General features: G+C 44.6%; 3 protein-coding genes across 3 annotated transcripts; 2 read left to right on the top strand and 1 right to left on the bottom strand.

The window, feature by feature from the left end:
- Nucleotides 1-12,630: 12,630 nt before the first annotated feature.
- s1pr1 (sphingosine-1-phosphate receptor 1) lies at nucleotides 12,631-18,550 on the top strand. Its single transcript, XM_034079882.2, has 3 exons — nucleotides 12,631-12,751; nucleotides 14,328-14,378; nucleotides 14,873-18,550. The coding sequence occupies exon 3, from the start codon at nucleotides 14,956-14,958 to the stop codon at nucleotides 16,069-16,071; it is 1,116 nt and encodes a 371-aa protein (XP_033935773.1). The 5' UTR covers nucleotides 12,631-12,751; nucleotides 14,328-14,378; nucleotides 14,873-14,955; the 3' UTR covers nucleotides 16,072-18,550.
- Nucleotides 18,551-25,610: 7,060 nt separating this feature from the next.
- On the top strand, nucleotides 25,611-37,800 carry zbtb37 (zinc finger and BTB domain containing 37). Its single transcript, XM_034079879.1, has 6 exons — nucleotides 25,611-25,926; nucleotides 26,654-27,166; nucleotides 28,556-28,942; nucleotides 29,051-29,144; nucleotides 30,664-30,960; nucleotides 31,972-37,800. The coding sequence occupies exons 2-6, from the start codon at nucleotides 26,655-26,657 to the stop codon at nucleotides 32,176-32,178; spliced, it is 1,497 nt and encodes a 498-aa protein (XP_033935770.1). The 5' UTR covers nucleotides 25,611-25,926; nucleotide 26,654; the 3' UTR covers nucleotides 32,179-37,800.
- A 6,278-nt stretch (nucleotides 37,801-44,078) lies between these two features.
- On the bottom strand, nucleotides 44,079-54,308 carry serpinc1 (serpin peptidase inhibitor, clade C (antithrombin), member 1). Its single transcript, XM_034079884.2, has 2 exons — nucleotides 54,226-54,308; nucleotides 44,079-45,111 (listed from the first exon to the last, which is right to left on the bottom strand). The coding sequence occupies exons 1-2, from the start codon at nucleotides 54,286-54,288 to the stop codon at nucleotides 44,935-44,937; spliced, it is 240 nt and encodes a 79-aa protein (XP_033935775.1). The 5' UTR covers nucleotides 54,289-54,308; the 3' UTR covers nucleotides 44,079-44,934.
- Between the last annotated feature and the right edge of the window lie 1,169 nt (nucleotides 54,309-55,477).

Below are 55,477 nucleotides of genomic sequence, written 5' to 3'. Positions count from 1 at the left end.
CTTTAAGGGAACATAACATCACTTTAAGGGAACATAACATTACTTTAATGGAACATAACATCACTTTAAGGGAACATAACATTACTTTATGGGAACATAACATTACTTTAAGGGAACATAACATTACTTTATGGGAACATAACATTACTTTAAGGGAACATAACATCACTTTAAGGGAACATAACATCACTTTATGGGAACATAACATCACTTTAAGGGAACATAACATTACTTTAAGGGAACATAACATCACTTTAAGGGAACATAACATTACTTTATGGGAACATAACATTACTTTATGGGAACATAACATCACTTTAAGGGAACATAACATTACTTTATGGGAACATAACATCACTTTATGGGAACATAACATCACTTTATGGGAACATAACATCACTTTATGGGAACATAACATTACTTTAAGGGAACATAACATTACTTTAAGGGAACATAACATTACTTTATGGGAACATAACATTACTTTAAGGGAACATAACATTACTTTAAGGGAACATAACATTACTTTATGGAACATAACATTACTTTAAGGGAACATAACATTACTTTAAGGGAACATAACATCACTTTAAGGGAACATAACATTACTTTAAGGGAACATAACATCACTTTATGGGAACATAACATTACTTTAAGGGAACATAACATTACTTTAAGGGAACATAACATTACTTTATGGGAACATAACATTACTTTAAGGGAACATAACATTACTTTAAGGGAACATAACATCACTTTAAGGGAACATAACATCACTTTAAGGGAGTATAACATCACTTTAAGGGAACATAACATTACTTTATGGGAACATAACATTACTTTAAGGGAACATAACATCACTTTAAGGGAACATAACATTACTTTAAGGGAACATAACATTACTTTATGGGAACATAACATTACTTTAAGGGAACATAACATCACTTTAAGGGAACATAACATCACTTTAAGGGAACATAACATTACTTTATGGGAACATAACATTACTTTAAGGGAACATAACATCACTTTAAGGGAACATAACATCACTTTAAGGGAACATAACATTACTTTAAGGGAACATAACATTACTTTAAGGGAACATAACATTACTTTATGGGAACATAACATCACTTTAAGGGAACATAACATCACTTTAAGGGAACATAACATTACTTTAAGGGAACATAACATTACTTTAAGGGAACATAACATCACTTTAAGGGAGTATAACATTATTTTAAGGGAACATAACATTACTTTAAGGGAACATAACATTACTTTAAGGGAACATAACATTACTTGAAGGGAACATAACATTATTTTAAGGGAACATAACATTACTTTAAGGGAACATATTACTTTAATGGAACATAACATTATTTTAAGGGAACATAACATTACTTTAAGGGAACATAACATTAATTTAAGGGATCATAACATTACTTTAAGGGAACATAACATTACTTTAAGGGAACATAACATCACTTTAAGGGAACATAACATTCCTTTAAGGGAACATAACATTACTTTAAGGGAACATATTACTTTAAGGGAACATAACATTACTTTAAGGGAACATAACATTATTTTAAGGGAACATAACATTACTTTAAGGGAACATAACATTATTTTAAGGGAACATAACATTACTTTAAGGGAACATATTACTTTAAGGGAACATAGGAACTCTGAACTTACAGAGAGGGAACCGAGAAGCATTGTAATAATTAGGTTCAAAAAGGTAAACAAAGATGGCGGATAGCTTCTTCCTGTCTTTGTTTCAGGAAAGCTGTAGAGTCTGTAGGACAGTACCACCATGATGATGATGATGATAATGATGATGATGATGATGATGATGATGATGATGATGATGATGATGATGATGATGATGATGATGAAAATGATGAAAATGATGAAGAAGAAGACCATGTTAAACAGGTGTTTATGGCTGCAGGTAAAAAGCAGGTTAATGAGACGTTTTGTTTCGTTTCTGGACGATTTCCTGGAAACTGAATCTTTATGCAACACGTTCGCTCACGAGGGTGAGGAGGGTGAGGAGGGTGAGGAGGCCCTGGTTTCTTTGTGGCTCCCACAGAAAACATCTCCAATTACAGGACAAAGCCGGCTCATTCAGGCCAGCAGCTCCAACTCTGCAGCTTTGCATGTCTAATGAGCGCGCCGCTGAATGCTAAGAGGCCTCGACACCCCCATCCTCCCCCTGTCTCCCCCATGTTCCCCTGTACCCCTCTACAGTGGGACATCCAGGCTGGGTCTTCTCTCAAACCTCCTTCTCTGCAGCAAAACTACCAACAACACACAGTCAGAGAGATCTGAGCCTGTTTTCACTTTGGTGATTCCATGCGTGAGAGATAATCGCTGAATCAGCTTCGAGGCCGCTCAGAAACGTGTTCTCCTTGGTCCATGCTAAATGCTTCACCAAATACTACACCAGTATTCCTGAAGATTGGACCAGAGGTTTTTCTGTAATCATGCAAACAAAGAAAACACAAAAAACCTGCTGAAAACTCTTTGACGAGTAAAATCTGATCCTCAAACTCTCAGAAATGTTCTCTTAACTTTGGTGCTAACATGTCAAATAATAACTTAACTGATAACTAATCCCTTCATGCCGACATCCCAACATCCCTTATCCCTCATCCATTACCCGGACATCCCTTATCCCTTCACCCCTCATCCCTACATCCCTTATCCCTTATCCCTCATCCATTACCCAGACATCCCTTATCCCTTATCCATTACCCGGACATCCCTTATCCCTTATCCCTCATCCATTACCCGGACATCCCTTATCCCTTCACCCCTCATCCCTACATCCCTTATCCCTCATCCCTTATCTCTCATCCATTACCCGGACATCCCTTATCCCTTCACCCCTCATCCCTACATCCCTTATCCCTTATCCCTTATCCCTACATCCCTTATCCCTTCACCCCTCATCCCTACATCCCTTATCCCTTATCCCTCATCCATTACCCGGACATCCCTTATCCCTTATCCCTCATCCATTACCCGGACATCCCTTATCCCTTCACCCCTCATCCCTACATCCCTTATCCCTTATCCCTCATCCATTACCCGGACATCCCTTATCCCTTATTCCTCATTCATTACCCGGACATCCCTTATCCCTTATCCCTCATCCATTACCCGGACATCCCTTATCCCTTCACCCCTTATCCCTTATCCCTCATCCATTACCCGGACATCCCTTATCCCTTCACCCCTCATCCCTACATCCCTTATCCCTTATCCCTTATCCCTTATCCCTACATCCCTTATCCCTTCACCCCTCATCCCTACATCCCTTATCCCTTATCCCTCATCCATTACCCGGACATCCCTTATCCCTTATCCCTCTCCATTACCCGGACATCCCTTATCCCTTCACCCCTCATCCCTACATCCCTTATCCCTCATCCATTACCCGGACATCCCTTATCCCTCATCCATTACCCGGACATCCCTTATCCCTCATCCATTACCCGGACATCCCTTATCCCTTCCCTCATCCCTTATCTCTTCATCCGCTCTACCTGTCTTCATTCACATTTAACTTGTACACATTTTAAATGTCTCATTCATTTTATAAATTCTTTTGAGGAAATAAAAATGACCTTGTAAATGTCAGAGTAAGTTGGTGTTGTCCATCTGTGCTAACAGGCTAACATACGTAGCATCAGCCTATTTGCCCCTATTATCTCAGACCGCAGTTTAAACTGTGTACTAAAAAAAGTATCTCATCAATCTTTCATTGAGATGGATAAAACTCTAAGTACTTCCCGCAGCAGCTAAGGACGTCCTTTACTTACATATTCTATTGATCTGAACTCCAGTGAACTTCCTGGTGAGTCAGTGGACGGTCACAGTTTACTGTTAATGCAGATGAACTCTGTGTTATTATCCAATGGAGTCTTTAAATAGAACAGAGATATAATATCAGGGTTCTGCCTACACCGGGGTCTACACCGGGGTCTACACCGGGGTCTACACCGGGGTCTACACCGTGGTCTACACCGGGGTCTACACCGGGGTCTACACCGGGTAGCAGGAGCGCCTTCTCACTCTCAGCGCGCACCCTCAAACTAAAATGCAGATTTTCCCCGTAAAATGTGACGATATTTATTTTCGTACAAAAACTGTATAATGACTCAGAGACGGCAGAGACAGCTTTGTTTTTATGTTGTTGTTCACGTCACGTTGTTGTTTACGTCATGGCCTTTATATATACAGTCTATGGTCATGACATCTTGTATACGGGCGTCATGTTCTCGAGAGAATTGATATAACTTATAAACAAGATATAAGATATATATTCCTAGAGAAAGCCCTGACTGGAAAACAATAAAACCAGAAAGACGTCCTTTCGAATGTGAAAGGTTTCTGCTTCTCAGTTCCGGCTCTGCTCGAGTTCAACAGCAAGCCGCAGAGTCTGAACATTTCCATTTGTGGTTGAGGAATTTACCAGAAATGATCAGAAGCTGAGTAATAATAAAACGGAGAGGGAACGTTTCACCGAACACAAAGACCAACTCGTACTTTCAGACCGGCTGCATTTCACTGATGAAACCTAACCGTGGAAACACGGGATAAGATCCAAGGAACAGCTGTGACGTCTTCTTCTGTGGTGTTTGTTGTGAACGCTGGAAGTCCAGACACACACAACACACAGCATAACTACACACTGGCACACACACACACACACACACACACACACAACACACAGCATAACTACACACTGGCACACACACACACACACACAGATACCCTCCCCTCTGAGGGAAACGATGGCGGGTCGCCACATTCCTTAGCGCTGGGGAAACAACGAATCACATCACAGGAAGTCAGAGAGGAAGAAGCTGGCTAATGTTTTCCTGTTAAACACACACACGCACGCACACACACACACACACACACACACACACACACACACACACACACACACACACACACACACACACACACACACACACACACACACACACACACTTTTACAGTCCAAACCATAATTACAGGCTGCAGATGTTCTGTAGTTTCACTGCAGAGAAAAGTTTGGGTCCAACATGAAGAAGAATAATAACGAGTCCTCGGGATCGTTAGTGATTACTTACAGAATTAATAAGGTTTTCTAATGTAGTATGAACCAGATGTAAACACATTTAGCTTTAATGTCAATAAACATATATTAAGGATGCAGGAATAACTCCATCAAGACGGCCATTTATAAGAAGTTCACGGTTTGTCTTTTTATTGCTTGTTTCCCGAATGGAGTTTGGACCAATGCTATGCTAACATTGTAGCTCATTTTAAAGAGTCCTCTCCTGCTGATGTTCAGGTGTATTCTTTCACACACAGTGACGTCACGAGCTACCCACAATGCAACGCGCGGCATATATATATATAAATACGCCATTTTCCTGGAGGTGCAAATATAAACAGCTAGCTAACGTAGCCAGGCAGCGCACTAGGTTTTTTTTCTGAATTAACGACCGAAGAAATCGCTGCATGTCTTCGGATTACATCTCTGGGCTTGAGGGGTGTGCTCGAGGTCGTTACCAGCGTGAACTAGAGCTGTGTGGGTTGTCTGATCGCCCGACTGCCTGCAGACGTATGGAAACACGACCCTCGAAAGTGGCCTTAGTCGATTTTGGCTGCATCTACGTCTAATTTCTGGAAACACCAGGTGAACAGCCCACTTGTCACCATAATATTATCATGCCATTGCATATATGTGGTATTTTAGAGTTGACTAGATATTAAGGCGATAGACTATGATATTCAGTACAGGAAGCTGAGCAACACCTAGACGGTGTACGGCTAAACCCTCGGCCTGCTTGCACCTCGCGTAAAATGACGGATACCGGAAGTACGTGTCGCGCTCGACCCAATACCCGTATGTGTGTGTGAAAGAATATCAGTATGAAGTGTCTCTACTTTAAAGAGTCCTCTCCTGCTGGTGTTCAGGTGTATATCAGTATGTAATGTCTCTACTTTAAAGAGTCCTCTCCTGCTGATGTTCAGGTGTATATCAGTATGTAGTGTCTCTACTTTAAAGAGTCCTCTCCTGCTGATGTTCAGGTGTATATCAGTATGTAGTGTCTCTACTTTAAAGAGTCCTCTCCTGCTGATGTTCAGGTGTATATCAGTGTGTAGTGTCTCTACTTTAAAGAGTCCTCTCCTGCTGATGTTCAGGTGTATATCAGTATGTAGTGTCTCTACTTTAAAGAGTCCTCTCCTGCTGATGTTCAGGTGTATATCAGTATGTAGTGTCTCTACTTTAAAGAGTCCTCTCCAGCTGATGTTCAGGTGTATATCAGTATGTAGTGTCTCTACTTTAAAGAGTCCTCTCCTGCTGATGTTCAGGTGTATATCAGTATGAAGTGTCTCTACTTTAAAGAGTCCTCTCCTGCTGATGTTCAGGTGTATATCAGTATGTAGTGTCTCTACTTTAAAGAGTCCTCTCCTGCTGATGTTCAGGTGTATATCAGTATGTAGTGTCTCTACTTTAAAGAGTCCTCTCCTGCTGATGTTCAGGTGTATATCTGTATGTAGTGTCTCTTCTTTAAAGAGTCCTCTCCTGCTGATGTTCAGGTGTATATCAGTATGTAGTGTCTCTACTTTAAAGAGTCCTCTCCTGCTGATGTTCAGGTGTATATCAGTATGTAGTGTCTCTACTTTAAAGAGTCCTCTCCTGCTGATGTTCAGGTGTATATCAGTGTGTAGTGTCTCTACTTTAAAGAGTCCTCTCCTGCTGATGTTCAGGTGTATATCAGTGTGTAGTGTCTCTCCTTTAAAGAGTCCTCTCCTGCTGATGTTCAGGTGTATATCAGTATGAAGTGTCTCTACTTTAAAGAGTCCTCTCCTGCTGATGTTCAGGTGTATATCAGTATGTAGTGTCTCTACTTTAAAGAGTCCTCTCCTGCTGATGTTCAGGTGTATATCAGTATGTAGTGTCTCTACTTTAAAGAGTCCTCTCCTGCTGATGTTCAGGTGTATATCAGTATGTAGTGTCTCTACTTTAAAGAGTCCTTTCCTGCTGATGTTCAGGTGTATATCAGTATGTAGTGTCTCTACTTTAAAGAGTCCTCTCCTGCTGATGTTCAGGTGTATATCAGTATGTAGTGTCTCTACTTTAAAGAGTCCTCTCTTGCTGATGTTCAGGTGTATATCAGTGTGTAGTGTCTCTACTTTAAAGAGTCCTCTCTTGCTGATGTTCAGGTGTATATCAGTGTGTAGTGTCTCTACTTTAAAGAGTCCTCTCCTGCTGATGTTCAGGTGTATATCAGTGTGTAGTGTCTCTACTTTAAAGAGTCCTCTCCTGCTGATGTTCAGGTGTATATCAGTATGTAGTGTCTCTACTTTAAAGAGTCCTCTCCTGCTGATGTTCAGGTGTATATCAGTGTGTAGTGTCTCTACTTTAAAGAGTCCTCTCCTGCTGATGTTCAGGTGTATATCAGTATGTAGTGTCTCTACTTTAAAGAGTCCTCTCCTGCTGATGTTCAGGTGTATATCAGTATGTAGTGTCTCTACTTTAAAGAGTCGTCTCTTGCTGATGTTCAGGTGTATATCAGTATGTAGTGTCTCTACTTTAAAGAGTCCTCTCCTGCTGATGTTCAGGTGTATATCAGTACGGAGTGTCTCTACTTTAAAGAGTCCTCTCTTGCTGATGTTCAGGTGTATATCAGTATGTAGTGTTTCTACTTTAAAGAGTCCTCTCCTGCTGATGTTCAGATGTATATCAGTGTGTAGTGTCTCTACTTTAAAGAGTCCTCTCTTGCTGATGTTCAGGTGTATATCAGTATGTAGTGTTTCTACTTTAAAGAGTCCTCTCCTGCTGATGTTCAGGTGTATATCAGTATGTAGTGTCTCTACTTTAAAGAGTCCTCTCCTGCTGAACCCACAAAAAAGCATAATAGGGCCTCTTTAATAAGGCATCTTCTGAGTTTGAGGGTCTATAGTGATTCTGGTCTTCAGTTTTTCGGAGTTTCCCCCTTTGGTTCCCTCGGTGGTCATGGTGACGCTCAGCTATGCAGAGTCTGAATACAGTCAGCGGAGGAAAGAGGCCTTTGTTACCCACAACCCCATTCACCTCCCCCCCTTCAGCGGCTCCTCATCTCAGCTCCACTTTCAGACTCTGGAAACCAACTGGACTGGTATAAAAAAGACTGTATTTCATTCCACAGTATCCACATATTATCACCAGTTAGAGTTCTAAAAACACGTTTATTCCCAGTATATCCAGTATATCCCATTATGTCAACACTATATCACCAGTTAGAGATCTACAAATCAGTGCAATCCAGTATATTCCTAATATTTCATTGTATTATTCTCATAATATTGTATATTTCTATCATATCCAGTGTATTTCCATTAAAACTCCAATATATTCCTCACAGTTCCAGTCAGTGGCGGATGAGTCACTAGCACCCCCCCGTTGACAATTTACTAGCGGTATTTGCTTGCTGTACCGACGTGGGCCGGCGGTACCGAAGTGGGCCGGTCGAGAGTCCCGGGCTGATTTTTAGTCCCAGGCCGCCCCTGGTTCCAGTATAATCCCATTAGTTCTATATATTCCAATGAATTATGTTTATTCCCATCATTATCTGTTGGTTCCCAATACATCCAACATATTCCCATAATGTCCAATATGTTTCCATTACAGTAAACCCTGTAGACTCACATTCAAATGACAAAAATGTCTATTATAATTCCAGTATATTTCCATTACATCCAATATATATCCAATATATATCCAATATATTCCCATAATATCGTGTATTTCCTATTATATTGAGTATATTCCCATTATAATTCCAATGTATTCATTTTACATGCAAAAATAAATATTCCCCTTATTTCCAAAATGATACGCTGCATTTTCTCATCGTAGTTCCAGTATATTTCCACTATATTCCCAGTGTATTTCCAGTGTTCCCAGTATTCTAGTTCCCAACAGTTAACCAGCTGCTCCAGTTTGACCAGCAGGCCTGAAACAATGGAGCCGCCTGGACAGGAAGTGAGGTCACAGTGCAGAGATCCCACAGAGGGGCTTCCCACAATGCACCTCTCTGAGCTCCTGTGTGGGTACAGATAAAAACATCATCAGTGCTCCGAGGTGTGATAAACACTTCCTGTCCTGAAGCGAAAACACGGTATTATTTTCTGGAAGTCAGAGCGGTTACAGGAATGACCGCTAATGACTCACAGCGTTAGCTCGTCATGCTACGTGCCCTCATCAACCTGTTGTGTAGCATGTTTCCTTCTCATCAAGGTGACACGATGACTGTCCTCCTATATAGTGCCCATGTTTACAAAGGCAACTATAATACAACGCTAACCACACCATACATAAACTAATCCCATTCCAAATGTAATGCCTACAATAGCTGTTGTTAGCACTGTTTGTTAGCAACATAATGTAAATATATCTCAATCTCAAGGCTTTATTGTCATTAGCACATTAGCTACAGGCTCCTCCAACAGAGCAACAGGAATATATAGGATAGTAAACAAATAAAACAGATAAAATAGTGCAAGAGAATGAAATATGCTACATTACCATCTTCATAGCATCCAACCTATGCTAAGCTATGCTAAGCTATGCTATGCTATGTCCACACAGATATTGTTCTTTACTTGATTGTTGAGGTTTTCGCTGGGTTGGTGCAACAATATTGAACACCTCATTATTCTGAAACACCAAGTCTGTCAAATGTCTTAATAATAATAATAATAATAATAATAATAATGCATTACATTTTTTATTAGAGCGCTTTTACAGGTGCTCAAAGCGCTTTACAAGTACACATTACACATATTAGACATGTAAGAGTCATTACTGCGGACTTTACCCACAGGAGCAAATCCGGGTAAAGTGTCTTGCCCAAGGTCACAACGGCCAGACGCAGTGGCGGCCGAGGCGGGATTCGAACTGGAGTTCACCAACGCCCCTTGATCTGATGACCAACGCTCTGCGCCAAAACCGCCCGTCTTCTAACAGAAGCTCAAGGCTACATTTTCTGCAAAATAACAGACATTAGTTTGGGTTGGCAACATTTAACGCTAGCTCGTGCCACATTAGCATACGGTATCTCAACAGTGCAGGGAAGATATCGTTCCTTATTTGGTTGTTGACGTCGTCGCCGTGTTGGTCCGACATTACAACCCAGTCTCACGGCATTTCGTGTTATAGTCACGAAATGAATCTATTGATTCGTTTTCACCAACACGATTTTTTTTTAGTGTCATAGAGAACGATTTTAAAAGCAATGTAAATGATGACAAATTAGAAGGAAAAACAGATTAAAAAAAATACAGATTTCAGTATTCTGACACAGACGATTTTAGAAGCAATGTATTTCTATTGGTAACTACAGTGTTTCCCACAGATCTGAAATATACTTGCCTGGGGGGGTGGTGGTAGCGGGGGGGGGTTCAGGTGACGTGCAACAACATTAACATTAACCTTTCTGTTGGTCTCTTGTTAGCAGACCCTTCACGCGATGGCAGAGCGAACAGGTTCAGGCAGGGCCCATAATGATAGCCCTATAGTTTAAATCTACTACCCACACATGAACACATAGAAATGGGTTACTATTTAAACAAATACATGTATTTATAAATGTATTTAGGAACCTATCCATGTGATTTTTAGTGGGGGTGCACCTCAAATCCTCTAGGGGGGTCCAGGGGCATGCCCCCCCGGTAAGATTTTATTTTTTGATGCATCAATCTGGTGCATTTGGAGGGGAAAATATAGAGACTAGATCTATGGAAACACCTATATTAAACAGAACTGTATACATTTCAATAATCATAAAATCATGGCCATAACCAATAACATACCATTTCAATATGAAAAAAACACTGAAACTTGTTTATTAATTTATTTTTGGTTCATTTATAGTTGAGTGTGAAAAACTAAATGGGTCGCGAAATATACTTGGGCGGCCGTTAATATACCTGGGCCCAAGTATAGTCTATGTGTGGGAAACCCTGAACTACATGTTTCGTGCCTGCACCAAATAATAAAAAATTGGAAGGAAAAACAGATTTAAAAAATACAGATTTCAGTATTTTGAGGCTTTGAGCCATTTCTTCTTGTCTTCCAAGACCCGAGCGGACAAAAAGACGTGGTGCAGCACGAAACTACCAATAGAAATACATCGCTTTTAAAATCGTTCTGTGTGACACGAAAAATCGTGTTGGTGAACACGAATCAATATAATAAATACATTTCGTGACTATAACACGAAATGCCGTACGTTAGCTCCTTGAGAAAACAGAAGCTCAAAGCTACACCGTCTGCAAAATATCAGATATGTGTTGACATTAGTTGGTAAATGGTAAATGGACTGTACTTATATAGCGCTTTATCCAGTCTTTACGACCCCTCAAAGCGCTTTACATACGACATGTCGTTCACCCATTCACACTGAGCAGTGTATATTACTCTAGGAACTAACACGCACACACATTCACACACCGTTGGCCATCGGGAGCAACTCAGGGTTAAATATCTTGCCCATCGACATGTTGACTGCATGGGCTGGGATCGAACCCACAACCTTCTGGTGGAAAGACGACCGCACTCCCTCGCAGCCACAGTCACAGTCGGTGAGCAACATCTAACGTTAGCTTGTGCCGCATTAGCATATGGATGGCATCTCAGCAGTGCAGGACAGATATGGTCCTCTGTTTGGTTGTTGTCACAGCTGTGTTTATTCGACATAATTGAAGTTGGAGAATCGTCCCAAAAACAAACTGAAAATACACAACGTCTCGGTAACAAACAGAAAAACAGGCTACATCTGAATCAATGAGGTATTTTTATGTCAAACCATTTTTTGAATTGATCAAATGAGGATAGACAAAAACAAATGCAGAAATTAACTTTTTCTACGTTGTGTATGTTGTTGTTGTTGTTGTTGTTGTTGTTGTTGTTGCTATGTTTACTTCTGAATGAGCTGAAATGACTCCATCAGAGTTAATGTTTAACCTCCAGCTCTTCTTCTGTTTGCACCCCCCCCCCGAAATAACCCCCTGCTGACCTCTCATAATGGGGTCAGAGGGTCAATATTAGGGGGTGGGGGGGGATCAGCTGGTCAGTTCCCATGGAAACAAAAGAAGTGATATTTGTATTATTAGCTATTATTATAGTAACTTTCCTGTCATTTACATTTAAATCAATAGAAATCTGATTTTCTTAAACAAAATGTACAAAATTACCTTTTTACCCTTTTTGATTTTGATGATTATAAAATATATATTTATTTGTTTTTTATTTGTTTTTATGAATTATTTTGCAATTCACTTTGTAATGTTGTGTTTTTATTTTGTGTATACAGTTTTTCTATTATTATTTCTTATGTTTTTTTAATTAAAATTAAAATGGAATGAATCTGTTCTGAGTGTGAATCTATTTATTCATCTATTTTCATTATACATATGTTCACTTTAATTTTTTAATTTTTTATTATTGTTATTTTTGACCTGCTTAGTTTCCACTGAGAATAAAAGGACCACAAATACAAAGGAGGAGCATCTTCATCCTCCTCAGAGAGAGAGAGAGAGAGTGTGTGTGTGTGTGTGTGTGTGTGTGTGTGTGTGTGTGTGTGTGTGTGTGTGTGTGTGTGTGTGTGTGTGTGTGTGTGCGCGCGTGTGTGTGTGTGTTCTCTCTCAGGCTGCTCTCTCTGTCGGACTCTTTTCCTCCGGACTCTCACTGAAGGTAAAAATCTCTCTTTCATTTAAATTAAAGTCACTTTTTATTTCCACTAAAGTTTACAAAGAGCTTCGATACAAACGTTCGTGTTGCTTTAAATGTTTAAATAAAGTTTATCTAGAGTTGTTTTATCCCGCTGAGACTCGAGAAGCCGTTTCTTTGATTTGATGAAAGAAATCCGGGTTTAACGGAAAATAAATAAATAACACGTTAACGGATTTAAACACGAGTTAAAGTAGTGATACTATGAACTGATCCAGGGACGGCTTGTATTCATGTATGCCGTAACAAACATTATTGAACAATGTGACCGTTCATTAGAACCAATCAATGATCGATGCATTCATACGGACTATAGAATAACCTTTAAACAACCATGTTGGGAGGAGACGTATGCGCTCGAGGTCGTTAATATTATTTTATCCATGTATTATATTTCCCTTAAGGGACCTTAAGGAAAGACACTATAAAGTAACATGTTTAAATGTTTTTAAGAATGTTTGTTTGTTAATTAAAGAGCTTATTATTGATCCGAAAGCTTTAAAGGTTTTTAACATAAATATAGACGTTTCATTATTAACCCTTAATGTGGCTTTAAGGGAAGTTGTGGCGAGATTTAAGGGACATTTACTTGGCTAAAAACTCGTGTGAGAATCATGAATGGAGGTTTTATTACCTGTCATTTCAGCACTTTGCTTCCTGACTGAAATGTACGTAAAAGTGTACGATCTCCATTTAAGGGACGATTTGTGGATTAAAAAACGCGATGTTAAGTTGTTTTTAATGAGCCTCGTGCAAAGACTCAGTCATTGGAATATAATTGATGAACTCCTTATTGACTCCAAGTTGTATGTCTTCAATCTGTAGCCTTCTCTCTCTCTCTCTCTCTCTCTCTCTCTCTCTCTCTCTCTCTCTCCTCTCTCCCTCTCTCTCTCTCTCTCTCTCTCTCTCTCTCTCTCTCTCCCTCTCTCTCTCTCTCTCTCTCTCTCTCTCTCTCTCTCTCTCTCTATATATAAAACAAAGCTAAAAGTATAACATCTGCATATTTAATTTGAGGGACATTTTTCGTGATAAAAACAGTTTTTTGAGGTTTAACTCTGTGTGAAACATGTCATCAGTCTGTCCGCGAGGTGACTCCAAGCTGTTCGGCTTCACAGACAGATGTACCCTCCGGTTGAACAACGACAGCTCTGAAAGTTGCATTTAACGAGCTGATATAGGCACTTTATGGACTGTTTTATTAACTCTTAAGTGACTCAAAGGGATATTTAAAGTACATTCAAGGAAGTCAAAGTACATCCTGGTTAAGGGACTCTGAGGGTGTGTAAGAAGTTGCTCCTAAAGATGTTTCCTCCACTCAGCTTATGATACAGTTGATTGGAGCTCAGGTCAGAAGAATTTCATCGCAATTTCTGCACCGCAGCTTTAAGACGGAAAGACCTTTGAGTCTTGAATCTCTAACTGACTTGAGATGCAAGTCAAACCTGGAGGAAGTGCTGACTGAGGGCAAAGGTCTTTTTGTCACCTTGTTTGTTCAATAACTTGTATTCAAATGTTCCTGTGGTGCCCCCCCCCCCTGCAGGACGATGCCCCCCCCAGCCCCCGGACTCTTCTTCAAGGTTCAAGGTTCAAGGTTAGTTTATGTGTATATATGCAAAGTTTGTTCCAGGCTTGTGGTTCAATAAAAGCTCAAAGCTGCCTCAGCAGATGTGGTTCTGACTCCGGAGACAACGAGTAGACCTCCTGATGATAGAGACGTCTGGCTCTAACAGTGAAGTGAAGTCAACTTTATTGTCAGTCTTTCAGGTTGTGTGTACGACAGAGAGATCGAAATACCGTTTCCCACAATCCAGAACACAAATGAGAGAATATGTAATCAGACACATTTATACATTAAGACATTAAGACATAGATAAAAGCACAATAATCAATATGTACAAAATAACAGACTAACCCGTCACTTCAATATCTTTGGGGAATGTACATTAGTGCCAGACTGCCGTAGCCTCTCTGACATGTATTCCCAATCCATGAAGCGCTTTGTACTTGAAAGTAGCATTTTGAAGTGTGTCCCAGGAAGCCAGCGCAGATTGTTGAGACCTGAGTTGATGTGGTCAATTCTCCTAGTTTTCAGGATGCCCTGCTGACATGAAGGCTGAAGCGTGAGGACTCGGCGCCCCCTGGTGGACCCCCCGCTGCTCTGCAGGGCCATGGCTGAGGAAAGCTACTCCGACCTGATCGCCAAACACTACAACTTCACCGGGAAGTACCGCAAGCCTCAGCAGGACTCGGGCCTGAAGGCGGACTCCGTGGTCTTCATCATCGTGTGCTGCTTCATCATCCTGGAGAACATCCTGGTGCTCACCACCATCTGGAGGACCAAGAAGTTCCACAAGCCCATGTACTACTTCATCGGGAACCTGGCGTTATCTGACCTGCTTGCTGGCGTCGTTTACACCGCCAACATCTTGCTTTCCGGCGCCAACACTTACAAGTTGACGCCAACGCAGTGGTTTTGCCGGGAGGGAAGCATGTTCGTGGCGTTGGCAGCGTCTGTCTTCAGCCTTCTGGCCATCGCCATCGAACGCCACCTCACCATGCTGAAGATGAAGCTGCACAACAACGGGAACACGTGCCGCGTCTTCCTGCTGATCAGCACGGTGTGGATGATCGCGGCGGTTCTTGGCGGTCTTCCTCTGATGGGCTGGAACTGCATCCAAAGTATGACTCGATGCTCCACCGTTCTGCCGCTTTACCACAAGACCTACATCCTGTTCTGCACCACCGTCTTCAGCATCCTCCTCCTCGCCATCGTGGTTCTGTACGCCCGAATCTACGCTTTGGTGCGAACGCGTAGTCGCAAACTCGTCTTCCGCAAGGCGTCCAACGGCCGCGGGAACTCTGGCACCAACATCAAAAGCTCAGAGAAGTCGATGGCTTTGTTGAAGACCGTCATCATCGTGTTGAGTTGCTTCATCGCCTGCTGGGCTCCGCTCTTCATCCTGCTGCTTCTCGACGCCGCCTGCGAGACGCTCAGCTGCCCGATCCTCTACAAAGCCGAGTGGTTTCTGGCTCTCGCCGTCCTGAACTCCGCCATGAACCCCCTCATCTACACGCTCACCAGCAACGAGATGCGCCGCGCCTTCCTCAAGACGCTGCTCTGCTGCACCGCATGCCTTCGCCCCAAGTCCAAGTTCACGGGGCCGGTCATGGGGGTGGAGTTCAGCCGCAGCAAGTCGGATAACTCCTCCCACCCGAACAAAGACGAGGCTGAGTATTCGCCGAGGGGCACGACGACCTCTGGGAACGTCACCTCGTCATCTTAAACCGGGTTGTAGAGTTTGTGTTTCTGCAGAAAGACACGGCGTGGAAAGCGCTCGCCACAGACCTGGAACTCCAGCACTTAGAGAGACTGGTGAACCGGCGAGACTCAGCGAGAGGCCGTCGCACTTTTTACGAAGCTCACGCGGGAAATATCAACAAGTCCTCGACGACCAGCTCCATGTGGATCCTGAAGTTAAAGCACGATGAAGGTGTATAGTCCAGTGCCAGCATGTGCACCTGGAGATGTTGAGACACTGAAGTTCGATGTTAGAAATGTACAGTAGGGTCCACAGAACGTAGGAACTGCCGGATGCTAACCTGCATATGTTGAGCAATTTAACGATTAGCACAAGTTAACTAACCCTAACGGCGTCATAGCCTATGTCAGGGCTGTCAAACTCAATTTCATCGCGGGCCACATCAGCATTATGGTTGCACTCAAAGGGCCGGTTGTAACTATATAATAAATACATATATATAAATATATAATATATATAAAATAATGTGTTATATTACATTATTGCCTCTGAATTGGATTATTATCGGATATGATAATGACTTAGTAATTATCTACGTCTGAAAGCAAATAATTGCAAGTCTCTTCAGTGCGCACGTCACAAAACGAGATGCATTGTGGGACATGTAGTTTATGGGCAACCTGCTTCTGTAAAGCGGCATTTAATCGTATAATAAACGTATTACATTCTTTGCAAGCTCTTGCGGGGCCACATGAAATGAAGTCGCGGGCCGGATGTGGCCCCCGGGCCTTGAGTTTGACCCCCCTGGCCTATGTGGACAATAGTGAAAATATAGCTTGCAATTTGGACCCTTTTCGAGAGGTTTTGGATGTTATTGAGGATGTTGTATCCATTTCTGACATGTTCAGGATAACAAGTGGCAGTTAAACCAGAAAGTAGTGTTGCAGCCATTGGAGATACTGCAGAGCACAAGACGAACATCACTACCTCGACTGTTGACAGCTTTTCTTCATATAGATAAGCAATCTGTCCGATCCAGACGATCCGGAGTCTCCTCAAACCTCCAAGTCAACCCACAATTCATCCAAACCAGCCCACAGATACACATACTTTCACTTTCTGGTTAAAACTGACATTTAAGATCCTAAAAATGTCCGAGATGGATTCCAGATCCTCAATAACCTCCAAATCAGCCGAACGGTAATTAATGCTACTTGAGCACCAACGTCTGCAGGTTGTCATCCGGAAGGTTCTGTGTCCATCCTAACACTTTGGGTTCACTACGATCTGCAACTAGACTAATACAAGGGGTGAAGGTGAACAACAGGTGTGAGCTTCATATAAAGTGCTCGTGTTCCTCGTAGTAGAAGAAGAAGAAGGAGAAGAAGAAGAAGAAGAAGGAGAAGAAGAAGAAGAAGGAGAACCAGACTTTGTACCGACCCTCTGAGAACAACTAGAACCCGTAGCGCTTAAACTCACAGCTGTCAAATATTTAAGAATTCAAATTAATTCATGGGGATGTTCTTTGCTTTGCTCCCTTAAGACGTACGCACTCGTGAATCCAGAGTTCAGGCACTGCTTCAGAGCCGAGCTTTAGGTCAGCGTCTTTCTGGAAGCAGGAGTAAATCGTCTGGATTCACGTAGAAACACCCGAGCTGGGAATTCTTGAGGTCATGTGACATTTTTTTTGTATAAAGTTAACTGTGTAGAAACTGTTGGTCAGAATGTATTTTCTACTTCCTGTCTGTGTTGTTGTCATTGTTACGTCGGTGTAGTGGAAATAATTTATATTTGAAAGAAAGAAACACATAAAAGAGAGGAGGGAACGTCTTGTTTTGTACAGTTTCAGAAATATGGAAGCTCATCCCTGCCCAGACCCTCAAAGGTCTTTACGAGTCACGCACACGCACACACACACACACACACACACACACACACACACACACACACACACACACACACACACACACACACACACACACACACACACTCTCTCACACACACACACACACACACACACACTCACACTCACACACACACACACACACACACACACACACACACACACACACACACACACACACACACACACACACACTCTCTCTCTCACACACACACACACACACTCACTCATCATCTCAAGAGCAGTTTTAATTGGATAGCTGAAGTCGAGTCTGGTCATTTTGGGTAATTAATTATAATCATATATTTTGGTATTCCTCTGTTCTGAGTCTCGCTACAGGGTCCGGCTTTTTATTTCACGTTTTAAGAATCTAAATAATTTACGTGTCATATTTGACTTCCTTTTTTGGCAGATATGGGCTTCCGTACTCTTCCGTACTCTTCCGTACTCTTCCGTACTCTTCCGGCTCGACCCGAGTGATTAACCCATTAATGATGTTGTGTTTGTTGACGTCCACCTGAACTCTGTCTGCACTGTTTAACCCCTGAGTGTTTGTTGTTGTTTGTTTGTTAGCTCTTAATAAAGACAGAAATAGAAACACACGATGCACGAAACGCTGATTTTAACATCAACACTTACGAGGGAAATAATAACGCGTTTTCTAAAAGTATCCGAGCATCAAGTTGAGGAAACGGGTTTTATGTTGGAGCACCGAAATAAATTGAAGGGCTTTTGAAACAGATTTAAGATAAGATAAGAATAAGATAAGAATAAGATAAGATAAGAATAAGATAAGAATAAGATAAGATAAGAATAAGATAAGATAAGATAAGAATAAGATAAGAATAAGATAAGATAAGAATAAGATAAGATAAGAATAAGATAAGAATAAGATAAGATAAGAATAAGATAAGATAAGATAAGATAAGATAAGAATAAGATAAGATAAGAATAAGATAAGAATAAGATAAGAATAAGATAAGATAAGAATAAGATAAGAATAAGATAAGATAAGAATAAGATAAGATAAGAATAAGATAAGAATAAGATAAGATAAGAATAAGATAAGAATAAGATAAGGTAAGAATAAGATAAGAATAAGATAAGATAAGAATAAGATAAGAATAAGATAAGATAAGATAAGATAAGAATAAGAATAAGATAAGATAAGAATAAGATAAGAATAAGATAAGATAAGAATAAGATAAGATAAGAATAAGATAAGATAAGATAAGAATAAGATAAGATAAGAATAAGATAAGATAAGATAAGAATAAAATAAGATAAGAATAAGATAAGAATAAGATAAGATAAGAATAAGATAAGATAAGATAAGAATAAGATAAGAATAAGATAAGATAAGATAAGATAAGAATAAGATAAGATAAGAATAAGATAAGAATAAGATAAGATAAGATAAGATAAGAATAAGATAAGATAAGAATAAGATAAGAATAAAATAAGATAAGAATAAGATAAGATAAGAATAAGATAAGAATAAGATAAGATAAGAATAAGATAAGATAAGAATAAAATAAGATAAGAATAAGATAAGATAAGAATAAGATAAGATAAGAATAAGATAAGATAAGATAAGAATAAGATAAGAATAAGAATAAAATAAGATAAGAATAAAATAAGATAAGAATAAGATAAGATAAGAATAAGATAAGATAAGATAAGAATAAGATAAGAATAAGAATAAAATAAGATAAGAATAAGATAAGATAAGAATAAAATAAGATAAGAATAAGATAAGATAAGAATAAGATAAGATAAGAATAAGATAAGATAAGAATAAGATAAGATAAGAATAAGATAAGAATAAGATAAGATAAGAATAAGATAAGATAAGAATAAGATAAGATCTACTTTATTGATCCTAATTCGGGGAATGTTTGCGTGGCAGCATAAAAAGACAAGGCCTCGAACATTAGAGAAATTAAAAGAGTAGAAATAAACAATGTAAACAACTCGAATAGAAATAAAATAGTATTAAAAAAGCAGAATATACCTGTGGAAACACAGATGTACAGTGACGACATGAAGCAGGATATTATTCAGCGTGAAAGGAATGGAACATTACACTGAATATAAATGTGGTTTTAAGCTTTGAATACGATGGAAGCTTCAACAGGTTTCTGAGGGAAGTAACGGTCAAATACAATTATATTTAGCTGATACTTTTATCCAAAGCGACGTACAATAAGTGCAATGAACCATAACGATTCAAAACTGAGGACAACAACAACAACAACAACAACAACAACAACAACAACAACAACAGTGCTGACATGTTTACTACAAACAAGCTAGACCATAATAAGAGCTGCAGCATCAGGTAAAGTCTATAAGAGAAACAGGTGGGTCTTCAGTCTGCATCTGGAGAGCTGGGGTGGAAGCTGGGGTGGAAGCTGGGGTGGAAGCTGGGGTGGAAGCTGGGGTGGAAGCTGAGGTGGAAGCAGGGGTGGAAGCTGGGGTGGAAGCAGGGGTGGAAGCTGGGGTGGAAGCTGGGGTGGAAGCTGGGGTGGAAGCTGGGGTGGAAGCTGAGGTGGAGCTGGGGTGGAAGCTGGGGTGGAAGCTGGGGTGGAAGCTGAGGTGGAAGCAGGGGTGGAAGCTGGGGTGGAAGCTGGGGTGGAAGCTGGGGTGAAAGCTGGGGTGGAAGCTGGGGTGGAAGCTGGGGTGGAAGCTGGGGTGGAAGCTGGGGTGGAAGCTGGGGTGAAAGCTGGGGTGGAAGCTGGGGTGGAAGCTGGGGTGGAAGCTGGGTTGGAGCTGGGGTGGAAGCTGGGATGGAAGCTGGGGTGGAGCTGGGGTGGAAGCTGGGGTGGAAGCTGGGGTGGAAGCTGGGGTGGAAGCTGAGGTGGAAGCAGGGGTGGAAGCTGGGGTGGAAGCAGGGGTGGAAGCTGGGGTGGAAGCTGGGGTGGAAGCTGGGCTGGAGCTGGGGTGGAAGCTGGGGTGGAAGCTGGGGTGGAAGCTGGGGTGGAAGCTGGGGTGGAAGCTGGGGTGGAAGCTGGGGTGGAAGCTGGGGTGAAAGCTGGGGTGGAAGCTGGGGTGGAAGCTGGGGTGGAAGCTGGGGTGAAAGCTGGGGTGGAAGCTGGGGTGGAAGCTGGGGTGGAAGCTGGGGTGGAAGCTGGGGTGGAAGCAGGGGTGGAAGCTGGGGTGGAAGCTGGGGTGGAAGCTGGGGTGAAAGCTGGGGTGGAAGCTGGGGTGGAAGCAGGGGTGGAAGCAGGGGTGGAAGCTGGGGTGGAAGCTGGGGTGGAAGCTGGGGTGGAAGCTGGGGTGGAAGCAGGGGTGGAAGCAGGGGTGGAAGCTGGGGTGGAAGCTGGGGTGGAAGTTGGGGTGGAAGCTGGGGGGAAGCTGAGGTGGAAGCTGGGGTGGAAGCTGGGGTGGAAGCTGGGGTGGAAGCTGGGGTGGAAGCTGGGGTGGAAGCAGGGGTGGAAGCTGGGGTGGAAGCTGGGGTGGAAGCTGGGGTGGAAGCAGGGGTGGAAGCTGGGGTGGAAGCAGGGGTGGAAGCTGGGGTGGAAGCTGGGGTGGAAGCTGGGCTGGAGCTGGGGTGGAAGCTGGGGTGGAAGCTGGGGTGGAAGCTGGGGTGAAAGCTGGGGTGGAAGCTGGGGTGGAAGCTGGGGTGGAAGCTGGGGTGGAAGCTGGGGTGGAAGCTGGGGTGGAAGCTGGGGTGAAAGCTGGGGTGGAAGCTGGGGTGGAAGCTGGGGTGGAAGCTGGGGTGGAAGCTGGGGTGGAAGCTGGGCTGGAGCTGGGGTGGAAGCTGGGGTGGAAGCTGGGGTGGAAGCTGGGGTGGAAGCTGGGGTGGAAGCTGGGGTGGAAGCTGGGGTGGAAGCTGGGGTGGAATCTGAGGTGGAAGCTGGGGTGGAAGCTGGGGTGGAAGCTGGGGTGGAAGCTGGGATGGAAGCTGGGGTGGAGCTGGGGTGGAAGCTGGGGTGGAAGCTGGGGTGGAAGCTGGGGTGGAAGCTGGGATGGAAGCTGGGGTGGAGCTGGGGTGGAAGCTGGGGTGGAAGCTGGGGTGGAGCTGGGGTGGAAGCTGGGGTGGAAGCTGGGGTGGAAGCTGAGGTGGAGCTGGGGTGGAAGCTGGGTGGAGCTGGGGTGGAGCTGGGGGTGGAAGCTGGGGTGGAAGCTGGGGTGGAAGCAGGGGTGGAAGCTGGGGTGGAAGCAGGGGTGGAAGCTGGGGTGGAAGCTGGGGTGGAAGCTGGGGTGGAAGCTGGGCTGGAGCTGGGGTGGAAGCTGGGGTGGAAGCTGGGGTGGAAGCTGGGGTGGAAGCTGGGGTGAAAGCTGGGGTGGAAGCTGGGGTGGAAGCTGGGGTGGAAGCTGGGGTGGAAGCTGGGGTGGAAGCTGGGGTGGAAGCTGGGGTGGAAGCTGGGGTGGAAGCTGGGGTGGAAGCAGGGGTGGAAGCAGGGGTGGAAGCTGGGGGTGGAAGCTGGGGTGGAAGCTGGGGTGGAAGCTGGCGTGGAAGCTGGGATGGAAGCTGGGGTGGAAGCTGGGGTGGAGCTGGGGTGGAAGCTGGGGTGGAAGCTGGGGTGGAAGCTGGGATGGAAGCTGGGGTGGAGCTGGGGTGGAAGCTGGGGTGGAGCTGGGGTGGAAGCTGGGGTGGAAGCTGGGGTGGAAGCTGAGGTGGAAGCAGGGGTGGAAGCTGGGGTGGAAGCAGGGGTGGAAGCAGGGGTGGAAGCTGGGGTGGAAGCTGGGGTGGAAGCTGGGGTGGAAGCTGGCGTGGAAGCTGGGATGGAAGCTGGGGTGGAAGCTGGGGTGGAGCTGGGGTGGAAGCTGGGGTGGAAGCTGGGGTGGAAGCTGGGATGGAAGCTGGGGTGGAGCTGGGGTGGAAGCTGGGGTGGAGCTGGGGGTGGAAGCTGGGGTGGAAGCTGGGGTGGAAGCTGAGGTGGAGCTGGGGTGGAAGCTGGGGTGGAGCTGGGGTGGAGCTGGGGTGGAAGCTGGGGTGGAAGCTGGGGTGGAAGCAGGGGTGGAAGCTGGGGTGGAAGCTGGGGTGGAAGCTGGGGTGGAAGCTGGGGTGGAAGCTGGGGTGGAAGCTGGGGTGGAAGCTGGGGTGGAAGCTGGGCTGGAGCTGGGGTGGAAGCTGGGGTGGAAGCTGGGGTGGAAGCTGGGGTGGAAGCTGGGGTGGAAGCTGGGGTGGAAGCTGGGGTGGAAGCTGGGGTGGAAGCTGGGGTGGAAGCTGGGATGGAAGCTGGGGTGGAAGCTGGCGTGGAAGCTGGGTTGGAAGTTGGGGTGGAAGCTGGCGTGGAAGCTGGGGTGGAAGCTGGGGTGGAGCTGGGGTGGAAGCTGGGGTGGAAGCTGGGGTGGAAGCTGGGGTGGAAGCTGGGGTGGAAGCTGGGGTGGAGCTGGGGTGGAAGCTGGGGTAGAAGCTGGGGTGGAAGCTGGGGTGGAAGCTGGGGTGGAAGCTGGGTTGGAAGCTGGGATGGAAGCTGGGGTGGAAGCTGGGGTGGAAGCTGGGTTGGAAGCTGGGGTGGAAGCTGGGGTGGAAGCTGGGTTGGAGCTGGGGTGGAAGCTGGGTGGAAGCTGGGGTGGAGCTGGGGTGGAAGCTGGGGTGGAAGCTGGGGTGGAAGCTGGGTGGAAGCTGGGATGGAAGCTGGGGTGGAAGCTGGGGTGGAAGCTGAGGTGGAAGCTGAGTGGAAGCTGGGGTGGAAGCTGGGGTGGAAGCTGAGGTGGAAGCTGGGTGGAAGCTGGGATGGAAGCTGGGGTGGAAGCTGGGGTGGAAGCTGGGTTGGAAGCTGGGGTGGAAGCTGGGGGTGGAAGCTGGGTTGGAGCTGGGGTGGAAGCTGGGATGGAAGCTGGGGTGGAAGCTGGGGTGGAAGCTGGGTTGGAAGCTGGGGTGGAAGCTGGGGTGGAAGCTGGGTTGGAGCTGGGGTGGAAGCTGGGGTGGAAGCTGGGGTGGAGCTGGGATGGAAGCTGGGGTGGAAGCTGGGATGGAAGCTGGGGTGGAAGCTGAGGTGGAAGCTGGGTTGGAAGCTGGGATGGAAGCTGAGGTGGAAGCTGGGTGGAAGCTGGGGTGGAAGCTGGGGTGGAAGCAGGGTGGAAGCTGGGGTGGAAGCTGGGGTGGAAGCTGGGGTGGAGCTGGGGTGGAACAAAATCCTTTCATAACTCTGAAGTGTAGAAAGTAAAAAAACACACAGAGGAAAAACAGCAGCATCCATTACCCTTAGAAATAAATATATTAAAGTTTAAATATCAGGTAAATATATATTTTTTATTGTTATTAAAGGAAGAGGAGGAGAGGGCCTCTGCTGCCACCCTGAGGCCACATCTAGACATTACAATAACAACTTTGTTTAAAATATATAACGTAGAAAAAAACATATAAATCATCAGTTAAATACCTTAAAAATGCTATAAGAATATACATCGAGAACCTACAAATAAACTACACCATGAAAAATAATATAACATAGAAACAAATCATTGAATAAATAGTATAACAAGAAGATAAAGAATACAAACATTACATTAATACTGAAGACATACTATATGGCCCTTTCTCATTTCTCTAACCGCCTGCTGCTTCCCCTCCTCTCTCCTCGGTTCCCCTCCTCGACTCCTCTTTCCTCGGTTCCCCTCCTCCCCATAATGAAAAAGGAAGATAAGATATACTTTATTGATCGTTACAGCAGCGTGGGAAAACAAAGGCTAAAAGAGTGAATATATAATTCTGACAAATAAATCACGGTTTAAAGGTGGGGTAGGTAAGTTTGAGAAATCTGGTAGTGTACCACGGCTTCCACAGATGACGTTTTTTGTCAAAGCACTTCAGATATTCATTGCTATCGGGACGTTAAGAGCATTCCATGGAATATATAACGACAAGTGTATCTCGAGCCGGTGTTCCGGTTTAACTGGTTCCCCGATCAACTGGTTGACAGATGTGGAGGCGTGGCCTTCGACTGAAATACACATTTCGATCGCTTCTTCTGTCGTTTACATACATCTGTTGGTATATTTGGCTGGATAGGAACACTTTGATGCACATTCAGTACCAGTGTGTGAGGTTGTGGTTACGATGGCGATATCCGGACGCGAACAGCGAGGACTACAAAAAGAAAAACGACCTCACACACTGGTACTGAATGTGCATCAAAGTGTTCCTATCCAGCCAAATATACCAACAGATTTATGTAAACGACAGAAGAAGCGATCGAAATGTGTATTTCAGTCGAAGGCCACGCCTCCACATCTGTCAACCAGTTGATCGGGGAACCAGTTAAACCGGAACACCGGTTTCTCAAACTTACCTACCCCACCTTTATTTTTATGTTTTTATTTCTAAGTATGTAAAATACTCGTTTTACATGCTGCTGCAAAGAAATACATTCACACTTCTGGATTACCAAAGTATATCTTATCTTATGTTCATTAAAAGTAGCCACAAATAAAGCTGTGTTTTTGTATTTATTCTCGGTGTAAATGTAAAATGATCTAAACAGGCTCTGACTTGGACGTGTGTGCGTGTGCGCGTGCTTGTGTGAACTCCACTTTTCTGCCAAACTCCAAGAGCCGTGATGACCCCTCTCATCACAGGTGGCTCCTGGGAAATGGAGTCTTTCACTCAGCCGTTGAGCCAGCGCCCCTAACGGTCGGGGACTACATCTCCCATCATGCCCCGCGCGTCTTCTTCCCTCCTTCCTTCCTTCCTGCAGCCTCGGCCCTTCTGCCGTAAAAAGAAAAAAGAAAAAAGAAGGAAGGAAGATGAGAAGCAGCCGCGCGCCGACACCAAGGAGCCGAACCGGAACCGAGTCCAGAACTGCAGAATGAGTCCAGAGGAACCATGGCAGAGGCGTGGCTGCTGACGGACCGGAGATCAGGTGCTGTTCCGCGGCCCTGAAGAGACCCGGAGCCGCTGGAGAGACCCGGAGCCTGGAGGATCTGCAGGGCCGAACCGAGCCGAGCCGTACTGATGCTCAGCGGCTGTCTGCAGGGCTGAAGACCGCACCGTCCCTGAAACCAGAGCAGACCACCCACAGGTGAGAGAGACACACCTGGAGACATACCTGAGACCCGCAGCTGGGCCTGGTCTGGACCGCACGAGAGTTCTGATCCGGACCTCACGAGAGTTCTGATCCGGACCTCACGAGAGTTCTGATCCCACGAGAGCTGCAATAAATCCAGTAATCTGAACACATTTTAAGAACTAAAATATAGTTGAAGTATTCAGATCTTGTACTCAGTAAAAGTAGAAGTACTCAGATCTGGTACTTGAGTAAAAGTAGAAGTACTCAGTAAAAGTAGAAGTACTCAGATCTTGTACTCGACTAAAAGTAGAAGTACTCAGATCTTGTATTTGAGTAAAAGTGGAAGTACTCAGATCTTGTACTCAGTAAAAGTAGAAGTACTCAGATCTGGTACTTGAGTAAAAGTAGAAGTACTCAGTAAAAGTAGAAGTACTCAGATCTTGTACTTGACTAAAAGTAGAAGTACTCAGATCTTGTATTTAGTAAAAGAAGAAGTACTCCGATCTTGTATTTAGTAAAAGTAGAAGTACTCCGATATTATACTTAGTAGAAGTACTCAGATAAAAAAATTCAAATAAAATGACTATAAAATAAGAAATGAATTAAAATGAACATATATACATATTAGATATATTTATATATTCCTGTGTATGTTTGTATGTATATTATAGTTGTTTACATATTTCCTGTGTATTTCCTGTGTATTTGAGATGTATTTGTATCCGTTGTGCCCCTGCAGCATGGAGCGCTCCGGCAGCGTCCAGCTGGACATCCCAGACTTCAGTAACTCGGTGCTGTCTCACCTGAACCAGCTGCGCGTTCAGGGCCGTCTCTGCGACATCGTGGTCAACGTGCAGGGCCAGAGCTTCCGGGCGCACAAAGTCGTCCTCGCCGCCAGCTCGCCGTACTTCCGCGACCACATGTCTCTGGGCCAGATGAGCACCGTGTCGCTGACGGTCATCAGGAACCCCTCTGTGTTCGAGCAGCTGCTGAGCTTCTGCTACACCGGGCGCCTCTGCCTGCAGCTGGCCGACATCATCAGCTACCTGACGGCCGCCAGCTTCCTGCAGATGCAACACATCATCGATCGCTGCACGCAGATCCTGGAGGGCATCCATCTGAAGATCAGCCTGGGGGAGGAGGGGGAGGAGGGGGAGAGTCGAGGGGGGAGAACGCTGGAGGCCGCGGTGCGAAGTGGAGCGAATCACTCCGGGTTGAGACTGATCAGCACCAGAGGGCAGAGATGGCAGAAGTACACACATCCTTTACTCAAGTAGAAGTACACACATCCTTTACTCAAGTAGAAGTACACACATCCTTTACTCAAGCAGAAGTACACACATCCTTTACTCAAGTAGAAGTACACGCATCCTTTACTCAAGTAGAAGTACACACATCCTTTACTCAAGTAGAAGTACACACATCCTTTACTCAAGTAGAAGTACACGCATCCTTTACTCAAGTAGAAGTACACACATCCTTTACTCAAGTAGAAGTACACACATCCTTTACTCAAGTAGAAGTACACGCATCCTTTACTCAAGTAGAAGTACACGCATCCTTTACTCAAGTAGAAGTACACACATCCTTTACTCAAGTAGAAGTACACACATCCTTTACTCAAGTAGAAGTACACACGTCCTTTACTCAAGTAGAAGTACACACATCCTTTACTCAAGTAGAAGTACACACATCCTTTACTCAAGCAGAAGTACACACATCCTTTACTCAAGTAGAAGTACACACATCCTGTACTCAAGTAGAAGTACTGACTAAACTTCTTTACTCAAGTAGAAGTACACACATCCTTTACTCAAGTAGAAGTACACACGTCCTTTACTCAAGTAGAAGTACACACATCCTTTACTCAAGTAGAAGTACACACATCCTTTACTCAAGCAGAAGTACACACATCCTTTACTCAAGTAGAAGTACACACATCCTGTACTCAAGTAGAAGTACTGACTAAACTTCTTTACTCAAGTAGAAGTACACACATCCTTTACTCAAGTAGAAGTACACACGTCCTTTACTCAAGCAGAAGTACACACGTCCTTTACTCAAGCAGAAGTACACACATCCTTTACTCAAGTAGAAGTACACACACCCTTTACTCAAGTAGAAGTACACACATCCTTTCCTCAAGTAGAAGTACTGACTAAACTTCTTTACTCAAGTAGAAGTACACACATCCTTTACTCAAGTAGAAGTACACACGTCCTTTACTCAAGCAGAAGTACACACGTCCTTTACTCAAGCAGAAGTACACACATCCTTTACTCAAGTAGAAGTACACACACCCTTTACTCAAGTAGAAGTACACACACCCTTTACTCAAGTAGAAGTACTGACTAAACGTCTTTACTCAAAGTAGAAGTACAGACATCCTTTACTCAAGTAGAAGTACAGATACTCGTGTTTAAAAATACTCTGGTGAAAGTAGAAGTACTGACTAAACTTCTTTCCTCAAGTCAAAGTAAAGAGGCTTTGAAGTGTCCTTCAGCAGAAAGTCCCCATAGCTAGCAGCTGCTTTAAAGAGTACCTGACCTCCCTTTATATTAATAAATGAAGAAGTGGACTTTGCGTAACAGCTGACCTGTAAGTAACGAAGTATTTGTACTCCACTCCCTCCCACCTGCAGGGGGGCGGCAGAATGCGAGGCCGTCAGCCCGGCAGACGATCCCCTCAGCCCCCCGCCCCCCGTGGAGAACAGCGGGATGGAGGGCGGCTCGTCCATCACCACCATTAAGGCAGGTCGCAAAGAACCGATCCTCCGCATCAACCGGGCCGGGCAGTGGTTCGTGGAGACCAGCAGCGAGCCGGAGAGGACCGGCAGCTCGGAGGAGGGCGGCGGCACCGAGAGGGTCCGGATCAAGACGGAGAGGATGGAGGAGTGGGGGACTCAGGAGGAAGAGGAAGGAGAGCCAATAGGAGAGGAGACCACCGTGATGATCGACACCTCGGGGAGAAGCACGCTGGCGACCGGGCCCAACGCGCAGCCGTCATCCAGCTTCAGCGAGGCGGACAGGTGAGGTTCTGCTGTCCTCGTTATCACAATGTTTGTGTGGGCGGGGCTTAGCGGAGAGACGAACAGCAGGTTTGAGATGTTTGTGAAACGACCGTTTGTGTGTTTCAGGTTCAGTCCCACGGGCAGCGTCGTCGTCCTCGCCGAGCGTCAGAGAGCGAAGAGCGAGTCTCCGAGCCGAGCGGACGACCTGCGACCGCCTCAGGTACAGAACCAGAACCAATGAGCTCATTAGAGCTGTCGAGTAAATATCGCCTCGGTAGGAGAGTGTTAGAAACTCTCCCTGGTCCCGGCTTGAGCTCCTTCTCAGGACCCATGCATCTGGGGTCCTCTCCAGAAGGGAAGGAGTCATCACATACAGAGACTAGTTCCTGAGCAGTGTCCTTCACATGCTACTACTACTACTACTACTACTACTACTACTACTACTACTACTACTACTACTACTACTACTACTACTACTACTTACACAACTACTACTACTACTACTACTTACACAACTACTACTACTACTACTACTTACACAACTACTACTACTACTACTACTACTACTACTACTACTACTACTACTACTACTACTACTACTACTACTACTACTACTTACACAACTACTACTACTACTACTACTACTACTACTACTACTACTACTACTACTATTACTACAGCAACCTCAGGATCCATGTATCTGGGATCCTCTCCAGAGGGAAGGAGTCATCACATACAGAGACTAGAAGGAGTCATCACATACAGAGACTAGTTACTACTACTTACACAACTACTACTACTACTACTACTACTACTACTACTACTTACACAACTACTACAACTACTACTACTACTACTTACACAACTACTACTACTACTACTACTACTTACACAACTACTACTACTACTTACACAACTACTACTACTTACACACCTACTACTACTACTACTACTACTTACACAACTACTACTACTACTACTACTACTTACACAACTACTACTACTACTACTACTACTACTACTACTACTACTACTACTTACACAACTACTACTACTACTTACACAACTACTACTTACACAACTACTACTACTACTACTACTTACACAACTACTACTACTACTACTACTACTTACACAACTACTACTACTACTACTACTACTACTACTACTACTACTACTACTACTACTTACACAACTACTACTACTACTTACACAACTACTACTTACACAACTACTACTACTACTACTACTTACACAACTACTACTACTACTACTACTACTACTACTACTACTACAGCAACCTCAGGATCCATGTATCTGGGATCCTCTCCAGAGGGAAGCAGTCATCACATACAGAGACTAGTTCCTGAGCAGTGTCCTTCACATGCTGATATCAAGAGAGGGAGTCACACAGTCACAAGATGGAGGAACAGAAAGCAGTCTTCAATGTTTACTTCAGATCAGCTCCACGTCAGAAATGAGCATGCTTGATGTCTCTCTCCATAGAGGCTGAGTCATCATGTTCATCACACAGCTATCATCTGCCTCAAGCAGTCCTGATGCTCTTCAGGGTCCTCTCACATCCTGTCATGTTCACAGCTGCAGTTGATACCTTGTTAGCATGCTGCTCTCATGTTGGAAGAGGACACTCAGTGTTCTCCCAACAGAAATGTCGCTTGGATTTCAGATCCAGTGACGGACGTCCTGGTTCAGTACTAACGTGTTTCTCTCTGCACCAGGGCGAGGAGAACGCCTCCTTCGATATGGGCGGCTACGAGGACTACCTGAGGGAGCAGGTGGGCGACCGCTGGTTCCGCTACAACCCGCGCCTCACCTGCATCTACTGCTGCAAGTCCTTCAACCAGAAGGGCAGCCTGGACCGCCACATGCGGCTCCACATGGGCATCACGCCCTTCGCGTGTCGCATCTGCGGGAAGAAGTACACACGCAAGGACCAGCTGGAGTATCACATCCGCAAGCACACGGGCAACAAGCCCTTCCACTGCCACGTCTGCGGCAAGAGCTTCCCCTTCCAGGTAGGAAGGGAACGATTCTTTCCTAGTTCCTTAGAGTCCAAGGGGATGTGTCCAAAAGTCCACATATATACAGAGGTATAACGTAACTAAGTACTTTTACTCAAGTACTAATAATAATAATAACTGATATTTCTATAGCGCCTTTCAAGGGACCCAAGGTCGCTTTACAGGAATAGGGCAAGCACAAACAAAACAAAGGTCAGACAGACGAAACAACAGATCGATTAGGGGCCGAAAGCCTTGATGAACAGATGGGACTTGAGGGTCCTTTGAAGGCGTCCAGTGTGGGGATGTTGCGAATCTCCGCAGGGAGAGCGTTCCAGAGGGCGGGGGCTGCCACGCTGAAGGCTCTGTCCCCGAAGGTTCTCAGTTTGGTGCGGATTACATATGAAATAGGTTAATTACATTTATAAAACGGACAAGTCAAATCAAGCAATCTGATTGGTTCTTAGCCGTGATATACTGAGCGTATACCGCGGGTAGAATTGTAAGTTACTTTTTGCTTCGCGTCGGGCCACACCACGCCCCTTAGCTGTGATATAATGAGCATATACCACGGCCTGTCGTGAGCTATTGCTTAAGTATACGACAGTGCCATTTTAAATATCTTTTTTTGATAGGATATGTAAGATAGATGAGCTGAGCTGAGATGAGATGAGATGAGATGAGATGAGATGAGATGAGATGGACCTTTATTAACCCCGTGGGGAAACTCAGTAGTGTAACGGCAACAGATTGAAGAAGAGGACAGCACAGATTCACACAGACGAATACAACTAAGGATAAAATCAAAGATCAAAATAAATAACTCTAAAATATTAAATGAATTAAAATGAACATATATTGGGTCATGTGTACATACTATTCGCATGTGTGTGTGAACACAGTGAATACAGTGTGTATTTTATGTCCAGTAATTGTAAAAAATGTTTAAAAAATTCGGTTAACCGTTTTTGTGGGGGTTGAATATTGGAATATAAACATGCTTTCAAATTCCCATCCCACGTCCAGGCCATCCTCAACCAGCACTTCCGTAAGAACCACCCGGGCTGCGCTGCCCAGGAGGCCCAGAGTGCGTCGCCAGAGACCACCACCACCTCCGTGACCTCCAGAGGGGGGCCCAGCGACGAGGCCTCGCCCAGCCAGGAGGAGGGAGAGGGCGGGGGGGCGTACGGCGAGGGACGCCAGGCCTCCGTCTCCACCACGGGGCCCGACTAACCCCCTGAACTGTCTCCGCTTTAAACCGCATCTACCTTCACCAAGCTACCCAACAGAGGAAGCTCAATGAAGAAGCGCCACACACTCCAACAGCCTCAGTCGCCACGCCACGTGGGTCTTTACGTTACAGATTTCTACTTTTATATTTACAGTTACAGGTTCAACAGACACACGGCTCCGTGCCAGAGCAACACTAAAACCTTCATATCTGCCTCGAGACAATCCAGAGCGGCGCGGTTAATATTCATATTTATAAAAGTAATCCTGCGCGCTCGCTAAAGTGCCACAGCGGCGATAACACATTTAGATGCACAAAAAGTCGGACTGTTAAAGTTCCCGTGTGATCAGAGTTCTTTTCTCGTGAAGCTTAGTGGGAAACATTTCACTCTCTGCGCTAACCATTAGTTTAATTTGCATTATAAATACAGTGGCCATTTGCTCCTTAAATGATAGATCGAGGAGAGTTTCTCCACAGAGTCCAAATATATGTTTGTGTCTGATCGAAGAGTGTAACTTTATTGTTAGAAGATAAAGAAAAACATGAACTGACCAGTTAACACAAGTTATACATGTTTCACGTCTGCACCTCCCTAAGACTCTTCAAGATGGGGCCAGACAAACATAACCCTTAGAATTGGTGTTACTAATCTCATCTAAAAATAATCTCGATGTAATATTCTAAAACCATGGTCCACTAACTTTCCTATTCCCAGAGCTTTCCACTGGTTCCCTCGGTCTTCTTTAGAGAACCCGACCTGCTCAGCTGGCATCAGGTAATCTAGGTAAAGGACTTTAACCCTCAGTCCAACGTTCCCTCTGAGCCTGGTTAGCGCTGAGAGGGAAGAAGGCCACGGGAGGAAAGCTCCAGGGATTTAGTTTCAATCATCAGGTAAAGAACTCTGATCACATGGGAATACCTAATTTGGCTGTAAAATAAACAATTCAGATTTATTGATTGATAGTTAGGGCTGTACCGAACACAACACAACTAATAATATTATTATTGCAATTCAATTTCAGAGGTAGCTGCGTACAAATGTTTCAATATTTTCCAATAAATCCAGAGCGTTGGAAAGACCAAAGTCAAAAACATTGTTAAAACTATTCACGACATGTTTTTATCCAACCAAAATAGAGTATATACTTTAGGAATTATTGATTTTGTTATCAGAACCAGGAGTAATTACATATTGTGTTCCTCAGGGATCCATATTCGGACCCCTAAGTCTTTATCCAAAATATGTAAATTATATATTTAAAATCTGCAGGTGATTGTGAGCTCCTTCTGAATGCTGACAATTCAGTTTGCATTTATGTTAAAAAGTTTGATTTTCACAACATTTCACAAAGTTTTTAAAAAATAATAGACTAGTATATATTGAAGATATTAATGGCATCACATTGGATCCAGGAGAAATCACATCTGGTGTTCCTCAGGGATCAACCTTAGGACCACTGCTGATAATCTGATATACGTAAATTATAGTTAACCTGGAGTTGATTGGGAGCTCTTTGTGTATGCTGACGATTCAGCTTTTAAAATTAAAACTGTCTTTGGTTTGGATTTATTCAAAAAGTTAGATGCAATCATTTCCCAAATTCACAAAATATTTGATCCAACCAAATATTATGGATCAAAAGCATATCTTTAACTGTTCATCTTTTTCCCCTTGCTGTTAAGATAAGATAACATGGACCTTTATTTACCCTGTGGGGAAATTCAGTAGTTTAACAGCAACAGGGTGAGAATGAAAAACAGGACAGCACAGATGCAGACAAGATTAAATACAATTAAAGATTACTATTATATACAGGTAAGTAACTTTTACAATACGAATTAAATGAACATATAGACATATTTGAGTCATATATACATATTAAATATATTTACTTGTATGTAATCTAACAGCACCATAAGTACATTTATACGACCACAATAATCAAACACTGAACACTAACGCTCGGTACAGCCCTGCAGAAACCTTGTGAGGTTCTGGTGCACCTGGCAGCCTGTTGACGAAGATAAGCTACACCGCTCAGTTACCTCTCATCACGACGCAATACAGCTGCTGCCCCGCACAGCACCACCGGGGGGCGCTCTCACCACAGGGCCCCCAGAGACTTCTCAGATATTTTTCTAAAAAAGCATGACTTCTTCTTCTTTTTTTGTTCTTTTTTCTTGGACACTTTTTTTGCTCTGACAATGTGTGTAACGAACGAGGAGGCCGAGTCACGACCCGACCGGGAACTTATTGTTTGGGACGCATTAAATCTGCTGCATGTCTGCGAGGGAAACGGGGTTTAGCTAGGGGGGGTTAGAAAGATCGATATATCTTATAATATCGTTTACATTCAAAGACTCCTCTCAGACGTCGGCTTATATTTGAGTTAAAACACGTTAGATATCTGTCCTGTAATCTGTCTTTTACGATTTGATGTACATCGTAACGACAAGGAGTCGCGTAAGGGAAGACAAGTAAACATTAAAACTAAGATGCTTTTGGCGATGTATTCTTTATACGCAGATAGTTAGACGTAGAATTAGTTGAAGATCTCAATATACTTTACTTTCCCGAGCTGCTATTAACTATTATTTTCCTCAGCTCTGTTCAGTAATTCTGGTTTATTGGAATATTTTTGCTGAAAAAAAATTGTCGCACGATATAATATAACCACGAAAACATATTAACATTAGCTAACGTAGCTTTTGTCCGTTAATGCTTGATTTTCGATCGTGACGATTGTCCGTTCATATCCAAGTTTGGAAAAAGCTTAGGATTACAACTTTACATTTCCAGACAGAGAAGCTTGCAATTCACATCGTCAACATCATCAGGAAATCGCTTCTAGCATTTTTTTTTTACATTACACAAATGGCAAATGTATCGTACAAATGCGATAATTATCCTACATCCGATAGCTCTGTTTCTTATCTTCCCAGCGTCCTCATTGTTATGGGCTATAGTCGCAGTTTAAAATGCTAAAGAACGAAGGCAGATGGACGTCTCAAATACAGTTTGAAAACATGTAAAAAAGAGTATGACATGAGGGTTTACACAAATAACCGGATTTTAACATTGTTAAAACTATTCACTCCATGTTTTTATCCAACCAAAATAGAGTACATAAGGTAGGAATTATACCTTTTTAATCAGAACTGTGAGTAATTACATGTGGTGTTCCACAGGGATCCATCTTGGGACCCCTAACTCTTTATCTAAAATATGTAAATTACATATCTTCGAATTTTCCGAACGTATAACGAGCGTACGGTCCCGTGCAGCAGAGGTAATGCGTCCCGGTTTCGGGTCAGTGATCGGCGGGGCGGGGGTTTTCCCGTCAGACAGGATGGATGTATTCTCCGGACCATTGAGCCGGACTTAAACCCTCAACAGGTCTCAGATCAGCGACCGGAGGGCGGCGGGTCCAGACACCAAAGGAAAGAGGACGAGGAACTTCAGCACTTATCAGAGAGAGAGGATCAAAAAACTTTTTATAAGAACAATATAAATCACATATTATCAGACTTATTTAAACTACTATGATGTTTTTTTTGTTTTTGCATAATGTAAGTCAGCTGGTAGCACGTGGAGCGGCGGTTTTGGGTTTTTCTACAGCGCCGCCGTGAGTCTGACGTTTTTATGCAAGAAGCCAGCGGCTGTGACTGTTCAGGCGAACACAGGAACCTTCAGGTATTCAGACTCTCTTTCCGTTAGCCCACGTAGCAGAGCGCTAACGGCTAAACCTCAGAAACCTGTCAATAAACTTAGACTGCAGCCGCAGGAGAGAGGGGGGGGGAATCCTGCGAGTCAAAACCCAGGGCTGGGCAACAAAGAACAACTCCAATGCACCAACTACACAACCTCTCTCCAATGCACCATGGCAACAGAAAATACTGCTCTCCGATTGGCTGACAGGTATTCGTTAAACTCCTGTTAGCTTACTGATTTCTTTATTCTGAATAATGTCATGAATCTGATACGGGTCATGTAAACAGCATATTCTTTGTTCTGTTCTGAATGCAGTATTGCCAGATGAAGGCGTGTGTGATTTGCTGATATTATTCAGGTTTTAGGGATTGTTTGTACGTGTTCGCACATTCACAACGAGAGGCTGACTTTTTGTTCTCTTCCAGAGCGCTAAGATATTTTTACTTGGTAAATAAGAAACTTGTGAAGCATATTTTAGGAACTGCGGCTTTGTGTTGCATCGCTGATGAAGTGAAATGGTGCATCAGGAAAAACAAAAACTCCTCAAAGAAAAACTTTTTACAAGCTAAAAGGTGCCGTGTTGCCCAGCTCTGAGAGGAAAGGGAAAAGTCATGAAGGAACAAACAGACTGAAGTCATTCAGAGAGGAACAGAACTGAGTCTGACCGAGTCCACACGCGCACAGGTTTCACTCGTGCTGATTTAAGTCACTAAAACACCTCTTTATGTGTCCGTTTATCTAACCTGCCAACAGGACCTTTCCAATGTTTACACATTAATATATTTTCTGAATCTACATCAACACCTCACCTCACAGACGGCAGTTTTCCTTCTTTTTTTAAAACCATAAAAAGGTTCAAAGCACCTGAGTACGCGTGGACTCGGCCTGGACCTCATGGTCGCCAGGAGACTGAATCTTTCTGTCCTCTCTGCACGTCGTTTTATAACTCAGTTAAAGTCATAAATCGCTGCTTCCAGGTCAGATGCTGGACTCGAGTCCGGCCCCGCCCGGAGGACATGGAGGAGGAACACTCAGATCAGAGTATAGACGACAATAATACGTTAAATAAAATACTAAGAAGTATTCGAGAAAATCTTTACTTGAACATCAGATTCCCCTTTTGGGGCTCCTTAATATTTTCAATAATTTGATTTAACTAAAATTGCATTTATACACGTCATGATTTGTTTAAATGAAGTGCTGCGTGTTCAAATATAGATTTAACTTCAAATAATGTATAGAAACAGGCAGTAAAAGTGATTTGCAGTTTGAAAAAGTAATACAAATATGCTTCTTGTATTAACACTGATATATAAAAAACATGTTTGCTGACTTTGTAAAGTTTCAAATTAACTCAAGTTCAAAATGATTGTTTGAAAGACTCGCAATCCGACTCTTCCTCCTCCTCTTCCTCCTCCTCGTCTCAGTTAAACTGTGAAAACAGCTCAACCTCATCTGTTTACTTTCAAAACGCCAAACGTTGGTTTCACGTCTCCTCAGCTTCTGGCTCTTTTATTATTTTGTACTGTGTGAATCAGATGTTTTACGATATCCAGTAATATTGACCATGACATGCCTAATTATAAATCATTTAGCTATATTCACTTAATGAGATTACTCTTACTGTTGATTCCTCAAAGTATATCCTAATATATCGATGCAGAGTCAAAAAGAAACGTTTAGTAAATTAACTTTTAATACTGTACATGTTATTTTAAAGAGGAGGTACTTAACGTGTCGTAGGAACCGGGAAAGGTTTTATGTGAAAATCCTTTATGTTGCATGTCTCTGTTGGTGGAGGGGGGGGGGAAGGTTGATTATAAGTTTAGACAAATGTGAAGAAGCTTCTTTCACCATGACCACTAGATCTGTCACAGGTCGCCTCCACAGGAAATAAAGCACTTTAAGTGTCCACAGCCACGCCTCGTTCTTTACCTGCACACATTACCCACAATGCACCTGACGAGAAAACAACTTACATCTCGTTAGGTGTACGGACATCTACTGTAGTAACCAGTATTAGATAGTTAGCTCTAAGTAAAGATAAATAGTTCAAATAATTAAAATTAACAGTTAAAGGCTCCGTGTCATGGCCATTTCTCCTGATCATAGTTCCATTGCTCAGGTCTGCTCGAATAGATTCACATTGTTCAATGTTCCAAACTCACATTGGTTTCTCACAGCCTCTCTGTATCGTCTGTGTGTTCACTCTCTGTCCTACACGGCTTGTTGGAGCTCCTGCCCCCCCTCCCTGTGAGCCCAGTGTGCTCTGATTGGTCGGGACGTTGAGAGGCTCGTTGCTGCTCGCCGCTCGGAGCGGACAGGTTTCCGGGTCGGCGATACGGCGAGAACAAGCAAAACTCATCCTGAGCACACAAACACTCACAGCCGAAGTAAAAACAATAAGTGTGGCTTGATGAGCAGAGTTGGGTGTAACGCGTTACAAAGTAACTGTAATCACACTACAGTTACTAACATCGCCCCGACACGCGTTACTTCGTTACTTCGTCATAATCAAACCTCAACAAACACCTGCAAAGAACACATGCTAGGTGAAGCTAACGCACATAGCTGTTGTTTATTTATATCGCACACACGTAGTCTGTTCTTCTTCTCTGTTTTCCGGTTGTTGCCTGTTTTGAATGACGAATACACACTACCGCTGCCTGCTGGTAAGGAGAGTTATTGCCACTCACGCATGCGCAGTTCGTACGTGCTCGGCTGAAGTCTTTGCGGTGTCTGGCTCCAGTGCAACACATGGCCAACACGCAGGAGAACACGCCGACGCAACAGCGTGATCAGAGATAGACTGCGCAAAATATACAGATAGCAGGAGACAGAGGACAGCCACGGTCAGATAGCAGGAGACAGAGGACAGCCACGGTCAGATAGCAGGAGACAGAGGACAGCCACGGTCAGATAGCAGGAGACAGAGGACAGCCACGGTCAGATAGCAGGAGACAGAGGACAGCCACGGTCAGATAGCAGGAGACAGAGGACAGCCACGGTCAGATAGCAGGAGACAGAGGACAGCCACGGTCAGATAGCAGGAGACAGAGGACAGCCACGGTCAGATAGCAGGAGACAGAGGACAGCCACGGTCAGATAGCAGGAGACAGAGGACAGCCACGGTCAGATAGCAGGAGACAGAGGACAGCCGCGGTCAGATAGGAGAACATTCAGGATCTGGATCAGTCTTATGTGACAATGGAAACTGAACTAAAGAGAACATTTGAAACTTTAGCAGTCTGCGTGATCTGCCTGCAGGGAGGGCCGGCCCTGCGACTAAAGTAACGAGTAAAGTAACGAGTAAAGTAACGAGTTACTTTATGTAGAGAGTAACGAAGTAGTGTAATATATTACTTTTTTTAAAAGTAATATGTAATATGTAATATATTACTTTTTTTAAAAGTAATATGTAATATATTACTTTTTTTAGTAACGACCCCATCTCTGTTGATGAGTTAGAAAAAGGTTTCTAACGCTGTGAGAGTGGGTCTGCGGAGAGCAATTCTCCACCATCCCAACTCCTCTATTACCAGCCAGGGGACTGTTAGTTGAAAATGTACACTAAAGGTCCCCACCCCATGGTGTGTGAGGAGCTCCGTGGATTGGTTCATTTTGGATCTGGGAACCGCATGGCGTCATGCAGTTCCCGGAAGAAACATGGAAAAAGAAAAATGTCCAGCGAGGCGTTCTGGGGCAGCAGACAGGTCTTCTCTGTGTTACGGCCCGTCTACACTACAGCGTCGACAGTGTCGAAAGCTCCAATCTGCCCATTCACTTTGAATGGGGTGACGTCACGTAGCCGCGCTTTTTCGCCGAACTGAATTGTGGGTAGCAGAGCGGTCCGTCTCAGGCGTCTCCGGCGACCGGAGTAGCCAGCGCCAGCCAATCAAATCCCGTTTCCCAAAATCTGACAGCTCAAGCCGTAGCCAATCAAACCGCGTCTAAGCTGGGAGAGATATCCCGCCGTTCATTTCTATATTTCAAAAAAAGTTGGAGGAGAAACTAACTATCGCCGTAGCAACTCACCCGGTTTTGTTTGACCAGACCCTCTTCACCTACCGGGATACAAACCGGAGGAACCAGCATGGAGGGAGGTGGCAGAGACAGTGGGGGAAACTGGTAGGTGTTCGCCTGTTTGGGGAGTTTATGTATATATATATATATATATATTGCTCCCATAAAATCCCCGGGGGTTTTTGCTCTGTATGTCGGGGGCGGGAGATTCATGTGATTGGTGGTTGGTCGTGTTGCTTGCATAAAATCCCCAAGCTCCAGACACGCCCAGCTCCAAGCTTTTTTTGAAGCTGTAGTGTGGACGCTCCGTTAGAGTGTTACTCGCTACAGGGTGTACTTTGAGGGGTGAGACTCTGCAGACCGTTCACATGCAGAGAAAGCTTCATGACACAAGGGGACGGGTCAGAACCAGAGAAGCACGACATGGGCCCTTTAAAATAGGAAACAGTATACAATAGAAATAATTAGCTAAAAGGTGCAAATAGACTGTTGAAGTAGTTAGCTAAAAGTACCACAAACTGTTTTAAATAATTAGCTAAAGTAAGGGATTAACAGTTGTAAGTGTAAGCTAAGTTGTATGCTAATAGCTTGCTAAGTAATGAATAAACAGTTAGCTAAAGCTTTTAAATAGCCGTTTATCTATTCTAACGGATTACAAATAGTTCAGTCAGACAACTCACGTGTTTCTTAATATGTTTATTAGAGCAGCATATAGTTTGAGTTTGGCGTCTAGGCTCGGGCCTCATCGCTCCACAGATTTACAAAGAACATTGAGTGATTCACGGTTTTCTTAAATGTCTGATCGGATTGGCAAAAACTTCAGAATTTGTATTGACCGCTGTTCAAATGACAGCGTTGTTTTCCCCCAAAAGTGGGCGGAGCCGTACTTTTTGCCCGGAAGTGACGCATGTGTTACTCTCATGTATAGCCTAAACTAACAGATAGGCGGCTGAAACAGTTAAATATAACGACTGACAGTGGAAATGGCTTAATGTAATGGATAAACACTTAGGCAAGGCAAGTAGTAGCAGGTTTCTGGGAGTTTGTTCCAGATGTTTGGAGCATAATAACTGAACGCTGCTTCTCCATGTTTAGTTCTGACTCTGGGGACAGGAAGCTGACCAGTCCCTGAAGACCTGAGGGATCTGGATGGTTCATAATTTAGCAGGAGGTCAGAAATGTATTTTGGGCCTAAACCATTCAGTGCTTTATAAACCAGCAGCAGTATTTTGAAATCTATTCTTTGACACACAGGAAGCCAGTGTAAAGACTTCAGAGCAGGAGTGATGTGATCCACTCTCTTAGTGTCAGTGAGGACTCGAGCAGCGGCGTTCTGAATCAGCTGCAGCTTCCTAATGGATGTTTTAGTGAGACCTGTGAAGACACCATTGCAGTAGTCGAGTCTACTGAAGATAAAGGCATGGACACGTGTCTCCAGATCCTGCTGTGACATTAGTCTTTAATCCTAGATATGTTCTTTAGGTGATAGCAGGCTGATTTAGTAACTGTTTTAATGTGCCTGTTGAAACTCAGGTCAGAGTCCATGACTACATCTAGATTTCTGGCTCTATCTGTTGTTTTGAACATTGCACACTGAAGCTCAGCGCTAACTTTTATACGTTCTGCCTTGGCTCCAAAAACCATACCTCAGTTTTATCTTTGTTTAATTGGAGAAAGTTCCGACACATCCAGTCATAGATTTGTTCAATGCACTTACTCAGTGTTTGAATTGGAGCATCGTCTCCTGGTGAAATTGTTACATAAATGTGTGTGTCATCTGCATAGCTATGGTAACTTATTTTGTTGTTCTTCATTATCTGAGCCAGTGGTAGCATGTAGACGTTAAAGAGAAGAGGCCCCAAGATGGAGCCTTGAGGAACCCCACATGTCATATTTGTCAACTCAGATGTGTATGTACCGATAGAAACAAAGTTGTTTCTGTCCTTTAAGTAGGATTCAAACCAATTTAGAGCTGTTTCCGAAAGTCCCACCCAGTTTTCCAGTCGGTCTAGTAATATGCTGTGGTCAACAGTGTCAAACGCAGCACTGAGATCTAATAATACTAACACTGAAGTTCTGCCACTGTCTGTGTTTAAGTGGATGTCATTAAAGACCTTTACAAGAGCAGTCTCAGTGCTGTGGTTTGGACGAAAGCCTGACTGGAACACATCGAAACAACCATTTAAATGCAATAAATTACTCAACTGTTGAAAAACAACTTTTTCAATGATCTTACCTAGAAATGGGAGGTTTGATATGGGCCTGTAATTGTTCATTACTGAAGCATCTAGATTATTCTTTTTTAAGAGCGGTTTAATGACTGCAGTTTTCAGGGCCTGTGGCAAAATACCTGAGTGAAGAGATGTGTTTACTATATGAAGTAGTTCTGAGGCCATGCAACGAAAAACATCCCTGAAAAACCCTGTTGGAATAATATCAAGGCAGCAGGAGGAGGATTTCAGAAGTTGTATAATGTCCTCCAGGTTTTTATCATTAATCTGATGGAATTGTGTCATGGTGTTTGAATTGATGTTAAGTGGACACAGAGACAACACATGTGCTGTACCTGATGCAGAGGCACTGACTGCTTGTCTGATTTTCTGAAAGTTGTCAGTGAAAAAGGCAAAGTCATTGCACGCCCTGGTGGATAGAAATTCAGAGGCTACTGACACTGGGGGGTTAGTTAGTCTGTCGACGGTAGCAAACAAGGCACGTGCGTTGTTTTTGTTTTTGGTAATGATGTCAGAGAATAACGATTGTCGTGCGTTTTTCAATTCCAAATGATAAAGGCCAAGTCTCTCTTTATAGATTTCAAAGTGAACCTGGAGATTTGTTTTTCGCCACCTACGTTCAGCTTTTCGACATTCTCTTTTTTCTGTTTTCACGGTCATGGCCTTTCTCCATGGAGATATTCTCTTCCCAGTCACTTCCTTTACCTTAATTGGAGCAATGGCATCTATAACATTTTTAATTTTTGAATTAAAATGATCTACTAGCTCATTTACTGAGATGTTAGCAGGGGCAAGTGTGGAAGAAACATCCTGAGCAAACATTTCCCTAGTGTGTTCAGTTAAAGATCGCTTTGTGGTTACCTCTTTTTGAACATGTTTGTGAACAGAAATAGAGCTCTCAAAGAACACACAGGAATGATCAGAGAGCGCAACATCAGTCACCACAACCTCAGAGATATTCAGACCCTTTGAGATAATTAAGTCCAGAGTGTGCCCCTTATTGTGCGTGGGCTCCGTCACATGCTGAGTCAGTCCATAGCTATCAAGAACACAACACAGTTCTTTAGCCCCTCTGTCCTGGGGGTTGTCAACATGGATGTTAAAATCACCAACAATGACTAGACGGTCAAAGTCAACACACACTATAGACAGCAGTTCAGTAAAGTCATCACAAAGCCTGCACAGTATTTGGGTGGTCTATAGATATTTAGGAACAGAGCTCGAGAGGAGCGTTTCAGCTGAAGGGCCACATATTCAAAAGAAGCAAAGTTCCCATACGATGTCTTCCTGCATTGAAGGGAATCATTGAACAGAATAGCAACTCCACCTCCTCTGTTATGCATTCTTTCCTGACTCATAAAACTAAAGTTGGGAGGGGTTGATTCGATAAGAACAGCTGCACTGTTATTTTGTTCAATCCAAGTTTCTGTTAAAAACGTAAAATCGAGATTGTGCTCAGCGATAAAATCATTGATTAAAAATGTTTTTCCTGCCAGAGACCTGACATTTAATAAAGCTAGTTTAAGTTTGTTAAACACACTATCAGTCTGGTTTTTTGTGACAAGCTGTGGCTGACATGGAATCACTGCTAAATTAGATAAACTCACACACACGTTTGAGCACTTCCTGTATCTAAGATGATTCACCGCTCTTAATCTATTACCTATCAACACAGATATCGGCAAAGCTACAGGCAGGCAGGGCCCCGGCATGTCCTGGAGAGAGTTGAGAGTGCCATGCGCCCTTGAGCCTGGACCCAGCACATATCAGTGTGCAGCGTTGTGTACACACACATCCTATCAGGCTTTGAAGGGGAGGGAGGACTTCGCTAAAAGTACAGTTTTAGTGTTAAAGCAGTTAGCTTAAAGTTACGGTCAGTACACAGAAATGTATCCAGCTTAAATGATGAGTGAAATAATGGATGCAGACAACTCTGTGTTCTGTTAGTCATTTAATGTATTTACACTGATTAGTACTCCATGTATTAGTGTATTGGATATCAGGGACCTCAGACTTCTCGCTGCTGATCTAAACGGCAGAATGTGAATTTATTTAACATTTAAAACACAGAAGAAGAGAGAAACTGATACCTGATTCATGGACAAAGTTTGTCTTTTGTTATATTTAATAAAGTAATAAAGAAAGTAAATCTACAAGTGAAATGTATCTGAAATGCACCATAAACCATAAAACCCTCCTGATAGCTCCTGATCCATATGTCTCTATTAAAGGTCCCTATCATCCTCCTCTTCATCAGTATATATCAGGTCTCAGATATATCCAGAGCCTGTCTCTGATTGGCTGAAACACCAAACAGATCATTGCAGCATTACCCATAACCCCCTCTGTTTCAGCCCTGTTTCCAAAGTGTTGATTCTCTGTCTGTGACTTCAGATGAACACAAGGAGCCCCTCCCCACGCCCCTCTGAGAGAGACTTGGTTACAAAGAACTCAATGGAGCTCTAGAGGAGATTCAGGTGATAAGGGGGGGGGGGGTACCTTGTTGCTGATTGGCTAATGGCTACACAAGACAAAACATCGTTATGACATCATGAAGTGGCCGAAATCTGATCAGCTCATTTTCAGACGGGTTTTTATAGAACTGGATCAAAAAGAGAGAAAATCTTTGTTCCTGAAAACATGCTGATATAGCAAAGACAAAGACAGGTGACCTTTAACACATGTCTCTGTTAAACACAAGACTAAACACACAGTTGAACAGAGTGAAAGGCACTCAGAGTATAAGACTATATGCTTTAAACGACTATATGATCCTGTGACCCGGGTTGGAGTCACTGGGTGCAGGGGTCTGCCACCCTGGCGGTGAACAGCAGAGCGTTGATGCTCTTCTCTCTGATCAGCAGCAGGAAGGGTCTGTTCACATGGAACACCTCTCGGTCGAAGTTGATGGATCGACCGACCGCCACCACGCCTGTAGCCGCTGCCGCCTCGCTGCCCTCCTCGTTCACCTGCAGGGACACAACAGATTCTCTCTCACTGCCCCCTCTGCTACTAACATACAGAAGGACAGTGGCGGACTGGCCATCGGGACGGATCCTGATGGGTCGGACAATGTGGGCCGGTCGAATAAGTCACTAGCACCCCCCCCCCCCCCCCGCCCCCAGAGACAGAGAACAAGAAAGTGGGAGTTTAAACTGGGTTAGGATCAAAATAACATTCAACTATCAAAAAATCAAAAATGGGGAAAAGTTTTAATTTTTTTCTGCATTTTTCCGAATAAGTACATTTAAATCGATAGTTACGGCTGTAACTACGGTCCCTGAGTCCCGGATGACCGCCAGAGGCGGTGCTTTAAGCACTGGATATGTCCATCGCGCGCATGCGCAGCTCGAGTACCAATAACAACAAAGTCACCTGTGACCCACGTGACACCGGCTATATCAGCCGGTATTGTCAGAGGATCTGTTCCCAGAATCTTCTCGCGAGCACACAAGAATTCTGAGTGACAGGGAACTCTGGCGGTCATCCGGGACTCATAGAACCGTAGTTACAGCCGTAACTATCGTTCTATTTCGTCCCTACTGACCGCCAGAGGCGGTGCTTTAGCACTGGATGACCTATACCAACAATGTCATGAAGAATCCAAGCCCTTGCTCACCACTGGAAGCAGCGGAGCTCGGCAAAAGGACCACGCCCAAAGAATGGGGAGTGGCGACATTGACCTGATGACAACTGGAGAATGTGCCAGAAGACGCCCACGACGCCGCGGCGCAGATGGTCTCCAGGGGCACCCCTCTCAGGGCAGCCCAATATGTTGAGATGCTCCTTGTAGAGTGGCATCTCAGCCTGATGAATCTTCCACGCAAACCAAAGTTAGCCATGGAGTGCCACAGGGCTCAGTGCTCGGACCTATTTTGTTCACATTATATATGCTTCCGTTAGGCAATATTATAAGGAATCATTCTGTAAACTTTCATTGTTATGCGGATGATACTCAACTATATTTATCAATCAAGCCTGATGAAATTAATCATCTAAATAAAATTCAAGACTGCCTCAAGGACTTAAAAACGTGGATGACCTTAAACTTTTTGATGTTAAACACGACCAAAACTGAAGTTATTGTACTTGGCCCGAAGAATCTACGAAACAAATTATCTAAAGATATACTAACTATGGATGGCATTAATTTGGCCTCCAGTGAGACTGTAAGGAATCTTGGTGTTATATTTGATCAGGATTTATCCTTTAACGCCCACATAAAATCAATCTCAAGGACTGCCTACTTCCATCTACGTAACATTGCAAAAATCAGGCATATCTTGCCTCAAAACGATGCAGAGAAACTAGTCCATGCATTTGTTACTTCTAGGCTGGATTATTGTAACTCCTTATTATCAGGGAGTACCAAGAAGTCAGTCAAGTCGCTTCAGCTGATTCAAAATGCTGCGGCTCGTGTGCTAACAAGAGTTAGGAGAGGGGACCACATTACTCCTGTTCTGGCTGCCTTACACTGGCTCCCTATAGAACACAGGATAGAATTTAAAGTTCTTCTTCTCGCCTACAAAGCCCTTAATGGGCAGGCGCCATCTTACCTTAAAGAACTCATTATACCCTGCTGGCCTACTAGGGCATTGCGTTCCAAGAATGCAGGTTGTTGGTTGTTCCTAGAGTCTCTAAAAGTACAATGGGAGCCAGAGCCTTTTCTTATCAAGCTCCACATTTGTGGAATCATCCAGTTTGTGTTCGGGCGGCAGACACCCTATCCGTTTTTAAGAGTGCGCTTAAGACCTTCCTTTTTGATAAAGCTTATAGTTAGGGCTGATTAGATTCAGCCCCTAGTTTTGCTGATATAGGCTTAGTTTGTCGGGGGACATCTTACTTCTTCCTTCTCTCTGTCTGTACCCGTGTACACTCATGTTCCATGAACCCAGCTTCCCCACATCTCTTTCTTTTGGTGTCTATATACGCTGGGATCCGGAGTCATGGATGATCCTGCGGTCCTGTGTCCTGCATCGCGAGCCCTGGATCTAGAGTCGTGGCTGTGGTCCTGGATCATCGGTCCTGATGGATATCCTCGTGGATTCATCTTCCTATTATACACACATGCATTTCCAAACATCTGGTCTACCTATGTTGCAAATGTATTATCTTTTCAATTTACACACGGCATCTATTGCACGTCTGTCCGTCCTGGGAGAGGGATCCCTCCTCTGCTGCTCTCCCTGAGGTTTCTCCCATGTTCCCTTAAACTGTGGGTTTTCTCCGGAAGTGTTTCCTTGTACGATGTGAGGGTCTGAGGACAGAGGGTCTGAGGACAGAGGGTCTGAGGACAGAGGGTCTGAGGACAGAGGGTCTAAGGACAGAGGGTCTAAGGACAGAGGGTCTAAGGACAGAGGGTCTAAGGACAGAGGGTGTCGTATTGTCATACTGATATTCTGTACACACTGTGAAGACCACTGAGACAAATGTAACATTTGTGATATTGGGCTATAAATAAACATTGATTGATTGATTGATTGATTGATTGATTGATTGATTGATTGATTGATTGATTGATTGATTGATTGATGGCAGGGGGCGGCCACTGGCCCCGTAAGCCTGTGAGATGGTATCGACAACCCAGTGGGGCAGCCACTGGTTCGAGGGCCTAACCTCCTTTAGTGTCGCCAGGGCAAAATCAAGAGTTGCTCCTACTGCTGTATAAAAGCCGTAGCCTTGATATACGCCCTTTGGGCACCCCCCGGGCACCCCCAGGGCACAGCAACTTCGACGTGCCGTACTCCTGAATGTCAAAGCGTGCCAGCTGGGTAGGCTGATTGAAGTGGGTTTGTGGAAGGACCCTGGGCGGGAATGCCACATTTGCCCAAAGGGCAACGCCAGAGAGTCTCACCTCGGGCATGTATTGTTTATGGAGAGGACATGCAACTCCCCGACTCGCTTCCCTGAGGCTATGGCAAGCAGAATGCTGCCTTCGTGGGCAGCCACCTAAGCCCCACCTGGGCCAGGGGCTCGAAGGGAGGAGATGATAGGGCATCCGGCAGCAAGGGCAGGTCCCAAGCTGGAGCCCTCGGGGTGCTAGGGGGACGCTGCCGTAAAGCCCCTCTCATAAAGAGGGACACCGACCTGTGGCACCCCGCCGTGGCGCCGTCGACCCGAACATGTCGGGCAGAAATCGCAGCCACATAAATTCAGAGTGGAGTGAGAACGTCCACTATCTAGAAGGGACTGTTGTCTAAGCAACAACGTACATGCTGTCCCCAAGGAACACGCACATTCTTGCCCCCCAGTTGGGGTAGAAAGTGCGTGAGTGCAAGCTGCACGGCCCGAAGCTCTAGCACGTTGACCCGGCGCGCACTCTGCTGGGCAGACCACTGACCCTGAACGGTCCTGCCCTGCCGCACTGCACCCCACCCTGAGAGACATGCACCTATGGTGATGGTCTCCTGCTCACGAGAAAGTATGCCGAGTAGAACCCCCTGGCTAAGCAGAGGGTCTTACTGACTTGATTGCGTCCTTGGACAGAAGGACGGACACCTCTTGGCCCAGAGGTAGGGCCCCTGCCGGATCGCTGATGACTGTCAATTAGACCCAGCCGAAGGCTAGGGGCCGGAGCTGCGGTCCGTACCCCTGGGTTAAGGTGAAAACCACCCAAGGGACGGAAGTACAGACTGCCCAGAAACTGAGCTGCTGCTGGGAATGCAGCCGACGACCGCCCCTGGGATTTCAGGGCCCAGCCCCCCGGACCCTGGAGCGTCTTGGGGGGTTCCGGTAAGGCTCTGGGGCACGATGCCGCCTGGAAGGCGGGCGACATGGGGCACGAAAGTCATTGGGAGGCGGTTGAGTGGGCCGCTAAGACCTCTGCAGACCACCCCTGTAATCCGGCGGCTAAGTGCGGCTGCTAGAGCGGCCCCTGGGCCTGCTGGGAGTGGGCACAGGTCTGCGAGGACCCGACTGCTGCTGCCTGGTCTGCCTAGCTTGGGCGGCACGCTCCAGTGCCTCCAGGGCAGCTGATCTAAACAGCTCCCGTGGCTCGACTGGTACGCTACGGAGGACTCTCCTACATGCCTCAGTTAGTGGTGACTGGGCCAGCGAAACCTGGCGACGAGTCTGTACCAGCGACAAGGCGTCCTCATACAGAGGTGCGTTAACCGAAGGAGGTGCGTCAGCCGATGGAGGTGCGTCAGCCGAAGGAGGTGCGTCAGCCGAAGGAGGTGCGTCAGCCGAAGGAGGGGCGCCAGCCGAAGGAGGGGACAGGCGGCTAGCCGATCCACTTTAGAGGACAGCCTGTTTCTAGTCCTTCTATTGGGGGGAGCACACATAGCCATCGCTCCCTCAAGTCGCCGGGAACGGCCGAATTGATCTGGAGGAGGACGTGACAAGGAGAGGTGTCTGTTGGCTGCTGCCAGACGTTCCACCTCAGTGATTTGAGCCACTCTGAGCGCCCGAGGCATGCAGCTACAGCTCATGCAGGCGTTTACCATGAGAACCTCCCTCAGATGCTCGAATTTTGTCCCCACTGACCGCCAGAAGCGGCCGAGGCAGGAGGGGCAGCGGTCATGGCCGTCCTCGGGCTCAAGAGAAGCCATACAGGCGCTACATGAATGAACCATTCTGTAGGTAGCCAGATGCAGGGTAGCCGGGAGCGGGTGCGGGAACACAGCCTTCACCAGCTACCTGCTTAATGGAAAGAGTAGAGCGTTGCTGCTACTCGCCGAACAGAAAGAGGGATGTAATTACACCCACGTTACCGGCAGAGGGAGCGGGAGCGAGAGCACTGCCTTCACCTGGCTGGATTAATAAACACGGCAGTTCCGCGTCTACCAGGAGCGGGGGCGAGAACCCTGCCTTCACTGGTTGAGTTAGAGACGAACGCCAGATGCAGTGTAACCGGGAGCGGGTGCGGGAACACAGCCTTCATCGGCTACCTGCTGAACGGGAAGAGTAGAGCGGTGCTACTACTCGCCGAACAGAAAAAGGGATGTAGCTACATCCGCATTACCGGTAGAGGGAGCGGGAGCGAGAGCACTGCCTTCACCTAGCTGGGTAAAATTAAGAAGCTAACAGTATACGCAAGACGTTAGCCGAGCGGCTGCTGCTAATGATCAAGCGAGATCAAGTCAAATAACACACATGTTTAAGACCAGATAACTAGCTTCTAAAGAAGAGAACAGCACAGAGCCGTAGTTACAGCAGTAACCATGGCCAGGGCTCACACGGCATCTAACCGCAGTTACAGTAGTAACTATGGCCAGTACTTACACAGCTTGGGACCGTAGTTACAGTCGTAACTATGGCCAGTACTTACGGCTTAAACCCGTAGTTACAGTAGTAACTGTGGCCGGTGCCTAAAAGTGTCAGCCAACGGCTGCCCACTAGACAATATAATATTGGGAGGATGAAATCCTCCTTAATGGCCATACATGCAGAGCACACGGCACACACAGTGAAGATTGTCCTCTGCATATCGTCCTAGTGCTAGGAGTCTAGTACTAGGAGCAGTAAATACAACGATATAGCGCTACTGCAACCATACCATGCGTTTACCGGGAGCAGCAGCGAGAGCACTGCCCTCACCGGCTGAGTTAAATAATGAAGCTTAACCGTACATGCAAGGTGTTAGCCAAGCGGCTGCTGCTAACAATCAAGCGACCAAGTCAGAACACAAATGTTAAGACCAGATAATAGCTTCTAAGAAATAGAAAGTACTTACCTTACTCTCTGCATCTAAACGAAAAACGGGTTTAAAGTATGACCCTCTGGGCTTCCATAGTAAACTGAATGAGGGACGCAGCCAAAGCTGGGACTCAAATGCTAATGATAGCTCGGGCACAACGCCACAAGCAGAACTTTCAAAAGAGCATAAGGGCAACTTTATGGGAGAGGAAGCGGGAACACTGTCGTCACCAGAAAGTCTAAGCCACAAACAATAAGACGGTAATCAGGACAACTTGGCTGGGAGCGGGTGCGGGGACACGGCCATCACCAGCAACAAGCTGACACCAACCTGTCTGTCGAGGCTCTGCACAGCCGGCCGCAGCTCCTGGAGGACGCGTTAACGACCCGTAGCTCCGACTGTCAGTCGCAAAGCTGCACGCGGCCAGCTGCTTGCAGAGAAATCCCTCAGATCAAACGTTCAAACCTGAACGCTGTAGGCTACGAAAACGTAGCCACGGTACCCTCGCGCAGCGAGAAGATGAAAGGAACAGATCCTCTGACGACACCGGCTGATATAGCAGATAACTAGTAACCTCACAGGTAACAAGTAACCTCACAGGTAACCTCACAGGTAACAAGTAACCTCACAGGTAACAAGTAACCTCACAGGTAACCTCACAGGTAACAAGTAACCTCACAGGTAACCTCACAGGTAACAAGTAACCTCACAGGTAACTAGTAACCTCACAGGTAACAAGTAACCTCACAGGTAACAAGTAACCTCACAGGTAACCTCACAGGTAACAAGTAACCTCACAGGTAACAAGTAACCTCACAGGTAACTAGTAACCTCACAGGTAACAAGTAACCTCACAGGTAACTAGTAACCTCACAGGTAACTAGTAACCTCACAGGTAACAAGTAACCTCACAGGTAACAAGTAACCTCACAGGTAACAAGTAACCTCACAGGTAACCTCAGAGGTAACTAGTAACCTCACAGGTAACAAGTAACCTCACAGGTAACAAGTAACCTCACAGGTAACCTCACAGGTAACTAGTAACCTCACAGGTAACCTCACAGGTAACAAGTAACCTCATAGGTAACCTCACAGGTAACAAGTAACCTCATAAGTAACCTCACAGGTAACTAGTAACCTCATAGGTAACAAGTAACCTCACAGGTAACCTCACAGGTAACTAGTAACCTCACAGGTAACTAGTAACCTCACAGGTAACTAGTAACCTCACAGGTAACAAGTAACCTCACAGGTAACCTCACAGGTAACAAGTAACCTCACAGGTAACCTCACAGGTAACCTCACAGGTAACTAGTAACCTCACAGGTAACTAGTAACCTCACAGGTAACTAGTAACCTCACAGGTAACAAGTAACCTCACAGGTAACTAGTAACCTCACAGGTAACAAGTAACCTCACAGGTAACCTCACAGGTAACTAGTAACCTCACAGGTAACTAGTAACCTCACAGGTAACAAGTAACCTCACAGGTAACCTCACAGGTAACTAGTAACCTCACAGGTAACTAGTAACCTCACAGGTAACAAGTAACCTCACAGGTAACCTCACAGGTAACTAGTAACCTCACAGGTAACAAGTAACCTCACAGGTAACTAGTAACCTCACAGGTAACCTCAGAGGTAACTAGTAACCTCACAGGTAACCTCATAGGTAACTAGTAACCTCACAGGTAACTAGTAACCTCACAGGTAACCTCAGAGGTAACTAGTAACCTCACAGGTAACCTCAGAGGTAACTAGTAACCTCACAGGTAACCTCTCAGGTAACAAGTAACCTCACAGGTAACAAGTAACCTCACAGGTAACAAGTAACCTCACAGGTAACTAGTAACCTCAGAGGTAACTAGTAACCTCACAGGTAACCTCAGAGGTAACTAGTAACCTCACAGGTAACCTCACAGGTAACTAGTAACCTCAGAGGTAACTAGTAACCTCACAGGTAACCTCAGAGGTAACTAGTAACCTCACAGGTAACCTCACAGGTAACTAGTAACCTCACAGGTAACCTCTCAGGTAACTAGTAACCTCACAGGTAACCTCACAGGTAACTAGTAACCTCACAGGTAACCTCAGAGGTAACTAGTAACCTCACAGGTAACCTCAGAGGTAACTAGTAACCTCACAGGTAACCTCTCAGGTAACTAGTAACCTCACAGGTAACCTCAGAGGTAACTAGTAACCTCACAGGTAACCTCACAGGTAACTAGTAACCTCACAGGTAACCTCTCAGGTAACTAGTAACCTCACAGGTAACAAGTAACCTCACAGGTAACAAGTAACCTCACAGGTAACCTCACAGGTAACTAGTAACCTCAGAGGTAACTAGTAACCTCACAGGTAACCTCAGAGGTAACTAGTAACCTCACAGGTAACCTCACAGGTAACTAGTAACCTCACAGGTAACCTCTCAGGTAACTAGTAACCTCACAGGTAACCTCAGAGGTAACTAGTAACCTCACAGGTAACCTCACAGGTAACTAGTAACCTCACAGGTAACCTCTCAGGTAACTAGTAACCTCACAGGTAACTAGTAACCTCACAGGTAACCTCACAGGTAACAAGTAACCTCACAGGTAACCTCAGAGGTAACTAGTAACCTCACAGGTAACCTCTCAGGTAACAAGTAACCTCACAGGTAACAAGTAACCTCACAGGTAACAAGTAACCTCACAGGTAACCTCACAGGTAACTAGTAACCTCAGAGGTAACTAGTAACCTCACAGGTAACCTCAGAGGTAACTAGTAACCTCACAGGTAACCTCACAGGTAACTAGTAACCTCACAGGTAACCTCTCAGGTAACTAGTAACCTCACAGGTAACCTCACAGGTAACTAGTAACCTCACAGGTAACCTCAGAGGTAACAAGTAACCTCACAGGTAACTAGTAACCTCACAGGTAACTAGTAACCTCACAGGTAACCTCACAGGTAACAAGTAACCTCACAGGTAACCTCAGAGGTAACTAGTAACCTCACAGGTAACCTCAGAGGTAACTAGTAACCTCACAGGTAACCTCTCAGGTAACAAGTAACCTCACAGGTAACAAGTAACCTCACAGGTAACAAGTAACCTCACAGGTAACCTCACAGGTAACTAGTAACCTCAGAGGTAACTAGTAACCTCACAGGTAACCTCAGAGGTAACTAGTAACCTCACAGGTAACTAGTAACCTCACAGGTAACCTCATCAGGTAACTAGTAACCTCACAGGTAACTAGTAACCTCACAGGTAACTAGTAACCTCACAGGTAACCTCAGAGGTAACTAGTAACCTCACAGGTAACCTCTCAGGTAACTAGTAACCTCACAGGTAACCTCACAGGTAACTAGTAACCTCACAGGTAACTAGTAACCTCACAGGTAACCTCTCAGGTAACTAGTAACCTCACAGGTAACCTCACAGGTAACCCCGCCTCTTTACTGACCTCCAGGAAGGCTTTGTGGAAGGCGTCTGAGATGTGCAGACCTTCACCTCCGTCCTCCAACATCCCTGAAACACAGACGCACGTTAACCTTCAGACGGTGTCCCTCAAACGCAAATACCTGTACTTTCTACTTCTTACATGTTGAACTCAAATACCTGTACTTTCTACTTCTCACATGTTGAACTCAAATACCTGTACTTTCTACTTCTTACATGTTGAACTCAAATACCTGTACTTTCTACTTCTCACATGTTGAACTCAAATACCTGTACTTTCTACTTCTTACATGTTGAACTCAAATACCTGTACTTTCTACTTCTTACATGTTGAACTCAAATACCTGTACTTTCTACTTCTCACATGTTGAACTCAAATACCTGTACTTTCTACTTCTTACATGTTGAACTCAAATACCTGTACTTTCTACTTCTCACATGTTGAACCCAAATACCTGTACTTTCTACTTCTTACATGTTGAACCCAAATACCTGTACTTTCTACTTCTCTCATGTTGAACACAAATACCTGTACTTTCTACTTCTCACATGTTGAACACAAATACCTGTACTTTCTACTTCTCACATGTTGAACACAAATACCTGTACTTTCTACTTCTCTCATGTTGAACTCAAATACCTGTACTTTCTACTTCTCACATGTTGAACACAAATACCTATACTTTCTACTTCTCACATGTTGAACACAAATACCTGTACTTTCTACTTCTTACATGTTGAACACAAATACCTGTACTTTCTACTTCTCACATGTTGAACACAAATACCTGTACTTTCTACTTCTCTCATGTTGAACACAAATACCTGTACTTTCTACTTCTCACATGTTGAACACAAATACCTGTACTTTCTACTTCTTACATGTTGAACTCAAATACCTGTACTTTCTACTTCTTACATGTTGAACCCAAATACCTGTACTTTCTACTTCTTACATGTTGAACACAAATACCTGTACTTTCTACTTCTTACATGTTGAACTCAAATACCTGTACTTTCTACTTCTTACATGTTGAACTACAAATACCTGTACTTTCTACTTCTTACATGTTGAACTCAAATACCTGTACTTTCTACTTCTCACATGTTGAACTCAAATACCTGTACTTTCTACTTCTTACATGTTGAACCCAAATACCTGTACTTTCTACTTCTTACATGTTGAACACAAATACCTGTACTTTCTACTTCTTACATGTTGAACTCCAAATACCTGTACTTTCTACTTCTTACAC

Source organism: Pseudochaenichthys georgianus, unplaced genomic scaffold, assembly GCF_902827115.2.
Source record: "Pseudochaenichthys georgianus unplaced genomic scaffold, fPseGeo1.2 scaffold_756_arrow_ctg1, whole genome shotgun sequence".
NCBI classification, from domain to species: domain Eukaryota; kingdom Metazoa; phylum Chordata; class Actinopteri; order Perciformes; family Channichthyidae; genus Pseudochaenichthys; species Pseudochaenichthys georgianus.
The sequence above is the reverse complement of the archived record's forward strand: the minus strand, read 5'-3'. Positions and strand labels throughout refer to the sequence as shown.

What these genes read in the sequence shown, in the direction of transcription:
- serpinc1 (XM_034079884.2), bottom strand. Translation starts at nt 54,288, where the DNA reads ATGTTGGAGGACGGAGGTGAAGGTCTGCACATCTCAGACGCCTTCCAC. An exon ending in TCCACAAAGCCTTCCTGGAG is followed by an intron (nt 45,112 to 54,225) that starts GTCAGTAAAGAG and finishes GTGTCCCTGCAG; the next exon opens with GTGAACGAGGAGGGCAGCGA.
- s1pr1 (XM_034079882.2), top strand. Translation starts at nt 14,956, where the DNA reads ATGGCTGAGGAAAGCTACTCCGACCTGATCGCCAAACACTACAACTTC.
- zbtb37 (XM_034079879.1), top strand. Translation starts at nt 26,655, where the DNA reads ATGGAGCGCTCCGGCAGCGTCCAGCTGGACATCCCAGACTTCAGTAAC. An exon ending in AGAGGGCAGAGATGGCAGAA is followed by an intron (nt 27,167 to 28,555) that starts GTACACACATCC and finishes TCCCACCTGCAG; the next exon opens with GGGGGCGGCAGAATGCGAGG. An exon ending in GCAAGAGCTTCCCCTTCCAG is followed by an intron (nt 30,961 to 31,971) that starts GTAGGAAGGGAA and finishes TCCCACGTCCAG; the next exon opens with GCCATCCTCAACCAGCACTT.